Source organism: Indicator indicator, chromosome 3 (assembly GCF_027791375.1).
Source record: "Indicator indicator isolate 239-I01 chromosome 3, UM_Iind_1.1, whole genome shotgun sequence".
Lineage (NCBI taxonomy): Eukaryota > Metazoa > Chordata > Aves > Piciformes > Indicatoridae > Indicator > Indicator indicator.
In genome coordinates this window covers 25,252,162-25,313,109 of record NC_072012.1, presented here as the reverse complement: position 1 = coordinate 25,313,109, position 60,948 = coordinate 25,252,162, and the positions used below count along the sequence as shown (strand labels likewise).

General features: G+C 39.2%; 1 protein-coding gene across 1 annotated transcript; it reads right to left on the bottom strand.

Moving 5' to 3' along the window:
- Positions 1–891: 891 nt before the first annotated feature.
- On the bottom strand, positions 892–33,572 carry CERK (ceramide kinase). The gene is made up of 13 exons (XM_054399622.1): positions 33,434–33,572; positions 26,300–26,413; positions 24,936–25,058; positions 22,770–22,895; positions 22,181–22,244; positions 18,489–18,634; positions 12,449–12,523; positions 10,428–10,580; positions 9,552–9,657; positions 6,046–6,116; positions 2,335–2,540; positions 1,900–2,108; positions 892–1,028 (listed from the first exon to the last, which is right to left on the bottom strand). Exons 1-13 carry the CDS (start codon positions 33,570–33,572, stop codon positions 929–931), a joined length of 1,632 nt encoding a protein of 543 aa, XP_054255597.1. The 3' UTR covers positions 892–928.
- Positions 33,573–60,948: the final 27,376 nt, after the last annotated feature.

Below are 60,948 nucleotides of genomic sequence, written 5' to 3'. Positions count from 1 at the left end.
ATTGAGCTGTACTTTTAAACTTAATATTCCAAGACCTTCTTTTGCAAAGACATTTTAACATATGTAGTAAAATTTCCAAAGAGGGATACTGCACACTGAAGAGGGAAGGTTTCCATATCTTAATTTTAGCTATAACAACTAAAACTTGCTGGTGTTTCAGAAGGTATTTATAATTTCCTTTGTCTGTGCCTTCCTGATATAAGTTATCACTGAGAATTGCTTACAAGACATTTCTTTTACAGTGTGTGGTATTTGGTATCATCTACACAGTCACAAAGCCATTTATAATCCCAAATGGCATCATGCTCGGAAGCCTTTATAAGTAGAATACGTAGCATAAGGTATGACCTGTATATAGATGTGCTTTTATTTGTCAAAGTATTTCTAAACTCTTATTGTTGTTACTTAAAGCCAGGAACGTGTGTTTGAATTGCATTGGTAAGTTGCAAGGTATAGTCAGAATTATAAAATGAGTTTTCTAAAAACAGATGCAAATGACAGCACTATTGTCCAGTATTTTAAGCTACATCCAACTATGTGGCACTCCCAGCAGAAAACACCTTCTCAGACACTGAAAATATCTTGTTTTGATGACAATGCAAAGTGCAATGTTTTATAACATTTAGATATTATTGGAACATAATACTGAAGTAGCTCTCTAGAAAAGCACAGAGAATTTATCAGTTATCATGAATACATGTATCTATGACAGCCCTCTCTTTTCTAACATAACTTAGATTACATTGCTCCAAGATTTATTTTCATGATTTAAAAAAAGACACAAAGCAGGTAGATGTCTAAAATTATACTGAACCCACAAAAATAACAGAACTACAATTTAAAAATACTTGTCAATTTGACTAAAATGCATATATACTCAATTTCCTTGAGCTTTTATGTTTTCTTCTCCCCATTGGAGGAACAATGTTTATAGTAATTGTTCAATGCTACTCTGGCTGTAGGCAGTTTCATCTTTACAGTCTTCCTCAATTCCTCTTGCGAATAGTTTCATTAACTGGCAGTGAACCCTGAAAAATATAAAAAAATATTTAATGAGAAATGATTACATATTTAGTTCTAGTAACTCTTAAATTTCAAGCAGTGAGACAGACCAGATTACAGATTCTGCTCTCTCATTCTTGATACAATTATCCCCTGCAAAGAAGGCAGAGTGCTTTCATGTATCCTTCACTCCTGTTACAACTCTTTTTCCACAAGAAAAGTTCCATGGGGCACTTAGATGAGCTGATTTTATGCGATACACAACATTTCTTAAAAATACTTTGGATTGCTAAGTGGTTATGTTTAAAGAGAATTCACCTGCATGCAAATATTTTGTGCTGATTTTGGTTCCCTTTGTTCTAAAGGCAAGCAAAATCAAGCAACTAAAAAGATTTCTGAAACAAACAAAAAAAGCCCTTCAAATTCCACAAACCTCTATTCCATTCTAATTTGATTATTTTCACAACTGCAAACCTTCTCCGCATGCCAAGGCTGGAGATAAAACTGTGCTGTGTGTGAAAAACCACACAGTATGAGTCATAACTCACTATTTCTGTAAGACAAAAATGCTTGCTTAAGCTTAACAGGAAGAGATGTTGCTCAGAGTAATGAGGTACTCCACTTGTTTAAAAAGAATCCCTCCAAAAGCAACTTCACCACTTCAAACATCTGTTTCTAAGATGTATAAGCACGACTCTGAAGTCGTACCATTATTTCAGAGTGATCACTTGTAATACAGATGGTTGGAGTATTCTCTGGAAAGAACTCCAAAAGGTAACAAAAGAAAAAGAAGTCTAATTTATAATTGGAAGACTAAAATTTGCTATGCAGAGGCACCTTTTTGGGATGAAAAGGCTTGGTATTTTCTGTTATACGAAGAGAAATATCAGTACTTACCTCACTTCAATTGCTGAGCTGTCCAGAGTTTCTCCATCACAATTCCAGCTGCTATTAGCAATATGACAGCAACAGGATGGATGATCTCTGCAGAACTGTCCAAACCCTTTCTTTCCTATGTCTGTGACACTGCTTTCATTGTCTTCTGAAAGCTTTGATGTAAATTTAAAACTCTTCACCCGATAAACATCTACAAATGAGAAGTCAAACTACACAGAAAACAAAACAAACAATTAAAAAAAGCCCAATTACAATTACTTCAAAATTTTTGAAGTGTATTCAAGAGCCCACCCACTCCAATTTTCTAGAGAAGCTTACATACCTAAGGCATAGAGTGATTTTTGTTTTTAAAAAACTGCACAAGTCATAAATATTAAAGTCAAAGTGGAACCCTAATCAGAGTTCAGAGAACACACTGTCAAAGGGAATACACACCTGATCATCTTGGTTTGTGTGTCTGACAAGATACCGTAGAAAATCTAATCTTGAGCATTTACGAACTAGAATGAGGTCAGCTGAACCATCTGCCAAATGAGCTGCTGGTGAAAGACCTTTTGGACTTCTTGGACAGGCACAGCTCATATTTACTGCATTGATGGCTAGAAATTTCCCTTTAATAACCTTCCATTCTTCTTCATCTTCTGAAACACAGAGGCATGGAAATAGGTCATTTGATCTACTCACAAGAACTCCAAAAAGCAATCTTGGCAACTCAGAAGCTTCTACTGGGTGTATTTATACACTGTCAATTATTATCTGAATTAAACTGCTTTTTAAATAACCATCTATTTTTCATATATTAAGAGAGGAAACAGCTTTCTCCCTTCACAGACTGTGATTATCTACTAAAACTGCTCACTATTTCTGGCATAGGAATGTCAAATTCAAGATCAAAGCTATTTGGGTAAATCCACAAAGCTCTAGGCAGGAAAGCAGACAGAGGTAAGCTACATCTCAGTGTGAAAGTTCAGAGGGGGTTAACTTTTTATGAATTTTACTTTTGCTCTTCAACATGAGCAAAATTAACAGTGATGCAAAGACAGCGGTTTAGTATTTGGCTTCTAAATCAATATTCCTCTTCTGACTTCACATCATGAATTGTACTTTTTCTTTCAAAAGACAAAAAAAAGAAAGAGATTACTCAGGGTTCAGCGAAGACCAGCAGGCAGCAGAGCTGTGAGTGTTTCTACCCCAAACCCCAAATGTCTGAAGATGAATACTTGTAACAGAGTTAAACTTTTGGGAAAACAATTATAGAATCACAGAATGTTAAGGGCTGGAAGGGACCTCGAGAGATCATCTAGTCCAACTCCTCTGCCAGAGCAGGATCACCTATACCAGATCACACAGGAACTCATCCAGGTGGGTCTTGAATATCTCCAGAGAAGGAGACAATAGAGAAGTCTTTAACATGAAACCATTCTGTTAAGAGATTAGACCTGAACCAAATTCAGATACGTGAGAGCATCAATACTATCAAGAGGAAGAGGAATTTTGTGCAACAAAGAAACACTGGCAGACACTGCACAGTGTCATCTAAAGTGTATTTTCTTGAATATGGATAAAAAAAGATTTAAAATACTCTTGTATTTTTAGATTATGCATAATTGCCTTCCTCCCTACAGTAAGAAATAGGCATAAAGCAGCCATAACACATCTTTTCTCTTCCTACTATAATTAGGCTCAGATATTTAAAATTAAAACCTCTACAGAACTCTATGGAGATACATGTTCTGTGTCTGGAGTTCAGATGCAAAATGCCATTGTTGATGATGGGGGTAAACCTGAGGAATGAACAAGAGAAAAGATGAAGTTTGTTTATATAAGCTTGCTAAAATTCCATCATCAAACCACAGCAAAGTAGAAGAAGTTTTCAAGTGTATTAACTGGTATGGATTTTAAAATGTAGTAGTATTCAGTTCTCAGCATTTGGGTTAAACTTAGTTATTTTCAAGGTGCTTCTTTGATGGAACTACAGATAACATTTATGCTGTATGTTTCATGTCTCAAATTTCTGATATTCTTTACTGTCTTAGTTTTAGAAACTTCACATTTACTTTAGAGAATCATTATTACAACTTTCAACGTAATTTTGGACCTATAATCTATGATGCAGTCATTTTGAATTGACCTCTTCAGAGCTTTATACATTAAAAGAGAAAAAAAAAAGTCCTTGGCAAGTATATTGCAGCTGTTCTTTGCTCTTTCAACTCTTCTTGCATCCTCAAATTTTTATTCATTGGAATTTCTTACTATCCACTCTTTAACAGAACCAAGAAAAAAAAAAAACAAACAAACAACCAGAATTCCAGGAAAAAAATAGAACAGGACTATCATACAACAAAAAATTTAAAGGAAACTAAAAAATGTTATTATTTTTCTGTCTACATAATCCTTTTATTTCCTGATAAACAAAAAGCTACTCTTAAATTCAGTATTTTTGAGTCATCTGCCAGAGTAGTTTTAGTTTTGCCTCCTTTATTGGTGATCCTGTTATGTTGCTTTCAAACAGGACATTACCCAACCCCCCCAAAAAACTATCAAATCACAAATAAATCCAAAATAAACTCAGATTCAAAATGTGCATCTTGAGAGGCGAGAAAGACTTGAAAAAATGTGAAACTACAGAATGACATTGTTCAGGCTGCAGATAAATAAGGCCCTGCTCTCAGATAAAGGTAACTGAACAGAACATAAGAAAACAATTGGAGCTAGAACTATGTAGGCACAATGAGCAAGTTCAGCCAATACATCCGGCTGAGTAAAATGCTTCTCTGAGGTGGTGATTTAAAACTCCTTTTTATTGCACACCAGAAGTAGCTGATTGCTAGTGTTTGCTTACAAGTACTGCATGGAGAAGAGACTGGACCGCAAAGAAAGCCCACTACTAGGAGTAAAAGGGATTTAAATCAACAATACCCTATATAATCAGCTGCCTAATGTCTGCTGCAAACCTGGCTGAAGCAGTCTTGACATCTTACTAATCTGTAGATTTCTTCTGCCTTTGCTCCTTTGCTAAATGAAAGCTAACAAATGATTCTGTGATACTCAAGATCTGAAAGCAGTAGCTGGGATGAAAGCACTATATATAAGCATGTGTAACAGCAATTCAGGTTGGCATAATAATCTATACACAGTTTTTATGTTACCAATGAATCTCTGTAGCAATGTTACTCTGTGCCTAGAACCTGGCACAGACACTGTGCAAAACAACTGCAATTTTAAGACAATCTAGGTCACAGGGATCAATGTTGCATCAAGAAAATTAGTTTTATGCATGGGCCTCTACAAGAGAAAAAAAAAAAAGAAAAAGCTGCCTGCTGTTCCTGCTGTTTAAGAAGTGTTTAACCAAGACAGCAGACTGGGACCAGAGGCCCCAACTGAATCTGCATATCTTACTCCAGCAAACTCACAAGTTTATCAGTATCAGTGCATTCAGATTAGAATACAGTAGTCAGACATAAAAACAATTAGAAGGATGACTGCACAGAATCTAGTATATTTACAGCTGCTTTAACAAAACCAAGGAAAAGTCATGCCCCACAAAAAAAAAAAAAGGCATGTAAGTCTGCACAGAAGTGGAGGAAAAAGACAGACTAAAATAGCATAAGTAGACAAAGAGGAAAGAAATCTCACTAATCACTTACACTGAGTATTGGTGGAGTATTGCACTCTACCAGATCAGTTGTTAGTTGTCCAAGTTCACTGCCTCAGATTTATTTAATAAATGGCTTTACATAGTGTGACTTTTATGGTCACAAACAACTTTTTAATCCTGATCTATTCTAAAAGTTATCTGAATGAAATGCTTCCCTCTATACTAGCTCACAGTTTATCAGTTAAGACCTTCTAACAGAAAGAACACATAGTCATAGGTCAATGAATGATTTTTCCTAAAGAAACCAAACACATTAAAACGTTCAAATAATTAGTGTAATTTTACCTGATCTTTTTGAGGTTTAGGTGGAGATTTATTTTTTTTATATATTTTATATTTTTCACATATTTACATGTAATTTTCTTGAACTTACAGGAACAATGGATTATCTAGTAACTTGCAATGCTTAAAAAAAGTAACAAAACACACACTTAAATTCTGAAAAATAATTTGCATAATACATCATTTTACTCTTTATAACAAATCACCTTCATGTTTTAATCCATATTCCTTGCGCTGTTCTGCCAGCTGTTGCTCACTTTTCTTGCAAATGTAACATCTGGAAACAAAAATGTCATTCAGTTCTTGAAAACAAAACTCCTAGTCTCTTCAACTTTTTTGTTTTACCCAATCATTACAAGACCTTCCCCTACCACAAGATGCAGCATAGCACTGACGACCCTGATGTGATGTGAATCCTGACAGCCCTGCATTCTGTATAGGTACTTAAATACAGTGCTGAAGTAAAAGTAATAGTGAAAGACACCAACATACCAGAACCAGTCCTTCATTTCACAAGTGCTAAGTATAAGGAAAGTATCACTTGACCTACTAGCTTCTCTTTTGCTTAGAAAGCTCAATATACAATTAGGCTTCCTTGCTGCAAGGGACATGGCTAACTCACGGACAGCTGTTGGCCACTAGGACCCTGAAGTTCTTTTCAGCAAAGCTGCCTTCCAGGTAGTCAGTGCCCAATCAGTACTGTTGCATAAGACTGTTCCACCCCAGATACACAATGTTTGCCTCTCCAGAATTTCAGGAGGCTCCTATCAGTTCATCTAGGTTCTTCTGAATAGCAGCTCTGATTGTCAACATGTAAACTGTTCCTCCCAATCTGGTAACAATTATAAAACTGCTGAGAGCACACTCTACCACCATCCCAGTCATTAATAGTATTAACCCAAATATTGATCCCCAAGCCCAGTACTGATCCCCAAGGGACACCATCAGTGGTGGTGTGGGATGTGGAACTCACAATCTTGGCACTCTAGGCAGTTCACCATCCATCCACTTATGCAGTCCACACTTCACTGATCTGGTTTTAAGAATACTACAGGAAACATGCCTTGCTAAGGTCATGGTGTGCAATATCCACTATTTCTCACTCATCCAGAGGCTTGGGGACCTGTAAGGCCTGGGGGCTGACTCGATCAGTGAAAACTGAGGCAAAAAAGTTGATTTTCCAGTCTTTTTCATATCTTTCATCACTAGGCTCTCCATACCATTAAGCAGCAGGCCCACATTTCCTTTAGCCTTTTGCTATGATTGGTATACTTATATAACCCCCTTGTAAGAAGCAACACCCTTCATATTCTTAATTGATTTCAACTCCACCTGAGCTTTGGCTTTCTGAGTTATATCCCTTCACATTTAGGCAATGTGTCTGTGTTCACCCAAAGTCAGTCATTTCACTTCCACCTTCTTTCCACTTTTCAGATCCTTACTCCTCCATGTTAGTTTTCTATCATGCTTACTCAAATTTCTGCATAATAGAATGGACTGTTGTTGTGCCTAGAGGAGCTAACAACCAACTCTCCCAGGCCTCTGTCTTCCAGGGCAGTCTCCCATGGAACCTTGTCAAGATTCCTGAATAAACCAAAATCTGTTCTCCTACAGTTCAGGGTTGCAACTCTGCTTTTTTTTTTTTTTTTCTGAGAGTTTTTTTTAAATCTCTCAGGATTTAAAAGTCTGTAATCTCATGGTCACTACTGCCAAGACTGCCCTCAACTGTCGCATCTCCAACTTTCCTTTACTGTAACAAGACCAGGACAGCATTTGTCCTAATCAGCTTGTCAAGTGCCCACATGGTTATCATCACACTCCATGATTCTCCTTAATTTCTTGTGTCCAGCCCTATCACCTTTCAAGTGATCATCGGGATGCATAAAAGGCCCTGGGAGGCACCAGGTAGTCTTTACTTCCCAAGACCTTGATGACAGCTTTCTCCCTCTATAGCTTCCCCTGCATCAATGAACCAAATAGATCAGGATAATTGCTCCAGCTAGTACTGGTGACTGATCTGTAGCATGTCACAGCACTAGCACAGCACAGTCTCAGCAAGTTTAATGTAGTCTCTGGACAGTGTTTCTGGCTCTTCTGTATCCTGTTAAGCTGTTTGCTGCTGTGACAACTACAATGTCTGATAGCTAGATTCATACATACAGAAGAATAATGAATACTACTGCACAATTTAAAGCACAATTTTACTGCACAATTGAAAGCAAAGAGAAAGGAAGGAACACTGAGAGATTTAAGGTAGATGCCTTGATTGAAGAAACAAGTGAAGATTATTACACAACTTTGTGTCTGGTGAGGTTCTGGTAACAGGGAAGGGTGCTACTGGGATGGCTCCTATGAGAGGCTTCTATTAGCTCCACCAGCTCCAAGTTAGACCTGTACTTGGCCAATGCCAAGCCCATCAGTGATAACTGAAGCATCTCTTTGAGAAGAGGGGGAAAAAACCTTTTTAGTTTTGGAGTAGGATGTGAGAGAAACAACTGTGTGGACACCAAGGCCAGTGACAAAGAATGTGGGGAGGTGTACTGGAGCCCATGGTGACACAGCAGGCCAACCCTCTGCAGCCCATGGTGAGCAACTGTGGAGCAGAATCCTGCCTGTGGCTGGTGAAAGACCCAGCACACCACAGCAGGTGGCTGTGTCCAAAGAAACCCATGACTCCAAAGAAAGTCTGTGCTGGAGCAGTCCATTGTTGGGAGGACTGCACCCTGCAAAAGGGACCCACATGGGAGCAGTTCATGAAGAGTTGCAGCCCCACGGTAAGCATTTGCATTGGAGTTCATGGACTATTGTCTCCATGGGAGAGACTCCACCTTGCAGCGGGGGATGATGACCCCTTAAGAAGAGAGGAGCTGCACCATTGGTGGGGAGGAGATAAAAAACCCAGGAGCAGAGCTGAGCCTGAAAAGAACACAGGAGCAGGGGTAAAGTATATTTAAGATTTGGGGTTTTCTCATTGTCCTACTCTGATTTGACTGGTAAGTTGGTGATGGTTTTGTTTAACTAAATTGATTTCCCTCCCCCCCCCCCCAAGCAGAGACTGTTTTTTGCCTATGACCACAATTGGTAAGGGAGCCCTCCCTGTCCTTATCTCCACCCTCTAGCACTTTTAAAATTTTCTCTTCCCCATTCCTCCAGAAGCAGGGGGTAGGAGTGTTCGAGTGGCTTCTTGGTACTTTATTGCTATCTGGGTGGGCTTAACTCACAAGAACAGCATGATAATAGACTACAAAAGATGACTGAATAGGCTGATTTTGAGGACAAGCCATGCCAGCTGTTGTAATAGCACTAGAACAATCACTAAAATTGCTAGATCCACTTACAATGTGAAACATTTGAGAATTTTTGAATAATTCTTTCCATTTGTAGAAGCTACAAGGCATCTGGACTTTTCATTTGTTAGCACTAACACAGCAGAATACCCTCAATATCTTGTAACTTCTACTGTGCTGCTATACTTTGCTTCATTTAAAATTGAAGGAGGGGGGAACAACTAAAAAGATTTTATTACACTTTTGTTTACTGACCTGGTAAAATGAGGTGCTCTCTTTAACAAGACAATAAACTTTTTTACAAGGTTGTCTCTTTTAGAACAAGTGTTTTGACATTAAAACTAACATTTCTGTTACCTCTGTTTACAGAGGTACATCTCTTCAAACAGTTCATGTCACAAATCAGGAGATAAACATTAGCCTACCCTGTTCTGCAGCTATCTTTATCTCTTGGAGATCCCAGTGTATGTTTTGCTGGTTGAAAAGAAAGTGTTCCTTCATAGTAATGATGAGAAAGAAAAGTCTTGAAGCCTACATTTTAAAAAAAAAAGTATTAAGCAACACTAAAGCATTATAAATCCGTATTGCAAACACTTCTACATACATCCCTTGATTGCTCCTTTCTTTCCTTGTCTAAGGACTGCAAAACAACAGTTGCTATCCCCAAGCTCTATTATGATGTTTTAGACTACGAAGAACAAGGAAATACCACATCACCAACTCAACTTTTTAATATTTACCAATAATGCCATTACCTTGCTTGATACCTTTAAAAAACAAGTAAAAATTTTAGCTATATGTCACCACCAAATCTTTGAATTGGCCTACACTACTTAAATCCTGCTAATGCATCCTCTATCCCTGAGACAAATTGAAAGCAAAAAAACTTCCCAGTAGCACAGAATCTATCCAAATAAGCTAATTAGGCTAAACCTCTCTCTCTCTATCATCAGTGCTGGAAGAAGGACAAAATTAACAATTCATTCCATCAGCTGAATGTCCCAGACAGGAGTGCCTCTCTCTCACTAACTGATTATTATTACTTTTTAGGCAGCTATCACTAGGTGACAAGGTGACATACACTCAACATGGCTTTAATGAGTATGCTGTTAACGTTATCCCCGAAGTTAGAGCTTTATACAATGTTGCCTAATGTATTTGGTACTACAAGGAGTTGAAAATCAGGTTCAGTCTGTTTCTCACATTTAAAAGCCTCAGAGAAGCTTAGTTTGGAGAGAGTACATCAATTGCACCAATGTGTTTACATGCTGACAGAAGAAGGTTACAGTTACAGCAGTTACCTGAGTAATCATATCTTATCGGACCCATCCACCGCTTCTTTTCACTATCTTTTAATAGATCTCCATAAAAACCATAACCCAACAATGATACAGAGTACTTCAAAAACGTGTTGTTGTGATGTACAGAAGAGACATCCAAAGGCTGACAGTCACCTATGAAGATTAGAAATGCAAGGTTCTGTTAAGGCTTATCTTGTTCGTAGCTGCAAACATGGTTAATAGCTTTAATGTCACACTGAAAAATAAAGAACAGATGTTGTGTCCATGGCATAGTATATATGTCATGTACCTACACACATTTCTTATATGTGCATAAAGGAAAACTATATAATGAAGTCCTCATTGCTCTCTATAGCTACCTGAAAGGACATTGTGGAAAGGCTGGTGCTGGTCTCTTCTCACAGGCAACTAGTGATAGAACAAGAAGGAATGACCTCAAGCTGCAACTGGACATTAGAAAATGTTTTTTTTCACAGAAATAGCGTTCAGGCATTGGAATGGGCTGCCCACAGAGGTGGTTGAGTCACCAACCCTGGATGCATTTAAAGGTTGTTTGGATGTGGTGCTTGATGATATGGTTAGGGGGGAACCTTGTAAAGTAGGGTTATCGGTTGGACTTGGTGATCCCAAGGGTCTTTTCCAACCAGGACATTTCTGTAATTCTGTAATCTACCAGATATTACTTAATCCTGTATCTAATGCTATCAGAGGACAATTCAAGCTTGAAGGGGCTTTAGGAGGCTTCTCAAACTTTCTACTCTAAGTAGGTTCAGCTATGAGGTTCTATCAGGTTACTCAGAGCTTATCCAGTCAAGCCCTGAAAATACCCAAGAACAGAGAGTACACCACCTCTCTGACGTCTTCATAGCTTACACTTTGGAGTGGTGGTGGGTCTTGCAGGGGCAATGGGGTGTGCTGTTCCTTTGATTGTTTGGCTTTTTGGTGATTTGTTTTTGTTTTTTTTTTTTTTTTTTGGTTGGTTTTTGTTTTGGTGGTTGCTTTTTTGTCACTTTATCATTTTTCTTGTGTCTCATTTTATGCCCATTGTCTCTTATCCTTCTAACATGGACTGTTAGGAAGAACCCTTTGCATAAGTGAGAAAGTCAAAAATCTAAATATGTGTATATATGCACAATTACTAATCCAGCTAAAATACTACGATACACTAAGGTCATCTGTCTCTCTAATCAAATTCCAATTGCCGAAACACTACATATGCTGAGTAGATTTAACTATAGGCTAGTAACAGCAAACCACACATGTAAACCTTTGCTACCCCAACTCCTAAAACAGCAATTGTTAAGCACTCAGTAACAAATGATAATAACTGTCACTTGGAAGTTCAATCCTTTATGCTTATGGGACATCATTATAACTGAAGACTTACAGAATTTTTCAAATTCGTAAGAACTGTGTGACTATGATTCTTCAGTATGTGGCAAGATAAGATGCTTGATATCACATAGCACAATGCACTGGAAATGCTAAGCTGTCTCCTTCCACCCCCACTGCAGTTCAGGGACTCTGTTACTAGAGGACTTTGAGAAGTGGCAATGTCAGCATCCCTACTGATGACAACATATGAAAAAGCATTGAGTCACTCTTTTCCTCCCAGTTTGTCCTCAAAAGACTTACAGATAGTAAAAGTAGGGAATTACCAGCTAATTCCAGTCAAGCAGAAGCTGTACTTCTAACTTGGCACAGAAGCATTAAATTCCACAGGAGAGTTGGTCTGGTAGCACAAAACACTACGGTTCAAGGGAATACACACTTGTCACACCTTTCTCAAAGGTGGAGGGGGGCAGTCCAACAATTTACACTGCATATCGTATTTTATTGCTATTTTTCAAAAGCATGCCAGAATGTAAAAAAACTTGAGCCATAGATGTAAAATTTCAAACCAGTATGGCCCCTTGAAAAAGAACTACAGCCACTATGTTCAAACTGTATTTCACAAAAATATGAATTACTACTTTTAGCTAATCATTTTCATATAAAAACAGTGAATTGCGACCACCTACCTACAATAATATGAAGAGCTGATGTTACTGGATCAGAAATGCCAATAGTTGAATAACATATGCAGTCTGTTGATCCTGAAAAATAAAAAATTAGTTAATTAACGTATTTTTCAAACAAGCACTACCATCAGAGTCCTCCATATAAAAAGCATGAAGTTCCTTTGGCCCGCTCCTTTCCATTTTATGGAATGAAGTAAATATAAGGATACAAATATTATTTAAGTTACAGCATTTCCCCCTACTTCAATGAACAGGATTGATTTCTTTCCATACAAAGATTTGCCTTATATAAGTAATAAATTCATAGCAGTTAGTTACAGGAAATAAGTTAATTCACATGAAAAATGTCAGGATTACATTACAGTTTTTATATCAGTTAAGGAGAGAGGGTAAGGAAGGCATATGCTGGTTATTCTTTGTTTCTTAGTTATTGAGATCTCATGAAAAGAAGTTGACAGTCTCTTCTTTTTTTGAGGGAGCAATCTAAATTCCAGACTGTCAGTATCACCTCCTCCTCAAGCTCCATCTTAAATCAGAAACTCCTACTTAATTATTTCAAAATTAGTAAACACTTGCTTTCAGGAATTAGTTTATAGATAGGGAATCAAAGTGAACAGAATGTGCCTTTGCAGTCTTGAGGAAAATACCTACAAGAAGGGGGGAAGTTTTATGCTTCACCTCTATTTTTGTCTTTGTTACTAACTAGCTTCAGGCCACTTCTCACTCAGAGATCTGAAGTCTAAAATGAATTCTGAGATTCTAAAATGAGAGGACTGGGCAAGACATCAAAGTGTTTACCAGTTGTCAAACCATCCCTCTTTATCAGACATGCCAGTGGAGTATCAGCTACAAATAGTAAAATCTTATTTGGTTGTTTTGTTTTTTTTTCACTCTCAGAGTTAGTAGTTTGGAGCAACAAAATCAGTATCATTCCTTACGTACATTCCAAGAGAGTATAACTCGTCATAACACTGCACCAAGAATGAACTTTGTGGTACTAATTTGAAGGTCACTTCATAATCAAACAGGAATTCTACACCATTAGGTGGGTCTTGAATAGATTTGGAATCTACTACTGCTGAAATAGCATTCAGAGTAGATGCGCATCCAAACCCCACCAAAATCTTATTTTATCAGTATAAATCTGAAAAGGACGGCAGGATTAAAATGTTAAGTATAGCCTGACAAATATCCCTTGATTAATAGCTTAGGACTACTAGAGCACTTAATTTGGGCAAGAAGCTTTCATAGAGCATGACTCTTGATGTTTGTTCTGGTTAAACCAAAATTATACACATCCCCTGCCACACTTTTTTTGGAATTTTTAAGACTAACAGTCTGAATGAAGGAAAATAAAAGAGGATTTTATGGATTGCACAGAACTACATGCAAAGTGGACTGCTTGCTAACTGACCCCTAACAAGCTGAAAACAAAACAAAACAAAACAAAAATCGATCTTCAGCATGGAAACTTTTGGCATTAGAGTGCTAGAAGAAAACTGGCATGCAAGAGAATGATTAAGTCTCAGGTTCAGGCATTTTGAAGTAGCTACACATGTACATGTAATACTGCAGACTATGTCAAAACTTTCAAGGAGAAGCTTTGATCAAGATAATTTTGTCAAGAATGCAGACAGCAGATTAAGCTTGATTGAAGGTACTCCAGCACAGGCCTTATTTAAAGGGACTCAGGAAACAAGTCAGGTAGATGCAACGCAAGAGCCACAGGTTCCACTGATCATGTTGACCAGACACCCTCTGGCTGTAACAACAATTTAGATGCTTATCTCACCTGCAGATATGTAAATGCAAGCATGAAAATTTGAGCATCAATTTCAAATTGAAACTCACCCTAAGGAGAGCTATCCCATAACCTAAAATGACACCAACCACAAGCGTTACAGCGCTGCAGATTACTCCACTTGGCTTTCAATTGCTACTCTAGTACAGTACCTGTCTTGTACAGGGCCAGCACATTTCAACAACAGTAGCACCGTACCACCGTATGTAGGTAGCTGTTCATAGTTTTGTTCATAGCAGCCCCACCATATTAAATGCAGTATTTAGCTCTAAGATAGCAATTTCCAGAAGTATGACACAGATTTAAAATGCTGAAGGAGGAACACAAAACATTGCACTTGAGATTTCAAACCAGACATACTGAACCTTGAAATGAGATGCTAAACTGCAAAAGTCATTAAATAAGATAAACATTGTAACAAAAGGCACATCACTTGGAGTCATCTAAAGGAAAAAGAAAAGAGATTGCATCCATGTTTTAAGTTTGCAAATACATGCTCCACCATTTTTCTAAACTACCTTCATGTAAGAAACCTCTGCTGTATTTAGCATTCTTAGCTACACAGCACATGCTGATTACAATCATACTGCATGCTTCAATCCTAGACTTTAGCATTTGTGTCTTGACCATGAAAGTGAGAGGGATCTGGACATGCTAGAAGCCTAAATCACTACTGCAATTATTACTTTGTATCTACACTCTACTCAATCTCCCCTAGTCCTTGAAAGGTTTTCCCTATCCACAGGGTAGGCTGACAGTCTTGGGTTTTTGGAAGAATGAATGCATTACTCTTATGCCACAGCACACAGAGAAATAGGATTATTTATTTTTTCCTACCTGCTGAGATCATAAAGCTATTTACTCTATCTGTTCTGCTTTACTAGAGCTCTCCAACAGCAGCTCACAGCTTTGCTGTCCTGTTCTTTGCTAGGTTTAGTAAGAACAAATCACTTTGACTTACTCCAGAGAGTGTAATTTTACTACTAAAACACAGGTGAAACCTCAGTAGTGCCACATGTCATAAGAGAAATTATTCTCTGTTTTTAAGTTCTATAAATGCATAGTACCACTCTGAATGCAGTGAGAAACCATGCCTGGATGTGCTTTTAAGGCTAGACAGCACTAGGAGGAAGTAATTTTGTAAATGTACTAACTTGCAGTAACCTCATCACAGGGAAAAACCTTGTCAGGTTGGTACAGCCTCTGCTCTTAACAGCAAATCTGTTTACAACAGCAGTCAGTCAATTTACAGTGGCAGATTTGAAGAATGGCTGCAACTAAGAGAAATATGAAAGAGCCAGGCGTTGAAGTCATTATTCATGTATAAAAATAAATTATATATTTTAATCAGAAGATACAACCAGGAAAGAGACTCTCTGAAAACAAACACGTCTGTTCCAAAAAAGGGGCCAAACAGGGGCTTTCTGCAGGAAGTCAGAATCACAATTTAAAAGTAGCATCCAATGTTAAAAAAAAAATAAAAATTAAAAAGTCTGCACAATGGGATTCTGCCTATGAAATAACGCTAATTACTCAAAAATGGTCATATATATGAGAATGTTTTAGCATTAAATCTCTTTGTCATTTCACACTTTTGTGCAACTAAATTGACAGTTTCTGAGAAAAGATTAAGTCTGCTGAATTGAACATTTGAGTACAAAGAGTATTTAATCACAACCACAAACCACAACTTGCCGTGGCTTTGTTCATGCAGCTTGACATTAAAATTAAACGATAAAGAAGTCAAAAACACTGATTCAGTGTCACCTTACCCCAGGCTCAACCTGTACCTGTACCTTGTCCTCAACAAGTAAACTGTTGCCATGTATCAGAAAATACACAGAGCTTTAGAACTTAATCTCTAAACTACAGGTAAACTTGTTTTCAAAATCTATTAATGAGATCTTACAAAAAAAAAAAAAAAAAAAAGTCTTAAGGCTGTCACTTATTTTAGAACAGGCTTCTTGCATTAGGCTATGAACTATGTTGGGGTCAATAGATGGTCAGAGCTCCATTACATCAAGCAAAGATGAAGAGAACGCCAAGGGGCTTGATAAAAAAAAACAAACCAACCAAACAAAAAAACCCCAAACAAACAAAAAACCCACACAACAAAACACCCCACTGACAAACTCTGACCACACTGCAATGTGTGAGTTTGGCCATTACATTCACAATTTATGTCCCTGTAATGGACTGATGTATTAAGAAAGAATTAGGATTTGTTCAGTGATTTTTCAGTAAATAAGTAGCTTCCTGGTTTTTTTCAGTAAGGGATCATTTAAATGCTGTAAAATATACAAGCAGATCAAGATATATATCACCCTCTGTACTTCCAAAAACTTTACTAATAGAACTTCAAGGCCAGCTTCCCTATATACCATTACAAACACTTTTTGAGGGATTTGAATCCTACAAGAGATTCAGATTTTTTTTCCTGTTGGAAAAGACCTTTAAGATCAAGTCTAACCATTATGAATAATGACTTGGAGAAAATATTTGACCCATAGCACTTATGAAAAGGCCGTACCCCACACTAGTGAACAGAATAGAGCATGCAGCATACATTCAAATAGCAAGCAGTTACAATGGAAGAAAAGACAAACCACTGAAGTATTTAAGAGAAGAAAATGACTTGACAGATGTTAGCAATATTAAAATATCAATGAAGATCACACTTTTGGGTTGCACTTGGAAAAAATTACAATAAGAAATTCTTGGAAAAACAAGGTTAATCTTTCATTTTTTTGGCAAGCTTGCAGTTAATTTTCTAAAGATGCTAAGAAAGCTTTCAATATTGCAATTGTTTTTTTTCAATTGTACTTTCTTATGGACACTAACACCGCTAGCAGGCAGAATCTTCTGAAACTAATCATGAAAGCAAAGATTTTTAGTCCAAGAAATATGCCCGAATAAGGGAAAAAAGGGTAGAGCACTTCAAATTATATTCTCACTAAATTTATACAGGCTGATTGTAGCACAAAGCAAATCAGAATATGATTACAGTAATTCTGCTCTACAGAACCCTTAATGTGCTAGCTAACAAGGAGAATGAAAAAACATATGGGGAAATTCACATGGTAACCCCTTCTGTACTGCAAGCAGAAAGGGTTAAGCTTCTTCCAAGCAGTAATTCAGACCATTTGAGTTTGGAAACATTCTTTACAAAGATATAATGACTATAAAAATTAGTCACCTAAAGCCTGAGAGTGCAAATACACTATTTAATTATATTTATTTTTTACGACCTGTGCTAAATTTTCTCATGAAGTCTGTGTTTTAGTTCTAGTTAGAAGCTCGTAATGTTTATTTCATATCCCAATTTCTTTAATTAAAATCTCAAGCATCTGACAAGAAAAAGAGAATAGCACATAAAAGAACTGAACTGTTTGCCTTTCCCCAGAGTCCTCAAAACTGCAGATGCCATTAGAGTTGCAACACTGAATTCAGTCCTGGAAGAGAATAATCTCTAAATTCAGTTTTGAAGAAATCTTGCAGACCAGCTGGACATGGTAAGGTAATACCTCACCAAATTTCACAGGAAGATTGACACAAAGAGTGCCTATGGTCATTAAAAAAGCACCAAAACCTGAATTCCTAGAAAGAGTGCTCCCAGTGCCTCTCAATGACAATAGTCAGGATTGCCTGGAAAAGTGGCTAACATTGATAATCACGAAAGTATACCACCTCTTAAAAAGGGGCAGAAACTTCAGGTTGGCCTGGCACCTGAGGACTGTTCCTTAGCTGTAGTTGCCTTATGATTTCTGTGAGATAACTGGAGAGAGAGAAAAAATTAAACAAAAAACAGAGAAGCGTTTGTTTAGAATTTTCCAGACCAGTGGGAGGTTCTCATTTTAACAAAATTTGTGGAGAATATGGAATAGGAGCACTGGAACTGGAAAAGGTAAATCTCTGTTCAATAAATTTCACTCATAGATGTGTCCCGATGGGCAGAGTTATAATTGCCAACATCTAATCTTGTATTAACACATAATAAGTCACAAAACAAAGAAACAAAAAAACTCCACCAACCAAACAGAAAAAAAATATTAGCAGTAATGAAATTCTAAGACTGCATTTCTTTCACAAAGTAGTCTTCCCAAATAAAACTGCACACAATCAGTAATTATACTGGCATATAAACAGCTTTAACTAAGTATCCTCTACACTTAGGGCTAAACTCAAGAAATTATGAATAAGAAATTTAAAAAAATAAACTGAAAGTTAACCCTTTCTTACCAGCAGGAATTATGCCAATCCTTATATTGCACTGGACTAACGGTGCTTTGGGATTATTTTGGTCTATGCCAGAGTCCTTCTGCATTCTTCCAATGAGACCATGCATCACTTCACTGAACATGCCGTCCCCACCAACACAAACAACACTGCCAGGAAACACAAATTAGAATGCACACTAACAGTCAATAAACAACACGGGCAAGTGTTCTACTTAGGGCATGCACTGGGCACATCAAAAACGGTTGTTCTATTCTCCTCCTCCATTTTTACTATATAGTAGCACACAGTCAGCTCGGAAATAAACAAAAAACAGAAAAAAAAATAATTCAAGCTACACAACTGCAAACACACCTAGACATGTCTCTGACATTAGAAAACAAAATGTTGAAATGAAACCTAAAAAAAACTCATGTTTATACTACACTGCTGTGTGTGGACAGACAAGCATCAGTGGAAATTCACTGGAAAACACTGAAATTCACAAGGAAAACACTGAACAAGGTTGTACATACAGCTTTCCAAGTAAACAAAATAGAAATAGAGTACATTTATTGAAAAGGGAAAAGTAAGTTAGTATTTGTGGCTTCAGGCAGAAGTGTATTTTACACCACTAATTTAAAACGGATATACGTCATATGAAAGCCAGTAACAGAAAAGTGCATGCTTGAATGCTATTTTGAACATGCTGAGCCGAAACCAACAGAAGTCATGTGTATCTGCAAAAGCATTCATAATGAAATGCAGGGTTCTAATGCTACCCAATGCAAAACTCTGATTTGCACACTTAATTCAGAGCTGGTGCAGCAGCTACATAAACCCTCAATTTGTTAAAGCACAGAGTCCACAGCCAAGCAAATACTAGGAAGTAAACGACTGATTTACAGCAGTATACATTTCATGCACAATAATCCAATGCACACTCAGCACTCTAAAAGCATAAGCATTATTTAACTGAAAGACATAATTCAAATACACTTGAAACGAACACTTCGCAAATCCAAAAGTTATGCATGTGGACTCCAGCATACATGTTTAGGAATGTTTACTGCTACCTATAGCAGTAATTTCCATTGCATAAATTAATACTTACTCTTCCACATAGTCAGAAAAAGATATTGCACAATGAGCGCTTATTTCATAGGACAAATTAATTTAATTTTCAAGTATTGATTATTTACATTTACTTATTCTATTTTCAACAGAAGCCCAACTTGGAAAAACCCAGCCATTTCTTCATGAATGGAGAGGACAGTTAATGTACACTGTCCAACTCTAAGTCAAGACAAAAGAGACTGGGAATGAAGGGAGAAAAGAATGTTTGATTTCCAATTTTATGATTAATTTCTCTTCTCATAGCTTAACTACATCATTCCTTTTTAACCTGTCTCAGATTTCTCTGCAGACTTTAAGAAAGAGATTAAGTGGACAAAAACTTCCGTGTAAATGCAAGATCAAGATTGTCTCAGTAGTGTTCTATTTATAGGAAATACCACATCCAGGCTCAGAGGAGATAATGACATGAACGTCTGTAGCACGGGTAAATACTAACAGATACAGAAGTTCAGTAAACAATGATCAGTATGACCACATTCATTGCAAACATCAGATGACCAGTGTGCAAGCCACACATATGAAGGCTCCTACTGAAGAACTACTGTATAAGATCTTGGAGAGATTCTTACATTTTGGGTTTGTTAATGGACCAGTATTGCGCTTTTTAGAGGACAACAATAAAACTACAAATGCTAAAAAGACTTCAGAAGAAGCAAGCCCACAAGACAAATGAGTTTTAAAAGAACTATGGTGCTTTCTAACCTGAATCAATCTGTGAACTAATTCAAGAACCAAGAAAGCAACCAATCTGAAACAGTTTTTGGACTTGTGCAACAGGCATATGGATAGAGAAGCACAGCAATTCAGCCATGTCAGACTTATTCAAACATGGTAATTACCTGCACAGTATTACAGCATGCTCTAGTTGTTCTGACAATGTACAGACACCTGCTATATTCTAACTGAATGAATATTTTAAGTAACAGCCTTTAAAAAGAAGTTGTTCTATTGCTAAGCTATTTAGATTAGTACACCCACCATAAGAAATTCTTAAGGGGATACAGGAAGAAAAAACAGGAAACACATGCAAGAGGATTAAACAAGCTGTCTGACGTAAATACGCTTGGAAAGCAGTGTTATCATTAAGAATCCTCCATCTAGTTCCAAAACTCAAGGTATGACTTTGCCACACAGAATCTGGAGATTAAATAAACACATTACTGAATGCAGGGAAGCCACTTATCAGTACCAATCTAAGGGCACAGATGAACAACAATTAGACGTAGGAATCCAAAGAAGCTTTTCGAAAATGTGAAAACAGTCAAAGTTCAAGAAACACAAGCATTTATGCAACGCAACCATTTTTAAAATCTTCCATATGACTACTCATCTATTATTTAAAAGTAGTATTAATAAAAGAACTCCTTCCTAACATCACTGTTCACTGCAGAAACATACTTAGGAAAAAAAACCACAACAACAAAAACACCAAAGCAAAAATAAAATAAATAAAATTAGTGACTGTTTAAATCTGCCATAAACACTTCAGATACCACCACAATTGGTCACTGCTACTTGTCATAAAAAACTTACTTCCATTTTCTCCTCTGTAATGGAATTTCACCAACTGCCAGTACTATCTATTTCAAAAATCAAATGAAAAGGAAAAATCTTAACTAACTAGGTTTTTATAGGATCCCACTATAGTCACAATTGCTTACTTAAAGCCAACTCATTTCCGACCAGGTGAAGCCTATGAACTCAACCTATGAATATAGTTTCTTACTACCACAATTTGTCAAGATCATGCTCTCAGTCAATTCATACAAGCTCTCCTAGCAAAACTACTCTGAAAAACATAGGAAATGCTTTATTTTTGCAACTTACTAGTTTAAATGTACTTGTCAACAAGCACAAGGCGAAGCTATTTTAAAATACCGTAGTTATGAGAGTTTAACTGCATAGGCTCTGCGCATATTTTCCAGTCATGTAACTTGTTTCATGTTATGAACCAGAAAAGGGAATGACTAGCTTATTAACATACTCTGCTTCTACAATAAATTTAATAACAGAATGGAATTTTACTATCCACTTAGATTTTTTTTTTTTTAACAGTAATACCATTAAAGAACAAACAAAGCACGCTGCATGATGTAGCCATTATTTGAACAGTCCTCCTACACAGCAGGAGGAACTATCTGAAACATTTCTAAACAGTTCATGGTTTTCCTATATGGGCTGAACACTACTGGTAGGTACAGTGTTCTTGACTCATATGTCAAGATAACCTACACAAACAAAATATTTCAAGGTTGTTTTTGAGCTGCCACAGAATGCTCAACTTCTGAATGAGCAGAATTAAACATACATTCATTTTCTGAACACAAATATCATGTAAACATTGTTACACTACACTTGAATACATTGTGTTGAACAGGTCTACTGAAACTGTTTGGCGTCCCTTTGATACTCCTAAATGTGGATCTCCCATGTAAAGCAGTATGACCCAGAACTTTCAGCTGTTGCAATAAATGTATCAGCAATGAAGGCTACTATTTTAAACTAGAGACAGGAAGAGATAGATTACAGAACATACCCCCCTAGAGAAGAAAGAAAAAAGGGCAAATTAAGTTACTTACCCATCATATTTATTAATATTAACTTCAAATAAATTGTCCTTAGCATGGTTAGCATGTTCAGTTACTATGAAGAAATAAATATATTAAAAGTTACTACTATAAAATTACTATTAAAAAATGGTACATGCATACAATTATAAAATGTGATTACTAATTCACTAATAACCATTTTTCTACTACCAATGTGACCACAAAGAAAAAAGTCCATAAAATATGTTTCAAAATATTTTATGCTAATGAAAAAAGTCAAAAGAGACATGCACTTGAGTACACATAGAAAAATATTTCACTAGAAAAAAATGTGCAAACAATTGTTTTTAACAGTAAAACTCAAAGATAAAATAAAAGACAGTATCTCATAGAAGATAAAATAGCTTGAGGGCACCAAAAATTGTAGTTTAGTACACAGAAATCAGTATAAGGTCTCCATTTATCTGGCTACCTGTGCTTTAATTAGAAAGCATTCCCTCACTTAGTTTCATTTCCCTAGTAAGAAAAAGTAAGTAAAAGAAATAGCTTAAAGCTACTCAAAGATATTTTAAGGAGTTCATGCTGTGTTTATTAAGAAACTAAAATATTCACTACTCACTAACAACATCAGTGGAGATAGAAGCCAGACTGAAGAGTGGAGCAACTTTCTGTTCATAAATTCTCTTCCCTTGTCGTTTTCCTCCATATGGATTAATATACACCAGCAACTGCTTTGGTCTAGACTCTGCAGTAAAGAAAAATACTACAGTGTTCTTTGCACACAAGAATTCAACAAGCTATACAAAAACAAATCTGTAAACAAAGTGAACACAGCATATAAGCCTTTTAAAACTCTTTATTAACTTGTAACTGCATCTGTAACTCTTTCTCAGAGCTGTAAAAACCTGCTTCATTGATCCTCTTTATTATACTGAGATATAATAGGAACTTTATTGTAACTGAGGGAAGTGACAGTATTGAAGAATCTGGCAATGAGACAGCAGGTAAAATTTAGAATCATGTCATCCGACTCCATGCCTTACATTTTTATGCATATTATTCTTGCAGTACCTTCCCTAAATTACATTGGTATCACAGGCATACAAGACAAAAGACAAACCAAATGCAGCAAGAGGAAAGGCACTTCTGAGTGAAATAAGCACAGAAATACTATTACATTCATTTATTCAAACAATGTCCTTGCCTTGGTAACTGCTAAATTGTATTTCCTTTCTGTGCTAAAGATACAGTAAGAATACCTGACAAAACTACATGCTGCACAGAAAGTACCTGCCCTATAGGGTAACACCTTCCCCTCAGAAAACACCTTTGGTATTATTATCTCAGGTTTGTTCAGTTATGGATTTACTTTGCTGCTGGCAATGATTATTACACCTCTGTACCAACAGAGATATGAAATGGTAATGCCTGCTGCACCCAGAGAGCCTTCTTTTTTCACATGGAACACAAAGATCTGTAATACTTGTATTTCCTCAGATGGCATTCTAAATTATTATTTCTAAGGGAAAGAATAAACACAGTTAGTAGATCAGCACACTTGCCTAATCCATCCACTCAAGATAGACTGCTTGAAAAGTTTAAAGCTGCCACATATTCAAAGCACCATTCACCCTCTCTGAGAACCTATTACTTTTTCTGAAATAGCTTGTTGCCAACACAGCGAACACCTGCATTCAAACAGAGATGATCGACCAGGCCACATCTCTCACAGGTGTCCTGAATGGATATACAAATCTCATTTAAAAAAAAAATTTACTGGAAGCCATATACCTCCTGTAATATATACAAAACAAAAACACTAAGAAGCACACCTCCAGTGCCTATTCAGAAAAATGTTGTTACATACTCTTTTTGATTCTGTAAGCCTTAAGTACTTGCTTGAGTCACGTAATAGGTGTACTTGTGACAAGTGTTCTCCCCAGCTCTGTATCTCAGATGGACATCAGCCCTACGCTGTAGGTAGATTATCCCCAGTCTTGCCCCCTGCTTCATCTCTCACTGCTCCTGTCAGGCCTCTCCCTGGATGGATCTGATTACTTTAACTCATCTGGGTTGTAAATGGGACCTGCGGCTATCCTCGCCCCTGCTCTGCCCACTCTGCTCAGATTCAGTGGGACTGCACCCTGGTTGCTGAAGCTACTGCCTGTGCTATGGTCATCCATAATCCTCACTTCTGTCATGAAGTTGCTATGCTTCTGCCATGCCTTGACATCTACTAAGGCATCTCTTTCAAGAATAACTTCTGTGAAACTACTTTTAGACTTCCAAGAAGTAAAATGTCCAAGAGAAAATTTTTAATGGGAACGCTTACTACGTGAGCACATTGTAGACGAGAGAAAGTGGAAAGGTGAGACATACACACAAAAAAGCCATCCATAAACCTTACAATTGCTACAATCCTGTCCTCAGATCTCTACAGAGTACCTCAAATATCTGAGCTTGTATCTGCCCTTTCCTTTCCCCAAAGCTAGTCATTTATAGTCTCTGCTAAACTTCTAATGCATTCCTATTTTGTGGAAATAACCTGTCTTGGCAAAATTATAAGACACCTACAGTCCTGAGTAGACTAAAACACTCAGTACAACTTAGTGAGTATGTGAGATACAAAAAATAGTGAAGAATGTATTAAGAAGAAAGTAACTCTCAGTGCCCTCAGCTTTTGAGCCTAAGCTGCTCTTAAGAGTTCAGAATATCAAAATAATATAAATTGATATACAAGGCTGCAAAACAATGCTGTAAATGTTAGTAGTTTAGTCAAACTTACTCTGCATTTCAAGTAATTCCTTCAGCACCTGTATCCACTGATTACACAAGTGCTCATCAGCACACCAAAATGTCACATCATTGCACCGCCAGCGGTGATTTCGGGCTTTCTTCACATAATAAACTATTAAAACAAAAACAAAACCCAAACAAACAGAGGCATGAGACAGTTCTATGATATAACCACCTTTGGGAAAAAGTGGTATTTAACAGCCACTACACATTTCTGTAAACGAAGCACTCAAGAGTGTGAACAGGACACTTGTAAAAAGTTGAAATGAAAACAAAAGAAAACACTTGCTCTAGGATATTATCTTCCAGCAGATAAACATAACTTCTTTTTAAACCATATATAATTGACTTTGCATAAATTGATTAAAGACTTACTGAGCTTATATATGATTGATATTAAAGTCTGCAATGTCTACATAGTATAAAAAGCTATAAGCTTAAAAGGATATGCCAAACTCTTGCATCAGCTCCCACAATCTACAGGGTGAATTAAATTTCATAAAACTGAATGTAGAGTTTTCCTGTTTATTAACAACTAGACTGGTGAGACAAGAAGCATTCTTACCTCTCCATCTACAGCATCACCAAGCATTGTTGAAGGGCTAAATGTGAGAAAGTATTCCACAACATAAAATTCTGTCTTGAGAACAATCACAATTGCACCAGCTTTGCAGCACATAAGTCACCACTCTTTCCCCAAAGCAAAGAGAAAATTCTGACACTTTAAGAATGCAGTCAATAATACAAAGAACCTTTACATGCACATATTATAATGATTAGGGATGACGTTAAACCCCCAAACATTTAGAACTCAATTTTCCAGCCTCTCTTTTCTAGTGCAGCAGCAGAAAGCAAGCATCCTGCTGCGAAGCAGAAGACATTAAGACTTCAATACATAACTACAACCATGATGTGTTCCTAAAGGAAGGGCTTTATTTTTCAAAATAAGGATCTTTAAATGTAAAGTGGCAGATTTTTGGTGGATTTGTTTGGTTTCGTGTTGTGTTTTTTTGTTGCTGTGTTTTGGGGTTAGTTGTTGTGGTTATTTTGCATTTCTTTTGTTCTGTTTGTTTAGTTTGGGTTTGTTATTTGTTTGATTACTGGTTTGGTTTTTTTTGGGGGGGGGAGGGAGTGAGGGTGTTTTTCTGTGGTTTTGGTTTTTCGTTCTGGTTTGTTGGGGGGATTTTTGATTGGTTGTAGGGGGGTTTTGTTTTGTCTGGTGTTTGTTTTGTTTGGGTTTTTCCCTTTTTTTATTTAGAACATCATTTTTGTTAAAGAAGGTTCCTTTGTCTACCCTAAAGTACCTCCAACAAAGCAACTAGCAAAAGCATCCTCTGACTGTATTTGCCTTACCTGTGAAAGCATGTGGCTTTGCCATTTTTTGCCATTTGCCAATATTGCGCTGTTTCTTGTTAAGTTCAGTTTCTTCTACAGCAATGATCTCAGAGATAGGTAAAAAACAGTTCTCTGTACGAATACAAGATCATATACATTAACAACTTCAAACAGCATCAGAATTTGTATTTCTATATATAATGATATAGGCATACAATTAGAGTAGCTGCTCAGTAAGCACAAGACCATAAGTAGAAATTTGCTGAGTATTTTCAATTTTGCTTTGCATTTGAAGCACAAACTACTCAGATATTCAACATTTCTAATATTTCTCAGAAAATTATATATTCCAAGTATAAAAACGTTTTTATGAATCCAAAATCCAGCAACATTTATTTCTGAGTAATGAAACCGGCCCTTCAATGACCTGTAGTCCAGATTCTCAACAGTGAATAATACAAGCTATTTCAAAGAATCTGCAACTAAATCTAGTGCAGAGACTATAAAGGCTAATTGTTATTCTCAAGTAGATGGCTTATGAAAGAAGGACACTCATGTGAACTTCTAAATGTTAAATCCCACTAAGCTTTTAAACTTCTGTATCTCCCAAGAAGCAAATTCTAGATGTTATGTTCATGTACTGGCTTTGTTCAAGTATTTTAACTATTTACAAAACAAGTTTTAGCTTACAGTAGTCACAGAATGTCTTTACAAAGATCCAAATGCAGAGATGAACTCACTGAAAACACTTTACTTCACAGAATTATAGATCCAGTCTTTTTTTTTTTAAACACTTCCAGGGACAGTGACTTCACTACCTCCCCAGGCAGCCCATTCCAATGGCAAATCACTCTGTGAAGAATTTCTTCCTAACATTCAGCCTAAACTTCCCCTGGCACAGCTTCAGACTGTGTCCTCTCATTCTGTCACTGGTTGCCTGGGAGAAGAGACCACCTGGCTATAACCTCTTTGCAGGTAATTGTAGAGATATCACACATATCAGTATGTGTATCAAGTATTCCATATGTGATAATAAAAGTGAATAGGTCTTCCTAATATTCAGAGAAAATATCTGTATTTTAGTACCTATTACATAGGTTATATTAACCACTCTAGGTCTTGAAACCACTCCTACTAAGCCCTCCTAATTCTTCAGAAGCGGTCACGCTGTGACAGTCACATGACTGGAAGTTCTGTTTTTCCAGCAATTCTCTTCAAAGATGTGGCAAAAAAGCAAAGAGTAAATGTTTTAGTTAAATATGTGCATTTTTTTAATCTTAAGCCACCTAAAAAACCCCCAAATAACAAAAACATATCCCCTAAACACAGAAACAAACAAAAAGGAAGAAAAGCAAAGCAGAGTGAACCCACTTTCCCTCTCTAAATCTTTGGGTTTGGCAAAGGTCTGAGAAGTTTCTGATCCATGAATACCATCTATGCCAACTGTGGCCCTTGGTACTACTTGACACTGCTCCAGCATCAAGCAACTCCACTGCCCTGATGGTATACTTCATTAAATAGTGTGCAGGAAAAACTACACACTAGTACAGTAATTGCAGAGGGGCAGAAAGATGCAAAACTGTCTCAAATATAAGCATTTAATAAGATGTAGCAAATGTGCTGATTAACAACAAACCTAAATGCAGTGGTATTTGCATTTGAACAGAGCTCAAGAATTTCTATCACTCCAAGTATGACTATTGCTATTTGATTTAGTGTTATGTAGTATATTGTTTTATCAGAAAGCAAATCAACTACTTAGTCCCCCTCTCCTTCCTTTTCCCCAGAAGGGAGAAGTTTCCAATGCAAAAAAAATCAAACTAAGACCTTCAATACAAGCAGTACAGTCCTGCTCCTATAAAATACAATGACATCATCAGTCATTTAATCACCAAAGCGGGCCTTCTTTTGAGAGGTTGAAAAGGTTCAAATATGTACACATATGAGACTACACACCTACTTTTATAGCATTTACCCTATTATCAAGTAGCATGAGTAATGTCTTTCCTTTACCTTTTTGTGTTTCTCCCAAAACATGGAAAATCTTACTGCCATATTAACAAAAACAAACAAATTGGTACTTGCACCAGTACTACTAGATCAACATTAAAGAAAAAAAATAAAAGTTGAACAACAGACTCATTGACATCAAACAAAGAACTGTACTTGGCTCAGTATAACACACTCAACCAAGTAGCACACAACAGCTCCTATACAAACTTCCAGGCAAAGGACTACGGCTTCTTCAACATACACATCTAGATACAAGAGACTGAACTTCAGGAATCCTGAAGACAAACAAACCAAACATGGCAAACACACTAACAGCAGCCAGCAGTTGCTAAATGCGTTCGGTGTTAAGTGACGCTTTTTGGTGCACCATCACTGTCTGCCACTCCTACCAAATACTTCCTGAGTTTATAAGCCTACTCACTCAGAACTCCTGTCAAGATTTGTTCATTCATTACTGTCAGCTACATATCCTACAGGCCAAATTCCTCCCTCAGAGAAGTGTTAGCTGAACACAACACAAACGTGCAAAAGCATAAAACTGCCCCTGATCTCAGCATTTGCTTAATTCTTAAAATTCAGCTCAGGCCCTTGGAAGCAGCTGCATTCAGATTAATTTATTTGCATACTGTTGTGACTTAAAAATACTAACAATTAAAAAGTTGGGGTGCAGATTTTAAGAATTTTTTTTCAGTCACTTTGAAAATTAATTTATTGCTACAGAGCATATGAACATTAAAGTTATCCTGTCCCAAGTTTAAGCTTTGCCCTAGCCTAAAATTAAGAAAACAAGAACATTTTCTATCTGATATTCATCATTCAGCACAGAAAGTCAGACCAGAATAAGAAAAGATGAAATACAGGGATATAGAGTAGAATTACAGAGAATTCACATCCTGAAAGAGGAAGAAGAAAGAAATGGCATCATGACTAAATGATTTAATTAAAAACTGGGGAAGAGGCACAGAAACATCTGAAGGCCATTACCTCACAATATACAGCCATGTATAGGGAAATAGGCTTCTTTTTCTTTTTTTAGTAAATCTTCAAGTACTTCATAAATAAATAGACAATAGATCAGTTCCTAATACGATCAGACACACAGTTGCTATTTCACAGTAAATACCTGAATTTGCATCAGATCAAGGCAATTTGAACTTGGATCAATTTGGATGTTTAAATCATACTACAGAATGTTCTCCCATTGATTTATTTTTTTAAATTCCCAAATTAACTCTTTTCAACTCAGCTATTAATATTTCAATCATAAACTGAGAAATAATACACACTGCTTCATCTTAAGGGAAAAATACCCAAACCACTAAGGAGGTGTATGTTGAAAAATATATACTGTTTAATGTAGCGCACATCTATATTTGGATAATGTATCTTCCAGAAGACACATTCCAATGAAACAATGCTTTCTAAAGCTGTTATTCCCTATATCCTACAGATTCAACTGAGTCAGTGGAACTACCTCCAGGAAAACGTGGTGCAGATTTCTACCTGTGCCCATTGTCAATTGTGAATGGCAGAATACGAACTTGAATAAGGATGTGTCAGCACACTACTGGTGCTGGACAGATGTTGCTTCCAAGCAGGTCCACGTATGCTATCTTGGTACTGTAATTGTTCATCAAACTGAAGAATATTTAGAATACTGAGGTTTCCTCAAGCAGTTGTTTTGAGGGCAAGGCTGGAAAAGACACACCAAGGGACTGCACACAAGTGAAGGCCTGCAGTCTGGTACCTAGTCTGATTGCCCCCTTCATGCTTGTACTTTACAATTAAAATGCCAGAAAAATGGTAATTTCATTCTGTGCTTGCAATCCCTTATTACTAGCCATGATAAAGTCTCAGCCAGTATTTCTAAAATCCTTGTAAGTATACATGTACAATACACTATCTGCCAAGAAATTTGCAACACAAAGTTTTGTCATGTATTATTTGAGGAAAAACTGGTGTCATCAATATGAAGAAATAATAAAACAACTGATCTGCAAAGCTTTGCAAATCAACTGAATTTCATGGTGAATTGTTACAAGGTTGAAAAACAATGTTCTTCAGAATATTTTACTATGAAGGCACACCTAGGAAAAAAAGCAGATGCATAGCTAAAAGTAAGAGAGAAACACATGAAAAATTTCAGATAAAAGTTTCCCTCTGAGTTCAAAAAAGTCTAACCAACCAAAGAATAGGAACCTCATTATGTTGCAGAACTTCTAAATATAAAGCTGTTAAACACTGTCTAACAGTGTTAGGAAGGAAATAGGATTTATGTACCATGACTTAAACATTTTATGGTTTTGTAAATGCTGGTATCTTTTCAATGATAGCATTAAAAATAATTCTTCTCAATTAATATTCTTTCTTCACAAAATGCATTTTAACAGAATGTGTTGTAAAAAAATAGTAAAAACTGAATACCGCTCTACAAAGATGAGGAAACACATCAATCTCCACATATTCTGTAAAACTCTATTTTCTTGGATAGTAGGACAAAGTTTGTTTTTTTCCTGTTCCTGAATACCAAGCCATTTTTACTTTTGTAGTTAAATCCAACACAGTAATAAATACTCAGAAAATGAGCAGCCCTCACTGAGTTTTTTCAGTTTAAAGACAACTGTTTCACTGTAGTAACTACCTATTAAGCAAAAACTTTCATACTGCATAATTAAGTCTGTATTTAGGCATAATGGACAGTAATCATGAAGTCAAAGGCTAAATGGTAGAAAGATACCAATCTTGGTCAAGCAACTCCTCTGAAATTATAGGTTTCTAACTAACCATCTTCCATATTACATTTACATACTGTCAGGTATTTATATATTGTTGCCATGAGTCGTGTGGGGTCTTAGAAGAGCTTGAAGACAACACGGCACCAATAATATAAAACTGTGATGGCATTAAAGCACAAGAAACACGTTAATTAATCAAAGTGTTAAAAGAAGGAGGTTCACCATTGTATTGCTCTCTACATGAACCATATTTGTGCCTCCAGAACACTGAGGAATTTCTTTTTCTTCTTCTGCCCTCCCTTTTTCTCTTCCGATACCACCTCATTTTTCCAAATCTTGCAAATAGCTGTGGTACAGAACAGCAGCCACCCCCAGTAACCAGGCTTGCCTCATAAGGTATCTCCAACTGAGTACTGCTTCAGAAAGTGCCTCAAAAAGAGACAGGTCAACCATGTCTCACTCTCCTTCCACCATTCTCAGCATTCTGACATCTACTCTGGAATATGCTTCAGGACAGGTCCATACTCCATTCAGCCCACCAGGATAAGTCAAGCAAGTTTACAACTTAAGACGTTGGGAAAAACTTGAAAACGTTAAGTAGCTGTAAACTTTAGAATGCTAGTAAGAGTGCTAGGTCATTTTGTGACACTCTTGCATGCTCTACGGGAAGTTATCACATGGTAGATCAGAGGTCCCATTGATCTTGCTCTAGCCTACAGAACAGTTAGCAAGTAACTTTTCCAAAGCTTTTATACAATTCAACAGAACTCTCTCCGAAGCAGGAGCCACTTTTCCCAATGGGAGTAATTGTACCAAAAGGCTTTGGAACGCCGTATTTTAAAAGATCCAGACACTTTTCTCTAGACACTTTGTTTCATTTTGAAAAGTATAAAGCTTATTTTTCACATCCCTATCTTCAAAGTTTTAAGTTCATTTAGTTGCACATCTGAAGTAGCTGAGGAATTCACAAATACTGTTCCAGCATTATTGCTGATAAAAAATAAATTATGTCAAATTTTATTCACATAAAAGCAGAGGAAGAATAACAAACTCTGTTCTTAAGAAGAGATGTTTTTAAAAACAGGATCAATTCTCAGTCCTGTAAACTAAAACATCAAATTCTTCCAATTCTTTTGAAACCTCCTTTACCCTCATCTTTTTTTTTTTTTTCCAAAAACCCTCAGGCCAATAAAATATTATGATAAAAATCAGGAAAATATTTAAGAACAATACATGGTAAGAAGGAAGAGCTATTTAACTGTAAAAACTTGCCTGGGACTGGAGACATTCAAACCTTTGTCAGAGAAACTTCTAGTCAACCTTTCTATTATTAGTTCCTCCCTGTCTCAGTTTCTCCAGCCTCTAAAATAAGTATGGCAGCAGTTCTTCACTCAACAGTAGGTGCTGTGAAATGAAGGACACCACACATTTTCAGATGTTCCCATTAAATGCTTATAGGATTACATTAATAATGGTAGCAAATACTATATAAAACTCCAAGGTCAAAGACTGATAAAACGCCACCTGAAGTGTAGCAGAACGCCTGATATACGTATGTTAAGACACTGTCTCGGTACCAAAGTGCTTTTTAACCACAACTAAGTTTAAAAGTTGCTCCCAAAGTTCAGTAAATCTACTCTGTCCTGTCATTTTTAATTTGCACACAACACAGCAAGCTACATGCTGTTACCTCCTCACTGGGCCAGGAAAAATGGGGTTCAGACAAACATGCGTTTTCCTCACCCAGCTGCAGGGACGGGTTTCCTGCCTTTGTTATCAGACGCACACTCAGAGCAAATGCTTAAATTGCCTTCTCTGAATCACAGGGAACTTGCTGCACTCACACGCAACAGCGTCTGCGACTCATCGCGAGTTGCTTTCAGCCCTGCTTCGAAGCCCTCAAGGTTCATTATACCGGCCGATACACTCAGCACAGCCAGCTGTCTGCCGCCGACAGTCCCCGGCTTAATCTCCCCCGCTCACTTACGGCTCGGCCTGGGCCAGCCTGTGTTTAAACCACCCTCTGCCTTTCACCGTCGGACTCTGAACCCCAGAAGCGACTGCTATCCTTCCTCTGTAAGGCGAAAAGGCTCCCAAGTACAGGAAATAGTCGGCACCGACAGACCACTGAACGCTCAGCGTACTCTAAGCCGACAACAACAGCACGCCGCCACCACGAGACCGGCCTCCGCAGCCCTCCGGCGGGGACAGGACCCGCTGCAGGCCGTCTCCGCCGGCATCCACGCCCAGGGCCGCCCTTCCCCACGCCGCCAGGGCCGCTGCGAACGCCCTTCCTCCGCTGCCGCGGAGAGGCGGGTCCCCCTGGGGGCCCGGCGACGCGAGGTCTCGGCAGGTGCGTTCACGGTCAGCGGGCCGCCCCAGCCCGCCCCGACACTCCACTCACCGCCGCCACGGCGCAGCGGGCGGGGGTTGCGCCAGGCCAGCCGCCCCCGCTCCTCATCTAAGGTGACCTCCCAGGAGCGCTGCCCCAGCCCCATCATGGAAACCAGCTGGGGCCGCCGGCCGCCCAGGAGCTGCTCCATGGCCGCCGAGAGCCCGAGCCCGCCGTAGCCCGCTACCGCATGGCACAGCGCAGCGGGCGCCCGCGGCGGGGCAAGCCGGGCAGCTAAGGGCGCCCCTCGCCCGCCGCCGCACGGCCTGTCCCCGGGGCGGGGCTCGGCGTCAGCTCTACGCCATCGCCGCCGAGGCGGGGTTAGCGAGGACCACGGTTCCCCGGCACGACGTCCGCCTCAGTGGGGTGGGGCATGACCAGGGCAGAGGGGACTGCAGGATGCTGGAGGGTCCTGCCCCTTGTACCTCTTTGTGTGTTCGCTCCGCTGGCAAGAGCCACGCGCTGTGCGACCCACGGCGGAGGCTGCGGCCCGGCCATGGCTCTGCGGTGCTTACACCGTAAGGCGTGCGAATAGTTTGCATGCTTCTCAGGGAGGGTCAAGCATCCATCAGGGTAGTGATGAACTCTTCTGTTATCACAACAGTGAAAATGTAATATCACAAACATATAGTGCCACCAACCTCTGATCTAACCTTGCCTTCTATTCCATGAAAAAAGCCTTAAAGATGCTGACAATATTTCACTATAATTAAACTCAGAATTCATAGTTGTCTTTTTTCATGGTACCCCTGGACCTTGTCACTCACCATAGCTGTTAGCATCATACCCAAAACAGGCCAGAGCTAGCGGCTGTTGCTCTGCCTCTGACCTTAACCCAAACCTTCTGGTTCTGAATATTTCCTGCAGAGTTTAGAGAGAAATGTGACTAGTCTGATCTTAGTTAGGTCCAGCCCAGAGCATCTCTGCTTCATGAGCATGATACAGATGCTTGATCTGGCTCACTCGGAGCTGCTGCAGCTGTAAAAAGCTGCACCATTTGAGCTCTATTCTGAACCTTGATATCTACTCTCGTTTTCTGAAAACAGATGAGCTAGGTACTGTCAACCTAAGTTAAATTCAAGACATAAATCCTTCCTTTCACAAACATGCATAAACCTATCTATATTGAGGCTTAAAGTTTGTTTGTTACAAAAGTCTGTTGGGAGCGTTAGCCTGCCAAATCCATGGCTGAGCAGTCATTAGCATCTTGCTGATTCTTTGCATTTTGCCAGCTATGTCATCTGCTATCATCTGTTTTACACTTGAATGGTAAAATCCCTGGGCCAGGAACATCCTTTCTGTTTTGGGTTGTACCATATCTATAACATTTCATTTCCATTGTTTGTAACCAATTCTGCAAGCCAGAACAGCTGTGTGGAAACCACAGCCTAATGCTGGTACTTAGGATGCAACAGAGACTTCCACTGTTGACCCTCCCGGGCATGTTCCAGGAGATAATGGATCACTAATATAAAGCTGTATTCTTGAAAATAGTGCACGATGCGCTGGTTTGAGGCCAGACAGATCCTCTCTCGCCGTGAGAGGGACAAAAGAATGACACTGACACAAGTGGATTGGAGAGTGATGGGAAGTTTAAATGGAAAAGCAATTGGTGAAACTACAAAAAACTACAAGCATAGTGGTAAAGATATCCCAAAGCGTACAGAGTCCCTTACATAACACCCAAAGGCCTCCCAGCTCTTCCCTTCTCCCCACCTGAGGGTTTACCCAAAACCCCCAGGGCTCTTTCTTTCCCCCCCACTGCTAGGCTAGTCTCAGGCTGGCCAGGTCTGAGACTTCTCCCCCCCTTTTCTCCTCCTGGCATTAGGCCTAGACAGGCATAAGAGGCCATGAGATACTCCCCCGCTGTTACCCAATGGGGAAGCATCTCCACGGGAGCAGAGAGGAAAGAAAGAGAAAGAGAAAGACTTTGCAGATGGATTTATAGGGCGCAGGATTTATGGGTAGAAATATGCTGTTTCCTGTGTCCACCTTATTGGGTTGGACACTCAGGACACCGGAGGTGTAACTTATGTGGCAGTAACAGGAGGCACCCAGCCTAAACTGCCACACGTGGGGTACTTATTTATCATTTATCCACTGGGCAAATTAGATATAATCTTTTACAGCTTGCAGTCACTTGAGTTAATATTCCTATGCTGTGATCTATGCTAGCTGAACAAGTAAAAAGTTCATTCTTTTTACCACTCTTGCCTGTGATTATTTCTTTTTATTCTTATGAATTTGAAAAATCTTTTCAGATTAGTTAAAGCTAAAGCCTTCATGGGTAAAACACAGAACTAATAAAATATTCTCTGGTCTGGTAGAAACCTGCAAGGGTGTACTAGCACCACTAGCAGCATTTTGAGCCATGTTTTGGGATCATCCATGCTACTACAGTAATGTCTTGAAGAAATTCTTACCAGTGCTGTGTGAGGGCCGCTTTGGCACTCTCTGGTAGTTCCCTGAATACCAGCGTCTGCTTCTGACCCTAAAAAGTAAGGTCAAATTTGAGCCAAGAGAGTATTTTTTTTCAATCATTTTTAGTACTTTGTGATTTTCTTCCCTGTCTCTTAACACGGAATGAATTTCTAAAGGATGACTGTCTTGGTAGGCTAAAGCTCAAACTTGTCAGTTATGGTTTTGCTGCTGATTACATAAACCTTCAATTATTACCAGGGAGGGAGAGAACTGCAGATGCAGCAAAGCCACTAAACTGCAGGATTTACAGCCTAAAATCTTGGTGCTAAAGTCGGCTGATCACAGGGCTCCACCCTGAGAAATGGCATGGTAGTAAAAGCGCCCCATGTTTTCACAGAGGCCACAGAAAGAGTTGCAATTGTAGTTAACTTGGGAACAATAATGCATTCCCTAACAAGTGTGATTCACAATTTCATATAGGAAGAATGCAGGAAGGTAACACAACTTACAAAGCTTGTTTCTGTGACCTACTTACTACCTGTCTAGCAAACAATGTAAATTTTAAAGCCGTGTCTGAATTTATAGTAGGTCATTCACCTCAAATGGCATCAAGTCAAGTGGTGCAGTTGATACTGTGGAGGAAAGGGAGGCCATCCAGAGAGACCTTGACAGGCTTGAGGAGTGGGGCCATGCAAACCTCTTGAAGTTCAGTAAGGTCAAGTGCAAGGTCCTGCTCTTGGGTCAAGGCTAATCACTAGTATCAGCGCAGGCTGGATGATGAAAGAATTGAGATCAGTCCTGCAAAGAAAGACTTGGGCATACTGGTATATAAAATTTGGCCATGAGCTGGCAAATGTGCATTTGCAGACTAGAAAGACAACTATAGACTGACCTGAAAAAAAAGAAGGGTGGCCCGCAGGTAGAGGGAGAAAATTGTCCCCCTCTACCCTACTCTTGTAATACCCCACCTGGAATACTGTGTCCAGCTCTGGGGCCTCCAGCACAATAAAGACATTGACTTTTTAAAGTGGGTCAAGGAGATCTTATTTTGTCATTTTGATACCTAAAGGTAGTTTATAAGAAAGGATAGACTGTTCAGTAAGGCCTGTTGCAGTAGTACAAGGGGTAAAGGGTTTAACCTAAAAGAGGGTAAATTTAGTTTGGACATAAGGATGATTTTTTTTTTTTTACAATAAGGGTGGTGAAATATTAGAACAGATTGCCCAGAGAAATCATGGATGTCTCATCCCTGGAAGTGTTCAAGATCAGGTTGAATGGGGCTCTGAGCAACGTGATCTAGTGAAAGATGTTCCTGCATATTGCAGGGGGGACTAGATGACTTTTAAAGGTTCCTTCCAACCTAAACCGTTCTATTAGTCTATGATCTCTATAAAACATACTTACACCTAGCAACTTTATGTGGTACTAAATAGGATCATTACAAGATACGGTAGGAAATCAATTAAGGAACACTCCTAGCAGATGCACCTTTTTAATCACCAGGATTAGACAAGTATTATTCATCATGACCTTCATTACCAAAGTATTGATTTAAATCATTACAAACTTGAGCCATCTTCTCAGCCTTTTGGAGATGTACTTCTTCACTGGAACCCTGCAACTAATTTTTTCCGAAGTGAAAATCAAGCATGCCCTTATAGTACCTTGGCAGAAATATGAAGTACTGTGTATCCAACCTTATCTGATAGAGTGAGTCTGAAGCTGAAAAAATGTAAAATATCAACCAAAGTGAAAGCTGGAGTGTGATGGAGACCTAAGATTTGAGCCCCTAACTAGAAGGGCGGCATTGAAGCATATTCAGAAAATGGCAGCAAAACTGGTGAAGGGCCTGGAGAACAAGTCTTATGAGGAGCAGCTGAGGCAACTGGGATTGTTTAGTCCGGAGAAGAGGAGACTGAGGGGAGACTTCAGTGGTCTCTACAACTACCTGAAAGGAGGCTGCAGTGAGGTAGAGATTGGTTTCTTCTTCCTAGTATCAAGTGATAGAATGAGAGGAAATGGCCTCATGTTGCACCAGGGGAAGTTTAGATTGGATATTGGGAAAAATTTCTTTACTGAAAGAGTGATCAGGCATTGGAATAGGCTGTCCAGGGAGGTGGTGGAATCACTGTCCCTGGAGGTGTTTAAAAAACATGTAGACATGGCACTTTGGGACATGGTTTAATGGCCATGGAGGTGTTGGGTTAACAGTTGAGATTAGGCTGACCTTAGAGTTTTTTTCTAATGGAAACAATTCCATGATTCTGTGAATCATGTTCCACTATATTTTTGCTACTCTACTCAGTTCTGTCTTGGAAATTTGTAGAGAATAGCACATTTTTATCAAGAACTCCAGAAAACACAGATAGTCCCAGACATGCAATGGAGTCTTTCAGCTGCTATGGCCTGCGCTCCCAAGGAGATGGCTCCAGGCTCAGACTGCTTCATGTCCCAGTGAATATTTGCAGTGGTGCTCACTCCCGCTGAGGGGAAAGAAGAAAGTTCAAAATCTGTGAGGATGTTCCTAATATGTCCCTTGAACAGGAGAGCTTGCTGTGGTCTCATCTTTCTTATTTTTTGCTGCCCATTGATAACTATGAAATATTTGCTTTCTTCCACAAAAAGAATGCCCTAAGAAAGTTTGTAGACAGATGCTTGGGAATTATAAACATTTTTTATCTTGGTGTTGCATCTCAGGCTAACTGAAGTTTCTCAAGCACACACATGCAAGTCCCATTAGAAAACTATAAATACACCCAAAGGCCCAATGCAGCAGTTGAAATACTTTTGGAAAATGGAAACTAGCCAACAAAGATAATAAATGAGAGGAAAATAATAAATTTAAAATATCAAAATGCTGACTAATGCTCTAATTCCTCTTCTACTTATCAGCAAACAAAGACTAAAGCATGAAAAGAATATTTTTGGTGCCGTTGGAAAGACTGACATCACCTTTTCTAGAAGAATACCTGAGCTATTTTAAAGCACTTATGTGCTTTTACCATAAAAGTTTAAATTACAGTTATTATTGGAAATGGTCTTGATAAAAGCAGCTTTAGAGGCTTGTCAAAAAAAGGATGATTGCAGCCCTTTATTCACTTGAGACAAATGGTAATTGAGAGAAAGTTGTTGATATACTGGAGGGTGTGGGGATGGATTCAGAAGATATTTTGTTTTCTTGTGAAGTGTTGCATACTGTTTCTGAACCCTGGAAGTTTACAGAATCTTTCTTCCAAAGCTCCATCATACCTCAATAATCTCTGCATAAACCACCTATTTGTTTCAAGCTGTTATAGCTGTGGCTCCCATCAAGAAATATACACAGAAATATTGATTTGTATTTCTTCACTTAGATTCTTGTTCCTATTTTAATTTTTAGCCTCAATTGGAGTCCTTGTGGAGGTGTGAGACACCCCACCCTCCCTTATCCAACTGTATCCTTTTAAGAAACAAAATAAAAGTTTCCTGCCTCACAGAACGATAATGCCTGCTGGCAGTGTTCAACTTTGGTCTTAAGTTGCTAAATTGCTGTGTTTTGCTGAAAAGGCTAGGAACCACTGTTCTTCCTTCTATTTTAACACATCAATGCAGAAATATTGGTTTTGTTATCTTCTTGATGGCCTTATGTGATAGTGTGTAGGGTGGTACATAGGAAATGTTTGCTCTGCTCTGGTAAGAACACTGAATACGTAAAGTAGGTCTCTTGCTGCAGGCAAGGATAACTGAAGAGGCAGAACAGCAAAAATGTTGGTAACATCCAAAAGTTTCTCTCTTCTGTCTGTCTGCTTTGCTGAATATTGCTCAAAGCTGCAGAAAAAATTCTCTATACCAGGCTCATGCAGAAGTTTTTGCAAAGCCATTGCCATGAACTGGTTCTCAAGAAGAACTTTTTGCAAAATTATGCATATGGAGCAGTTGTTAAGAAAAGCTCTAAGAATTGTAATTCCAAGTAGGCAGACAATTTTTTATAGTTAGGTATGTAGATAGGTATCAAACTAGTATCAAGCTATGTATCATGTTCAATATAACCTCCATCATATATACTAACAGTGTAGGAATAGCAGAATTTTTTAAAGATTTGTAATACTGCAAAACTCCTAATCAACACTTTTCTAGGGTAAAAGAATAGGAAAGCACAGGAGAAAAACAACACAGACTGCTGAGAGAGTCCTTCGCAAAGAGAACATAAACCAAATCAGAAGCAAGGTTTTATGAAAAAGAAGAGGAAATTTTGGAGAGTACATTTACCAGACTTGAAGATTTATCAAACTTAAAGAAATTATTTGAAAATAAAATAATATAAATATAGAAACCTTTACACTGGCAAATACTATTTACCTCCATCAGACCTGGATATCCTTATTACCATCATAAGAACTAAATAAAAATACATGGACCCATTATTTAACCTGACATTGCAAAACAACTATTACCTAAGATAGGCTAATTAACCTAGTACATAAAAACAGATGAAGTACCTAGTACTTAGACAAGAAGGGAAGAACTTGAAAGCACCAGCTGTGGTCTTTATCATCTTGATAAAACAGTTTTTGAGTGGCTGAAGGAAGAGGAATTGTTTCATCTGGGGAAGAGGAGGCTGAGGGAAGACTTCATTGATCTCTCCAGCTATCTGAAAAGAGGTTGTAGTGACGTGGATGTTGGTCTCTTCTCCCCAGTATCAAGTGATAGGACAAGAGGAAATGGAGTCAAGTTGCACAATAGGAGGTTTAGTTTGGATATTGGGAAAAATTTCTTTACTGAAAGAGTGGTCAGGCATTGGAATAGGCTGCCCAGGGAGATGGTAGAGTCACCATCCCTGGAGGTGTTTAAAAAACATGTAGACATAGCTCTTTGGGACATGGTTTAATGGCTGTGGTAGTGTTGGTATTACAGTTAGACTCGATAATCTTAAAGGTCTTTTCCAAATGAAATGATTCTATGATTCTATGATCTTACATAAAATAAATACAATAAAATTAAAATAAAATTAAAAAATCAAATACATTCTAAAATAAAATTTAAGAAATTTACCTGAACAGCAATGTAATCCAAAAATCTCAAGTCAATTCTTCATTTCCAGCAGTCAGTGAACATATATGCAGCCTCCTAATGTTAATGACTTGAAAAGTCATAAACAACACAAAAATCAGAATGTATCTGTTAAGAATTTACATTCTTTAAAGAAGAATTTGATTCTGTGTAGCTGCCAGGATTAAAACTCAAACTGGTACACACTGAATCTGATTAAATGTAGACCTTATCATGTATTATTATTTTTAATAATGTGGGGGGTTTTTTTGGTGTGTTGTGGGGGTTTCTTTGGTTTGGTTGGTTGATTATATTTTTAATCACTGAGGAAATTACAATGACATGTCATTTCTGACTGAAAAGATTCACAGATTCATAGAATTGTTTGGGTTGGAAGGGACTTTAAAGATCATCTAGTTCCAGTCCCCTCTAACCCTAACCCTGTAACTCCGTCATAAGGTGATCATGCATGTAATCACAGGTAGAGTAGACTCACTCAGAAGCTAGAGAAATCACCAGGTCCTTTCTTGACATTTTTGGTTCAATGTTTAATCTTTTTTTTTTTCCCCCCTCGGGGGAAAAAAATGTATCCTATCAAAAGTATCCTATCAAATGTATGCTGAAACACAAATATTCACACCAGTATTCTTGTAAGACATACACTTTGACCTGATATTCACAAGCTCATGGGGTTTTTTCGGTATTCCTAGAAGGCTATGAATATTTGTAGTTAAAGATGGATCTTGAGGTCCATTTCCTTACAAGAGCAAGAGATGTTCAAAGACATAGCCACTAGTTAAAAGATAGTAGAGTTACTATATGAGAAAGAAGGATGCTCAGAAGGGCAAAGACATCTGGCCAAAGTTAAAAAAAAAAAGCAACAAAACAGCAACCAAACCAAACAAAACATGAAACTCGTTCTTTCTTGCGAATACTGTAATTTTGAAGTCTAATAGCATTAGATCACAAACTTCATTTTCATGAAAGTCCGTGTTGAAAAATTCATGATTTATTCTCAAGATTTACCATTTCAAATTTTCATTCAAACTGAACCACCATTTCAGTTTCAGCATGAAAAAGCAGTCCTACACAATACCTTTGTCATAACACTATTATTTAAGAAAATATAGACATATACAAAATAAACAAACAAATATGTTTTCTTGGTCTTTGGACACAATCTCATCAGTCTTGTTATTGATTCATGATATAAGTGTAAAGTTGACAGGTGTGTAAATTTATATTGTAATAACATCTACCTTTGCTTTGCAAAGACAAATATCCTGGTTGTAGGAAAGTTCCATTTGTGGATTTAAGGTAGAAGAGGGGAAATTATTTTTTTATGTCTTTAAATGCTAGTGAATTGTCTCCTTGAAACTGATTAGATTATGTGATTTAATTAACAATGTTACTTTCTATGATTAGTACAGTATTTTAGAAGTAAAATATAAACCTGAAGTGCTTAGATATGCAGGTGAAATTCTCTTTCAGAGACTGAGATTCTGAATGATCAGATCAAAGATCGATTGAAGCAGTTTTTCTGAAGAGCAATTTTCACTTTGATTGTTTTTCAGCTGACTACTGTAGTAGAGATTATGACAGCTGGTATGAAATTGTCTGAATCAGTGATACTAGAATGGAAATATATGCCAACATGTTGCATAAAATCCACAAAGCAAAGCTGTTTCTGCACTATGCCTTCTGACGTCTCAGCACACATGTTGACTCAAATTGGCATCCTCTCTTTTCTATTTTCTGATATCAAAATTAAATGGAAAGCTAAGAATGGAATGTAAAATCGCACACAGGTACCTAAAAAGCAGGACAATGGGAAACAAAGAGGATCTTTTAATTATTGAAGTTCAATATTTAATTTTAGAGAGCAGATATATTTAAGGAACTTTGCTGTTTAAGGGGATGCCAGACATTCTGGGGATAGTTTTGAATATATTTAAAAGAAAATTCAAAGACTGAGGACTAATCTGATAAACAGTTGTAATCTGTTTGTCTTGCCAGGTGACAAGGGCTGAGAAATTAATTTGGAGTACATTATTTTATTGGAAGCATATTTAGAACTGACTAGTTTATATGTCATTCTAAATACAATTTACAGAAATTGTACATTTTGATGAAATTGATACATTTTCAAAAGATCGCACAGGGTTTTAGTCAATCAGCTCATTGGTGCAATGCTTTGAAAAAATACTCAGCTCAAAACTACCTGCAGATGATTTAATACAAATAATTTTGCAAAAATCACCGCACTGAAATACAATTTAAAATCACTCTGGCTCAGAAATGGCAATCAGAAGTAATTAATATTTTAAAAAGAGCCTGAGTGCAAATAATCATTCAATTGTTTTTATAGTTGTACCTGTAGGAGCAAATCAACAGGAAAAGAAAATATATTGTTAATGGCAGATTCTTTGCCTTGATGAACTTTAACTAATAACATTCATACTAGATTTAGCTGTGAGAAACTTCCTTCTCTGTAACAGTAGGATGGGTGCACAATAAAACTATGAAGCTACTATAATAGTTGTGGGTTTTGTTCAATTCCTCTTGCCTTTGTAAGCAAATTTTGAACTGTGACTAGAATTCTTAGGACAGAAACTTATTAAATGCTCTCTGTGTGTCACTGTCAACAATCACTAGCTACTGTGACAACTTGTGTGACTTACCACTGTACTATATGATTGATAATCTCAACATCACAACTCATTATAGTTTTGGAAGGAAGAGTTTTGAAACACTGTGGTGTAGAACATGAAGTAGGGAAAGAGAAACAGAGAAGTGCTCTGTGGACTTTGTCACTAAAAACTAGGAACAAAACTGCAGGTATAGTAGAAGCTGACAGTGCCCAACTAAACCCCTACATCTTCCCTTTTTTATCAGCACAAAACCCTACTCACAATGCACTGTTTCAGAAGACAAGAAGTGTTGTTTGAGGCTGATTAAAGAAACAAGGATTTCAGGGTTGACAGGAACATAGCTCGAGGTTGGGTTAAAAAACGCAAATGGTCCTGCATAACTGAATCAATGGCTGCATGGCTCTCTGAAAACTATCACATAAAAAATAACATGAGTGACAACAAAATAACACTGAAGAAAGACATTAGTTCCTTTCACTAGGAAAGTGAAAACAGTGACTACTAAGTGTATGGGTATGCATGCAGGTATAAATGTACAGCTGGGTGAAAAACATTCACTTGAATCTCCAAATTCACTGGATACTAATGATGTTAACTTCAGAGTAATGAAAGTGTAATCCAACTAGATTTTTTTTTGCCTTTGAAATTTAATTTGCTAACCCTAAAGATCTTAAAAATTTCTCCTTTCTGTGCTATTCTCTATGGCAATCTCTTTAGCCATAGAGAATATACTATATGAGAATAAATAATGTTTATCACTTCCTATGTCTGATAACACTCTCTAGCAGGGAGACTTCAGTTATGTTACCAAAATCCTGGGATTAGTATTTTAGCCAAGGGAGCTTTTAATAATTTAGACATGTTTTGTCCTCTATTAGAAGTGAAGTGATCAGATCAAAATGACTGGTGCCAAAGCTCCTCACATCCCCTTTATACGCGGCTTAGGAGGTTCATCCTGATTTAGATGTCAGCTAGGTTCTCTGGCAAGCATCTCCTTTATGTAGGTGGTTCAGTGATCAGGGAAAAGCGTTAGGCACAAACTGTAAGACTTTTTGGTGATATAGCCCACAAATAAGTTAACAACCTATTGTTCCTGAAGAGCACTGCAGCACTTCTGGAGCAATCTTGCTGGTTTAGTTTCCTTCCAAAGAGAATGTTTCATGTGTACCACGGCTGTCCTCAGAATCGAACACGGTAAATGGAGATAAACATGGGATTTACTTCAGCACTGCGACACTGCTCTGAAGTGAATTGCTAATGTAGACCTGGTTGTATTGTATGTTCAAAACTTAGATTTGGCCAAGGGCTACTAGGCCAGACCACTTTTATAATCTTCACTTTTTGCTGAAATACTTCCACGGTTTAGAAAACATTATCTTTTAAAATAAACCTCTCCTGCCCTTACTTGCCTTTGTATGTCACCTCAGGAAGTTCCAGGCTCCAAATCTCCCTGGGCAACTGGCAAAAGATACTTCCTTTCTCTCAGAGGGGTTAGAACAAAAGAATTGGTGGCCACTATGATCTTTCATAGTTTCATGACTGCATTTCAAGTTTCTGCTACAGTACAGGTACTAAAAAAAACCCTAAACACGATTGAAACAAAATGGTGGCTGAAGTGTAATAGCCTTAAGCTGATATCTCAGTACCTTCAAGAGATAGCAGCCTATGCAGAAACCCTTTGATAACCACCAAATTGAAATATCCTGGTTGTTAACAGTTTTGGATGGTGAAGCTGTTATGGATAATTAAATCTTGTATAAACCTGTCTACAATTGAATCTACAGACATACTCTGTACAGCACCATTATGTGGCTGTGTAACTTGATCTAAAGATTTGTTCTTCCCTAATCCACAAATGATACAAGTACTCCTTATTTGTCCACTTGTACAAATGATCTTCTACAGCAGCTTATATAAATAGTATAGGTTCTCTAATTGCTTTTATATCTATTTTTTTATTTAAAGACATAATGGACAGCTAGTGAAATGGCAGCTCTGTGAAATCAGTCATGTTCATCATTACCATGGTGCCAGAGTCAAAGATGCTGTTGCTGTAAACAGGTAGGTGTTAACTTGCTAACACCTGTAGATACTTTTAACTGTGTGAAAGATTCCTTCCTCTTTTTGGTGTAGGAATCCAGAAGCATTAGCTGGCAGGGCATGTTCAGTCAAATGCCCTTCTAGGATATATTTGAAGTACCTTACCATCCATCCTCCTTTTCATGTGTTCCACCTCACTGTATGGGAATTGCTTGGTCACTTATATATAGTTTATCCAAACCACACCTACTACTCAGTGCTGCTGGGACATTGCTATTAATGACTCAATAAGTGTTCAGTCAATCTGACTAAAACCAAAAAGGCATCACTTTATTTCATTAAGAGTGGGTACAAAGAATCCTCTCATGGCAGTATTCCACAAGCAGCAAACCATGAGTGGATACATCTCTGCAAAATCATCTGACTCATACAGGAACATGGTAAATGCAGAAGTGCTATGTCACATTAATTTGGTGAATAAGTTACTTTCATGCTGATGCAATAGCTAAACTGCATAAGCACATAAAATTTCTGCTCTATTTCTATCAATTAATTTGGAAGTCATAGAGCGTTTTCCTCTTTAGCTCATAATTTTTTTTTTCTTTTTCTTGGAGATATCAATATTTGAAAGCTGACAGTAGAAGCAGAAAATCAGCCTGCAAACTAAAGATCTTGTTTAGAACTTTTAGAGAATTAGTAGTTTAGAAACTACTAATATTTAGGGTACTAGTAAATGATCATGTCCTACATGAGTTTTTGTAGCCTGGAATAGTTTGCAAGTAAACACTGTGGATTGTTTCAGTGCATTGCCTCAAAATAGCATAAACAATGCTGGCCCTAAGAGGCAATCTTACTTGCTATTTGGTGCAGGAAGATGGTTGGCTTGGAATTCTGTTGATCTTTAGAGTGGCTGAGGAAATCTCTCTCAGCCAGGTCTTTCCATCATGCTTTGTAATTCAGCCTATTTCGAGGCTCCGAGTCTTCATAAAATAAATGAATGTTCAAAAGATAAAGATTTTTCTGTTGTATGCAGACTGATGCAACTTTAATAGGTCTGTAGCTTGTCAGAACATGCTTCAACTACAGAAGCTTGCTTTATTTTATACCACTATTCTAGGACATTTGGCATGAATGGTTTTTAATAATTATACTTCATTTCTTGGGCTGCAGTGCAGTTGGCATCTCTGTATGGTTGCGCAGCACCCTGAACAGCAGCAGTGCTTTTGCCATAAGAACTCATGGGTGTGCTACCTTTGGCACTCATAATTATTTTGAATAAATTGGAAAAGGGCTGTTCCTACCAACTTTGCAGTCTGCAATCAACTTTTCTACCCTTTACTGACATTGTTTTATGTTAATCCCTATAATTCCCTGAGCCCAGCCTAGAACAAATGCGTATTAGAAACACTAAACTGGAGAAAAATTAATAATCGGAAAGAAAACAGTTTTTTACCTAGACTTCATGAACACTTTTTATTAATAGGTATTACTTATGCATTAATGAATATGTAGTATGTACTGTTTAGACTAAAGCTGCCTATTGCATAGGTTCATGGGTTGATTTGCACGACACCAGGCCTGCCGGCAGCAGATGAGATATACCTGTATCAGGCAGAAAAGGATCCTACCCCAGGAGCTAGCAGGGCTCATTGAAAGATCTTTACACTAGATCTGAAGGGGGAATGGAATAAAACTTGGCTTGCTAGAAAAAGCCCAGACGCAGAACACCAATATTTGAATGATTGTGTGCTACTGAGATCTTTTGACCTGCCATCTTAGTGAAAGTAGAGAATGAAAACCCACTGGGTGGCAAATGTTAGGGTTACTGATGAATTAGCAACCACAGGAGCACCTGAGAATAGTCAGGTAGGAGTTAAGACTTCCTACTAGAAAAATGTGGCAAGTTCTTTAGACTAGCTGAAGTGCATCTACACTAATGCATGCAGCATGGAAAATGAGCAGGAGGAGGTGGAAGCTATTGTGGATTAGAAAATTTGTGATATAGTGACCACCACAGATTTGTGGTGGGATGTCCCACACAACTTGAGTGCCACAATCTCTTCAGAAAGGCTAGGCAAGGATGGAGAGGTGGTAGGGTGGCCCCATATGTCAGGAAGTTTTTTAATTGTATTGAGGTTAATGATGGTGTTCTGTGGGCTTCTGGAAATACAACCCAGCAGACAGGGAGCAGTCCTAGAGGTTCTTGGAGTGCCTGGAAGATAACTTCCTAACACAATTGATGAATGAGCCAATGAGGGATAGCTCTCTACTAGACTTGCTGCTTCGAAATAGAGAAGGACTAAATAGAGTAGGAGATGTCTTGGACAAAGTGACTGTAAGATGGTGGAGTTTTCAATTAGTGAAGTTAGGAGCGGAGTCAATAGAACTACATTCTTGGACTTCCAGAGGACTGGTTGATGGCTTTCACTGGGAGATAGTCCTGAAGAACAAGGGAGTCCAGGAAGGCTGGACATTGCTCAAGAGGGAAAATCTTCAAGGCATTGGAAGTAAGAGAGCATTTTTCTGAAACCTCAGTTGTGGTGGGTTCTGCACCTCACTTTGCCCCATAGCTCTTTATCATTTACCTAGACTTGTTTATCTCCATTACTTGTCAAACGTCACGGTGTTATGGCATAGTCAGTGCTATCTCACAAACATTACAGGTGCTGGGAGGATGCATAGCTATACTCATAGAATGGTGTGCTTCTTTAAGAGTTTAGCTGTTACTAACAAGCCAGATCCAGCCTGGGTGTTGCTGATGTAAAATACTGCTTTATCATGAGAGGAATGTGATTAATACAATGCTTGTCTCTCAAGGACAGCCTCAGCAGAAAATGTGATGTATTTCTTTCATATTCTTTAAAAGAACATGGTCTAGAATTTTTATTACTTTAATATCCAATACTCAACCCTATTTGGACTCTATTTTATTTTCCTTCATTGTAAATTTCTCTCTACTTGTATTTGTTATAAAAAAGTGTTAGGTAAGTTTAATTCTTCATAAGGAGGTGGTATAATTTCAAGTTAACAGGTCCTTATAGGTTTAAAATGCACTGAAATTATGTGCAAAGAGTCCCACAGAAACACATTACTTCATAAAGCTGGAAAGCAAATAAACTGGAATAACACTTCTTACACATTTTTGGGGACTATCTGTGGAAAACTGCTTTTACCACTTACCTTCATCCAACCAAAGAATTAAAGGGCTTCATGAATAATCAAAATGTAAAAGAACTTTTCATTCAGGCTAAGTGATGACACTGCAGAAACAAAAAAAAAAAAAAGATCATTTGCATCAGCATTTGCCTGGAAAGCCATCCTGCAGAAAACAACCTGAAGGTGCTTGTGAACAGCTTGTGAACATGAGCCAGAAGTGTGCCCAGGTGGCCAAGAAGGCAACAACATCCTAGCCTGTATTAGGAATAGATTGGCCAGCAGGAGTATGGAAGTGATTGTGCCCCCTGGGCCCTAGTGAGGCTGTGCCTTGAATGCTATGGTCAGTTTTGGGCCTCTCACTACAAAAGGGACATTGCATTGCTGGAACATGTCCAGAGAAAGGCAACAAAGCAGATGAAGGTTCTAGAGAACAAGTCTTATGAGGAGCAGCTGAGTGAACTGGGATTGTTTAGTTTGGAGAAGAGGATGCTGAGGGAAGACCTCATTGCTCTCTATAACTACCTGAAAAGAAGCTGTAGTCAGTCTCTTCTCCCAACTATCAAGTGATAGAATGAGAGGAAATGGCCTGAAATTGTGCCAGGGTAGGTTTAGATTGAATATTAAGAGAAAAATCTTTACTGAAAAGAGTGATCAGGAATTGGAATAGACTGCCCAGGGAGATGGTGGAGTCAGCCTCCCTGGAGGTGTTTAAAAAAAAAAAATAGACATAGCACTTTGGGACATGGTTTTAATGGTCATGGTGGTTTTAGTTTGATAGTTGGACTCAATGATCTTAGAGGTCTTTTCCAACCATAACAATTCTATGATTCTATGATTCAGACTGATGATATTTGTCTTCCCAACTAACTGTGGAGAGTGATGGATCCTTGCTTTCCTAGAGATCGCTGAATGTCTGCCTGACCATGGGAAGTGGTGAATTAATTCCTTGCTTTGCTTTGCTTTTATGCATGACTTTTGCTTTACTTATTAAATTCCTTTTATCTCAGCCCATGAGTTGGTTGTTTTTTTACTTTTACTGTTCTGATTCTTTCCTCCATCTCAAAGGGACGATTCAGCAACTGGTTGTGTGGGGCTTAGGTGCCAGCTGGGGTTAAACCACAACAACTGGAAAGATACTTATGTTCAGGTGGCTATGTGGTTTTCTCTGGAATATGTGGGTTGTCAGTCAAAGGCTAACAAGGGTATGTTGGCCAAAATATGAGCCCATTTCTGGAGCCATATTCTCGCTCGTGGCTGCAGCCCAGCTTGGTGTGGCACCAGGCTCTGCCCTCACCTGTTTGCCTCTGTGGGAAGCAGGATTGCATCTTTCTGCCAGATCAATGGGAGGCAGAAGTTTCCTCCCACCCTCATCCCCAGAGGGGAGCTCTACCTGTTGGGAATTTCAGTGATTTTGAGTGTAGTCCTCTTCAGGGCATCACTCTGCACAGCCGTCAGAGGTATGCTAGGCTGTTCTTGCCAGAAGCAGCTATATTTTAATGAGGAGATGAGCATCAGTCAAAAAGCAAAATCTGAACAAAATCTCTCTCTCCAAAATTTCACTGATCATCCTTGGTTTAAATTTCATGTTTTAATCTTCTCCCACAGAAGATAATTTTCAACCAGACAGAACCAATGCCTTTTTATTTCTATTACAAGTTGCCAGAATGCTTTCAGGAGCTGGGAAATAATGACAGCCAGGTTTAGTGCTGGTGCAGGCAGCCAGCTGGGCAAGCAACCAGTTTCCTGCAGTGCCTACATGAATGGAAGAGCACAGCCCCATAGCTCAGGCCAGGACAAATCTGTATCCAAATGTGCTCAGCTTGTGGCCTGCATGTGATTATGGGGATCTTTATTTTGCCATTCTATGATGGAGTTTTACCAGTCATAAAATAAGATAAAAGACATTTTTGCAAATGTCTGGCTACACATGTGTAAACAGTGCTCAGCATTTTTGGCCCTCCCCTGCGCTCCAGTAACACAAATTTTAATGACTGCATTAACATTTATTCCACTGCCTCACTCCTACTCTCCAAAGCCACTGTGGACAATCTTCTCAGGATAATATTTCTCAAAATAATATTTCCAAAAGAAAACTCCCCACTTTTGGGGGAGGTGCAGACAGGTTGGCATGTTCTGTGGTCTCTCCTGTCTCCATGTTCTCCCAGTTGCCCACACTGCCAACAGCTTGTTCAAATTGGGCTCTACTGACTGACTGCATTTCTTCAGAATGCTATGCTCCCAACAAGGGCTATTTATCAAGCCTACAAGATTCAAAACTGCAAGACCCTGAATTTCATAGTCATTTGCAACGTCAGAAACTGCTAATGGCCCATAAAATTTAGCAACTTCTCCATAAGCTGCTGGTTAATGAAAAATCAGTTAAATTGTTCACAGATCTGCTGGCATGGTGCCCTCTGATTCACAGGATGCTTTGCCTAGCAAAGGTTACATTAACTGTGCTAGGAAAAAAGGGAGAGGGCTCAGGACGGTTTGCTGGAGGCTGTGGCATTACCTGGGCATGATGGGAGTAGAGGACCTCTGTGTCAGCAAGATGGGCACAGAAAACCTCCAAGCCAGTGGGTTGTTTGCAGAGGACACCCCACAGATGTATGAAACAGGACTGCCTCAGCCACGGCACCAAGCGCTCTCCAGCACAGCCCCATTACAGGTGCCCAAGCTCCCAGTGCTACTGCCAGGAATAAAGCCAGGCTGTATGATAATAAGGAAGTTCAGTTCAGAGAGGGAGATTTGTTTGTTGAGATGGATGCATGTTCAGTGAATCTCTACTCTGATTTTTAACTGAAACCGTAAGGCAGAACTGACTTTCCTCTCTCTAGGACAGTTGAACACTGAGCAATGGGGAGTCCCTGCCTGCACATTCCTGTAGCTCTTTGAGTGATGGAGGCTGAAGCAGCTCTTAGCCAGCCTCCCGCAGAGCCTGTATTTGCCTTTTGCTGCCCCTGCTGCTGCTGCTGCTCTTGCCTCTCACAGCAACTGCTGCTGTAACTTGTGCCAGTTTCATATGAAACACACAATGCCCTGCATTTGGATGCAGTACTCTGGCCACAGTGCGAAGCAAGGATTCAGCATCTGTGTTGAGGAATTAGTCTGATGTCATGACAAATTAATGCTCCTCACCACACTGACATTGTAAGGCCTCAACTGTCACTGCTGACATTTATGATGCTGTGTATTTTAACTAATTAGGCACTCTCAGCCCAGCCAGTGCAAGCCATCCATCTTACAAACACTGGATTTTTCTGCACTGACATATGCTACAATGATGAGAATCAATGTTGCTAATGACTTTGTGTAGCCCATTTTTCAGTCACCTTTGAAATACACATTATGCTGGGAATGCACACAGCAGAAAACTCCTGCTTTGAAATGCCAAAGGTGCATTTTTGCAGGACAAACTCCAGACTTGCCTTGGTCTGGCATGGTTGGAGCACAGCGGCAGTGGAGTTGCTCCCACCAAAGCAGCTCTGCAACTCTGAGAAAGCAATTTCTGTTGCAGGCACAAGAGCAGATGAGATTTCTGAGGTCAAATCCCTTAAATATGTTTCACTGAATTTCCTCAGAGTCAGTCTTTCTTTTCTTGGGCAAGCTTTCAAGAGGTTTTTTTTGTTAGTGACTAGCTGCCCTTTTTCTCACCCCACCCTGCAAGTTAAAGCCATCCTCTTTCCCCGTTGGGTGGCAAGGATGTTAGTTACCTTTCAGTGTAACAGGGGCGTGCAAAAGCAGCAGCTGCCTGCAGCAGTCAAGAAGCATCAATTCCTTCCTTCACCTTCAAAGGCACCATCTCTCCTCCAGAGATTTACCAGATGTTCTGATAGAGGCATTTCAACTGCAGTGTTTAAATGCCTCTTCCACCTGCTGTGAGGACTCCTCCCTTACCTTTTGAGAAACCAGTGTTGTACAGACAACCCCCCAGGACTGCTCTGTGGAGGATTCCTCCTTTCCCTTTTGTTTTTTTCCTCCCCTTCAATGGAAATCAAAATTTAGGGTATTTGAAATCCTGGCAGCGTGGCACAGGAGAAATCCTTCTCAAAGGTTTCCCTCCAGCACTGACAGCTGTTCAGAAACCCCCCTGTCTAACCACTTAGGGCATCAGCCCTAGGTCTTTTCAGCAGACACTACCCCATGGAAATGTTCTTAGTCTGTAGGGAGAAGCATGAAACTCACAATCCTTCACCATCCCATGTACAGTCTAGCTTGTCAGCACAGAGACTGTTTCCTAAGAGTCCCAACCTCATAGCAAAGCACCACACTCAGGTTGTTTCTCTTCAGAGACCTGGGTCTTGCTCTAGATGACTCTTTCTGGGGCTGCCTTTGGAGGGAGGACACCAGAAGGTAGCACGAGAACAACGAAGGACGATGACCCAGGTTCAAAATTTGCTGGTACAAAAGTCAGGCTGCTCTTGCCTTCACAGGGGCTTCCCTGCTCTGGCACTGTCAGCTGTCAGGAAGTAAAGCTCTAGCCCTTCCCCCATGAGGAGCACCACTGCTCTGGCATATGAATAAACAGGTATAGAGGGTCCTACCCCTCTTACTGAAATAGGTGTTTGCCCTGAGTCAGAGCACACGGAGAGCCCATCCCATCTTCCTTGCCCATCAGTCCTTTCTGTTCACATATTCTACCAGAAATCAGACACAAGTTTGCTTCAGACGTGCCGTGGAAACCCTGGATTTTTGCCTCTGAGAGTCCCCCCCACTGCCAGGGAGACCTGTCAGGATCAGTTAAATGCCATCCCTAACCTCACATCCCAAGCCAGGCAGCCTCTCGCCTGCATGCACACGCATTGGATCTTTCTCTTTAGCTGAGCCTCCATTTTCACTTCTCTTGGTAAGCAGAGTTCCCTGAGCTGCCCACCAGCTGCTATCGCAGCTTCACCCTTCTTGAAAAGGCCAAGATAGAAAATCTTCTTAAATAAATCCTCTGCTGATAAGTGGTATTCAGATGATGGGATTAATATTTTCCCCTGTTTTGTAGCCACTCAAGCATGCAGGTGAATATATGCTCATTTAGCATGTTTTTGAACAGTAAATATGCCTTCCTCCCTCAGAAGGGTTCTCTGCTTTTAACCCTCACAGGATGACTAGATGCAAGCCCTGGATTTTACTGCTACAGGACTCTACGGAGCCAGTCCCCATAGTAACGGGGCATCCATGCATGAATCCGGAACTGCAGCAGGCCTGGGCACTGCAGCATTCAGTCTAGGCACTAATACTCAGCATCAGGGTATACATGTGGGTAAGTACATATAAAATTAATCTGTGCTCGATCAGCAAATACAGTATATGCACAAGACAAGCAAATGCTGGTAAAAACGAGACCCTCTTCAAGTGCAAATCTTGCAAGCGTGCCATGGCCCGCAACAGTAAAAATGGTTAAGGGATCGGACACTGCTCTGTCAAACATGCCTATCACAGCCCTAAAATGATCAGAGGATGATTTCCCAAGCTGTGTTGTTCAAACAATTTGCATTTGCATATTTCCATCAAAGAACATAACCCTTTAAAATGAGACCCGCTGTAGCCTTACCATTAATTTTCATGGAGGGACTACAAAACTGTGCAGCTAGCACCACTTACTGGCAAAGCTACAAATGCAGGTATTTAACAATTTGTGAGCTTCTTGCACAGTAATGCTGAACACAAATCTTAGGGCTAATGTTTGAATAAAACAAATAAATGTCGCATGTGATCTCTCCCTGCTTTAAAAAAAAAAAAAAAAAAAAAGATAAAGGAAAGAAAATAAGGAACTTAAATTTCCCTATAAGCCACCTTCCAAATAGCTTCCAGTGGCAACAGCCTTTGAAATAGAGAGCTATAAACTTTGATTCAATTGGTTATATCCCTGTGTGCTGGCAGCACCTCTACTTTCAGTCCTACCTTTACAGCAATGGACAAAAATCACTTGACAGCTTGGGAACAAAAGAGATGGGTCTGCATCTTTCAATATTTCAGAGGGGTGATGCATGTCACTAAGTTGCATATTTTTATATATATGTGTGGATTCTATGATTCTATGTGCTCAGCTGCTAGGGCCATGGATGGGCAACAGTGTCCACCATTTTTAAAACTCCAAGAAAAAGAACCCCGTTTTTAAACTCTCCCAAAAATCAACCTCATTTGGAGGTATTCTCCTCCCCTGAACTACTCCTCATGGTTGATGGGCTGATGACCACACTTGTGGGACAGATGCCTTCGAAGTTATTCATGTTCTTTTAATCATGACCAACAGTGTCTACTTCTTAACAGTCTTTACAGCCACGCTCTAAGCTGTCTCCTCCTTCAGTAGCTGAATCAAAGCATCAGCCCATATACCTTGCAGTGACTTCAACATAGAGATGCTTCTACTGCACATGGCTGTATCTCTGCTTTACAAATATATTTTCTTCTGCCTCATGCTGCTTGTATTAGACCCATTTATTTAAATTCTGAAAAACAGGGTAAGATTAAGAAAAAGGGTTTAAACTTCTTGTAAACTGCATAGGAGAGAACTTATTCCAGTTTTGAAGCTTTAAAGCAGAAGGTGTACATCCATTTTAGACCATCATCCATAAAGGCAATCCTCAGTCACATGCTCTACAGGACCCCTGCACTATTAAGGGTGTTAGTCATGGTTCAAGTGTAAATTTTTCATTCTCTAACTGGAGGAGGTTTCTGGGTGCCTGCTCTCCAATGGATATGAAAAAGTCACATTTTGGTGTCTTTTGTTCAGAAGAATCATCTTGAAAAAATTCATTAATTAGTTACACTGGCAGGCTCTTTAATTAGGCATTGTTGAATACCTTCATACTTTGTGATCTTCAGTGTTCGTAGCTTGTTGTACTTTATTTACATTTTTTTTGACAGATACGTAATTCCTAATTAATGCTGTAGAGTCTACTCCAGCTATTTCAAGATGTCACGTAGTGTAGATCTTCAGACATGTTTACCAGTTGTCTGCTGAATTTAAATTACTCCTTTAATCAGACCAGAAAACTTGCATCCTTTTTTGAGGGGTACAAGAACACCCACCAGAATCATCCAGGGGAAGATAATCCAGTTTCCAAGAGGTTTCAGTATGGGAGCAAATGAAAGGCACTTACAAAATGAAACCTTTCAAAAGACATTTCTGTCAGGAATTTAAAAAGAGAATTTGCCTGCAGGGAAATCCTTCTGACAGCAGGCTGTCAAAGGCACATCCCCACCAGGGTGGTCTGCAGGAGAGAGATGAACAGCACAGATCATGTTGGGATTTCGGGAGACTCAGGTGAGCATGATGTTGCTTAAAGCCTTGTAACCTAATAGAAGAGCAGGCATTCATATATCATATGTAAACCACGGCCCTTGAATTATAAATCTGAGCAAGGAGGAACCTGAGAAAACAAGGGGTAGTCCTCTAGTTTTGTGGCATTCTCTTCTATTGAACTTAGCAGTCCTTTAAAGAAAGGATCTTCTTTTCTTTGAGCTGTGTCCCTCCTCTGCATCAGTTTGGCCAAATGCATTTTTGTTAACGTCTCCACCCTGATATCAAGTTTTTGTCTGTTCTATTTATAAAGGCATCAGAGAGGGTATTTTGCAGGAGACAATTCTACAGAGACAGAGAACTGGAAGAAAGGATGAGATTACATTTCCTCCCTGTATAGTTTACCTGATCCTGACATAACTCTGATTTATCCTTGCCAGCTCACTCTGATCTATCTGCCCCAATGATATCCATCAATGCAGTACTCTCTGGTCTTTACACTTATTGGCAAGTGATCAATAGACAACAATAACAGCATCTTTCTGAAAAGTCTGCCCTCACTGTTTCTCAATGCTTGCTGCCACTGCTTTCTCCAAATTTAGCCTTGTCTTTCATAGGTGCTTACCTCCCCCTGAGACAGGCTTGATCTGGCTAGGCACTGCCCTTATATTAACAGATGATCATATAAATAAAATAAGGGAATATTTCTGTGCCACCTCCATGCTTATACTACCCCAGTTCATATGAACAGTCCTGGCAAAGGCACTCATACTCAGAGATAAAAAAAAGGTATGAATAAGGTGTGCAAATGATAAATCCTGCCCAGATATTTACACAGAACAGAGCTGGAAGGTCTGGACGAGGCAATTTCCCCATTGCTACAAGAAATGAGTTCCTGATTAGTGTGGGGAGGTAAAAGATGGTGTGACACAGCTTCAGGGTACTGGGGTGAGTCAGCACCACTGGGGCTGCAGTACTCCACAATTATTCATGCTGAGGCAGTTCTCCCTCTGACTTCTTAGCCATAAAATAAAGCTCTTTACTGCAGTAAATCTTTTAAATCCTGGGGAAAAAAAATAGTGCTCAGGCTTCTCAAATATACACAGAGCTGCACCTGGCAGTCACTTGGCAGAAAAAAAAAATAGTGGCTTAGGATGTGAATGCTGCAGGGAAGAGGCCATCCTTTCACCTCAGTCTTTCTGCAGTGTCCTGCTCTGGGAACTGGGGTCTGTGAGTGCAGTGATAATGTAAATATATAAATAATGGTGGCAAGAGTAATAAGAATAGTCACTGGTACACAGATACATGAGGGTTTGGCATCTAATGCTGCTGCCTTCAGTGCAGAGTAGCTTCTTCAGCTTGGGCTAGGTCTGTGAAACCAAAATAAGGTCTTGTTTGAGTCAAATACTTGTCTCAGAAACTTCAAAATCTGAGGTGGCATAGACTGAATGTTGCAGCTGAGCACTCATGCTCAGACATCATGTCTCTCTAGGAGGAGTTAGGGGCTGGACTTGGCTTCAGTTTCTTTACTGTGGTGAAAAGCCTTCACATCCTGCAAGTCTTTGGAGGCACACAGTGAAGATTTGCCTCTGCATGCCCTTCCCACTGGAGAGGAGCCCCATGTCTCCTGTACTATCTGGAGGCACACATCACATTCTGTAAAACATTTTCATCTGCTAAAAGGCAAAGGCAGGGGAGGAAGAAGGGCAAATCATTGCTGACTGGGCTGATCGCTTCGGTGCTGCAATGCCTAGTGCTGTGGTAGGGGTGGATGGCAGGGGTTTACTTTAGCAGAGCTTTCAACCCTCTGTCCCTTGGATAGTAACCTTATAGCCAGGTAAGGAGGGTATGCCCACGATGGATGGACAAGGGACATAAAACCTGCACAGACTATTGAGCTCAAAGGACAGAGGTTAACATTTCAATGTCTACCCAGGATTCAGGTCCGTGTGGTGCTCCTCCAAGACTGATATTGGGGCCAGCATTCTCTGAGGACTTCATCAGTAACCTGATGGGAGGGAGTGCACTCTCAGCAAGGTGACACTGAATTAGGAAGCAAGCAGGTATGCAGGAGTACAGGGAGCACATTCAGAACAGTCTCAACAAGCTGGGACAGTATAAGAATGGATAAACTGTGTAAGTCCAACACAGAGTCACTGAGATGGCTAAGAGCTGTAAGCACATAATGAGTGAGAGGAATTTAAGGAAGCTGGGTTTGGTTTAGCCTTGAGAAGAGCAGGCCAAGAAGACCTTCATCGCTTTCCTCCCCTGCTTGAAGTGGAAGTACTTGCTTCCAGTATCAGAGGAGACAAAGCCAGGCTCGTCCCCATGATACACAGTCAACTCACACAGAGTGAAGCATGGGAAATGCCAGACTGGCACAAGGAAAAAGAGATTTTCAGTGAGAATAGTTACACACCCAAACTGATTTGGAGCGTCCACCTGCAAAGATGTTTAAAGCACAGCTGGGCAAAGCCCTGAGCAATCTGTTCTCCTTTGACAGCTGCCCTACTCTGAGACCTCCAGAAGTCCCTTCCAACTTAAATCGTTCTATGAATATATGATTTTTATGAATTGATTTTGCCTTCCCATTAGAAATAATTATTTAATCAAATTATAGGATGAGCCTGTAGCATCTGAGTATTGGATGTACATCATAGGATGACACCAGCCTAACAGGGAGTGCGAAGGTTGCGCTGTCAAGCTTTCACACAACTTCATCTCATGGTAAGGAGCACCACTCTATCTTAGACACCAGTAAGTGCCACTAAACATAAACCTGTGTAAAAATGATATATAACAGTGAATCTCAGAAGACAGCTTCTCCCCATAAAATCCACCATGACACATTGCTGCAGGAGTTATATATGAAGATGATGGTAAACCTTTTTTCAGACTGATAAACTACACAGCTTGTACTGCAGAGCTGAAGTATTATTCAGTTGGATGTCATCATTCTACAATCTTGGAAAAGCTCAGCTGATACTAAATATGTCATATTGCAGTGTATATAAAGCCCAGCTCCCTAGCTTGTATTACTCTATAATGTTCATAATTTTCACTGGAGGAGAAGACCACTGGAAAAATTAACCAGCTGTATCAAGATGAGCTCCATTACAGAGTCACAGAACCACAGAAACATTCAGGTTGGAAAAGACTCTCAGGATCACAAAGTCCAACCGATAACCCTACTCTACAAGGTTCACCCCTAAACCATATCCCCAAGCACCACATCCATATGACCTTTAAACACATCCAGGGTTGGTGACTCAGCCACCTTCCTGGCCAGCACATTCCAATACCTGACCACTCTTTCTGTGATAAAATGTTTCCTGATCTCCAGTCTAAATCTACCCAGTCACAGCTTGGGGCCATTACCTCTTGTTCTATCACTAATTACCTGTGAGAAGAGACCAGCAGCAGCCTCTCTACAACATCCTTTCAGGTTTCAGGTAGTTGTAAAGAGCAATGAGGTCTCCCCTCAGCCTCCTCTTTTTCAAACTGAACAGCTCCAGCTCCTTCAGTCACTCTTCATAAGATTTATTCTTCACGTCCTTCACCAGCTTTGTTGCCTTCCTCTTCACTTGCTCCAGCACCTCCACATCTCTCTTATATTGAGGTGCCCAAAACTGGACATGATACTCAAGGTGTGGCCTCACCAGAGCTGAGTACAAGGGGACAATCACCTCTCTACTCCTGCTGGACACAGGATTTCTGATACAACCCAGGATGCCATTGGCTTTCTTGGCCACCTGGGCACACTGCTTGCTCATGTTCAGCTGCTTGTCGATTAGAACCCCCAGGTCCCTTTCTGCCAGACAGCTTTCCAGCCACACTTCCCCAAGCCTGCTTGGGGTTGTTGTGACCCAAGTATAGGACCTGGCATTTGGCCTTGTTGTCATCCTGTTAACGTCGGCATGTAAGTCTAATCTGTCCAAGTCCCTCTGCAGAGCCTCCTTACCCTCATGAAGATCAAGACTCCCACCTGACTTGGTGTCATCTGTGAACTTATTGATGACACACTCTATGTCTTCATCAAAGTCATCAATAAAGATGTCAAACAGAAGTGGTCCCAACACTGAGCCCTGAGGAACACCACTTATGACCAGCTGCCAACTGGATTTAGCTCCATTGACCATCACTCTTTGGGCCTGTTTGCCCAACCAGTGCTTTATCCAGCAGAATGTGTGTCATCCAAGCCACGAGCAGCCAGTTTGTCCATGAGAATTCCATGGGAAATAGTGTCAAAGGCTTTTCAAAAGCCTAGGTAGACAACATCCACAGCCTTTCCCTCATTCAACAGTTGGGTCATCCTGTCATAGAAGGAGATCAGGTTGGTCAGGCAGGCCCTGCCCTTCATAAATCCATGCTGACTGGGCCTGATCCCCTGGTTGTCCTCTAAATGGAGTGTAATGACACTTGGGATGACAACACGTGGAGAGTTACATCTTTTGTAGCATACTCTGGCTAACAGAGTGTTGATAAATAGAAGGAATTTTCTGATTGCAGGACCCCAGAAGTGTGGCTGCCCAGGACCTCACCAGCTGTTTCCTTTAGTGACACCACATAGTCTACTGGTTTTACTTAAGGAAAATTAAGTCAGTGACATAGGGTCAAATTGCTGCAAGTGAAGATGTGGTTGAACTGCAGCTGTCTTAAAGAATCTCATTTCTCTGATATTTGTTTTCTTAGAATGGTTTCCCTTGATTCTTTGATCATGTGTAGTGAAAGAAGAGATCTCCCCAGGGAGATGAGCATTCTCCAGGAGAGATGGGGTTTTCCCCTACTAATCCTGGTTTGAAGCTCAAACCTCACAGCTCTCTAGGCATCAGCTGAAGGGCTATTGTGCTGCAGAAAGAAACCCAGCCCATCCTTCTCATTGGGCAAGAGGTATCAGCCACTCTCTCAGATGTTTCTTTAAAGCTACCTGTAAAATAAATATGACTTCAAAGTGTCAACACCATAGATACTAAATCAAGAAAGAGGACAGACAC

Bases quoted from the DNA above. Each gene is read 5' to 3' on its own strand.
- CERK (XM_054399622.1), bottom strand. From the start codon at position 33,572: ATGGAGCAGCTCCTGGGCGGCCGGCGGCCCCAGCTGGTTTCCATGATG. The intron at 10,581-12,448 runs GTAGGTGGTCGC...TAATCTTCATAG, and splicing joins AGCTCTTCATATTATTGTAG to GTGACTGTCAGCCTTTGGAT. The intron at 9,658-10,427 runs GTAACTGCTGTA...TTTAAAATGTAG, and splicing joins GATAAGATATGATTACTCAG to GCTTCAAGACTTTTCTTTCT.